The following is a 69,630-nucleotide window of genomic DNA, read 5'->3' on the forward strand; positions in this document are numbered from 1 at the left end:
CCCTCCTGATTTCTTATCCGACGGCCTCGCTCCTCCACCGGTTGTCGGGAGAGTGCGTCGGCTACCACGTTGAGCTGTCCTTTCCTCGTACTGCTGTAGCTCTAATGCCTATCTCGCCACTCTTCCCGACGGACTTTCTATGCTATTTAGCCATTTCAGAGCCATGTGGTCCGTGACCACCTTGAAGCGATATCCTTCCAAGTATGGCCTCAACCGGCGGATGGCCCATACAATGGCCAGACATTCTTTCTCGGTCGCCGAATAGTTCCTTTCGGGTCCATTTAGCGTCCTGCTAGCATATGATATTACCCGTTCGCCCCTTTCCGTCTCCTGCGTGAGAATCGCACCCAGCCCGTAATCACTGGCGTCTGTCTGCAGAATGAACTTCTTCGAGAAGTCGGGGCACGCCAGCACGGGGTCCGCCACTAGTCGTCTTTTCACCTCCTCGAACGCTTCTTGCCGTTCTTGTGTCCAGACCCATTCCGTCTTCTTCTTGAGGAGCCCGGTCAGGGGCTGCACGAGGGTGGCGAAGTCGGGCACGAACCTCCGGTACCATGAGGCCACTCCCAAGTACTGTCTCAGCTCCTTGACATTTGTCGTCGGTTTCAGTTCGGCTATGGCTGCGACTTTCTCGGGGTCTGTACATATCCCCTCGCCGGTCACCTTGTGGCCCAGATACCGCAGCTCCCTCCTAAAGAACTCGCACTTGTCTGCGTTCAGCCGCAGGTTAGCCAAGCGCAGCCGTCGAAACACCTCTTTCAGGTTTCTTCGGTGTTCTTCCTCTGTTCGCCCGATGACCACTATGTCATCCTGGTACGCGAACGCGTGCGGCATCATTTCTGGCCCAATCACTTGGTCTAACGCCCGTTGAAAGGTGGCCGACGCGGAGTGTAACCCAAACGGCATCACCTTCCATTGGTATAGCCCCTTTCCGGGCACCGTGAACGCCGTGATCGGCCGGCTGCTCTCGGCCAGGGGGACCTGCCAATATCCATCCTTCAGATCTAGGCTACTTATGAATTTCGCTTCCCGCAGTTGATCGAGGATGTAATCGATCCTGGGCATTGGGTACGCGTCCTTTACTGATCTCGCGTTAACTTGACGAAAGTCCACACACAATCTCCATTTGCCATTTTTCTTCTTTACCATCACTATAGGCGAACTGTAGGGGCTCTTTGACGGCTCTATGCATCCCATTTCTAATAGTTCGTCCACTTTCTGGTTAATCTCGGCCTGCATTTTGGGGTTCTTCGGGTAATATCTTTGCTTAATCGGTTGCGGGTCACTCATGGTGATTGTGTGCACCGCCACATAAGACACCCCCTCGATCTTGAAAAATGCCTCCAACTCTCGGGCTAGGAAGTCCTTCACTGGCTCTTCCCTCGCCCCTCATTCTGTCTCATGCCCGCTGACACCCCTCTGGCGGCCACTCTTAGGGTCGTGTCCGTTTCGTTGTCGGACTCCGGAGCCGTGTCTCCAGCTTCGGCCTTCGCCACGGACAGTCTTTCCTCCTGGTCTCCTCGTTCCCGATCTTGGGCAGGGATCACCACCCTGTGCTCTGCACAGGTCACCACTGCCCCGACCGCGCGGAGAAAATCCCATCCCAACATTAACTCATCAATCACACCCGTCAATACGAGTAGCACCATTGGGATCTCCTTGTTCCCAAAGCATACCTTCGTTTCAATCTGGCACGTGACCTCCTGGCTATGGCCATCCGCCAACCTCACCCTTTTCCTTGCCGCCGCCTCCCGGCCTTCACCCTTTAGTCGGTCCGCCAGCTCGCGGCTCACGAAACTGCTGGTAGCTCCTGTATCCACCGTGGCTTGCAGCTCCATGCCCGCGACCTCCACTACTGCGGATAACTGTTCCTCCTCGCTGGTCAGCCTGCCGACTAGGCTTGAGGGACCGTTTCTTGCGACCCTGGCACGGCCCTCCGCGGCGTGGGTCGCGGGGCGTTTCCCGTCTTCCTGCAGCACTGCCATGCCGAGATGCCCACTTTTCCGCATCTCCAGCAGTAGGTGAGAGGTCGGCCGTTGCACTCCCGGCTCCAATGATCCGCGCTCCCACACCTTCGGCACGCCTGGGCCGGATTCTTGACATATCCGTTCTCGATATTGCCGTTGGTCGGTGTCGGCATAAGGACACGCGCTCCCCTTTCCTCCCGTGCTGCTCCGTCCAGCGGGCCGTCTTTGCATCGCCGACATGCCGTCGTCTCGGCTGGCTTGTGGAAGGGATTCGCTGCCCGGGCTTTCACGGTTGGATTCTCCCGTTGGAACTCTAGGCGGTCCCTCTCCAACGCCTCGAACTCGTCTGCCAGTTCCATTATGGTGTCGAGGTCCTTGCACCGGTGCGGCCTCATATACGCTCTCAGATCGGGCATGCTATTCTCACGAATCAGCTCCGTTTTCTCCTCTTGGGGATATTTCAGGGGTTGCATAAGTCTGCATCTCTACCATATACTCTTTGAATGGCTCGCCCAATTCCTGTTTCCGCATCCTCACTTCCTGCAGCAACTTCTCAAAATATCCCCGCGGCAGAAAGTAAGCCTGGAAGCTGGACGAGAACTCTTTGCACGTTCTCCACTGTCGATTGTTCGCCACGAACCACATCAGTGCCCGCCCCTTTAACAGCTCCGGCATCGCCCTTGGGATCAGATCCGGATCCAGACCGTACGTCTCGGCGGACCACTCGACCTGCTCCAAGAACTTGAGAGGCTTCGTCGTCCCGTCGAACCGGAACGACCACTCTCTCACCTGTTTCGCCACTCTAGCGTAGTCCAGGTGTGCTGGCCGTATGGTGGCTGGTTCGGTTCTCCCTCTTTCGGTCTCTCGGCTTCGATCCCTTCCTTGGTGGCGGGGCCTGCTAGGCGTCCCTGTTTGCGAGCGTTCCGGTATTGGCACTGAGAGACTCGCGATCAATTCTCTCTGTATGTCGACTGGGGACCTCCACAGCGCCGCCGCGGCTGCGCCGGGGGGGGGGGGTGCCAGGTGCTCGTACGCGGCTTGTTTGTCGTCCGCCCGGGGTGTCGGCGAGGACCTGTCCGCCCGACACTCCCATAACTCAATCAGATCGGCCCACTCCGACTCATCCTCGTGTTCCCTCATCCACTCCTTAAATGTTCTTCTCATTTCGTCCACTGTGCCCTCCAGCCGCACGCCGAAGGCGTGGCCGCATTGGACAAGCTCCTCCTTTCTCAACCGGTGGATCCATTGTCCCTTCCCCATTCTCTCGTCTATATTTCTCCTCCCTTTGTCCTACTATTTGTCGTTGTAGGCCCCACGTTGGGCGCCAGCTGTAACGAACCTGCTTCTTGGTTCGCTTGAGTTTGCTGGGCTCGGTCAGCGGTCGGCCAATTCGTCGCAACGTATTTTTATTGTTGCCCCCAACGACAAATGATAAGACCTTCCTTTTCTTTAATCGAATTTCTCTTTATTCGTAATTATATTAGGACTTAGGGCTAGATGCTACAATTCAACTTATCTATGGATCTCCATTACGCGTGGGCTCTCGTCGGGTGTGGCAGCGTTGAGGCTAATGATTGGGGCAGTTTGACCTCCGCTATTGCTTCGGCCCGCCACGCAAATCCGCACTCTTCGTTTCGCACTCCCCTCTGAGCTTCCGCCGGCAACTGTGGATCACCTCTTAACTTAGACTCACTCTGGGGGCAGGCAAGGCCTGTCTTCCTGTTGCTATTCACTTCACTGCACTTCTTCGAACCGTACCGGTTATCACTCTTACGTTTCGGCGGGGTTTCAACGTGCGCGCGCGATCACTTCTCCACGGAAAAAGAGACCCGCTTCGTCGCCGCAGCCTCCTTTTATAGCCCCTTGCCGGGCCCCGGCTCGGCGTTGGTAGTTTTCCATCGCCGTCTCCTGGCTTCCACGGCCTTCGTAACGGGGCCTGGCCGGTGGTTTGATCCCATGCCCATATTTGGTCATGCGTCGGATCGCTGCCGGCCCGATCCCGCCGTCTCCTCTGCCTCTCGCGTTTCTCTCGCTCCGAGAGCGGGACACTTCTCCTTTCGGGGCCCTTGGCCTCTTCGCCGCCTGATCGCCCGCGCCCTCTCCAGCACTCGGTGCATCCGGCGCTTCTCCTCCGGCGTCGCCTCCTGAAATCTCCGCCTCACCGCCTCGATTTTGTCGCGCAGGGTCAGCGGCCTTCCATTCTTCGTCTCCGGCTCCGCTCCTTGCTGCCGTCTCCACCTGGCCTTCTCTTGAGCGGTTGGCGAGCGCGGGCCGTCGGTGCATAGGACCTCGTCGTCACCCTCCTCGGCGCCCTCATCCGATGACACCGTCGGCGACACCGAGTCGTGCCCCGATGACGCCGGTGACACCAACGGCGAGGCCAGCAGCTGAAGGATTTCGGAGCCATCGCACCAATCCTCCTCGTCGCTACGCGAGAGCAAAGACGCCCGTCGCTGACGAGAAGTACCGGCGCGATAGCCCCCTTCTCCCACGATCGCCTGTTGCTCCTCCAGGAAGGCCCTAATATACTCCATCTTCTTCCTGCCATCCTCGTGGTTGAGGCCGCGTTTCATCTCCATCTTTTATTCTTGCTACTTTTTCTTGCGTTCTTTCTGGTGATAATTACCTTCAAGTGTTCGTTGTTCCGTTTTCCACCCGCCTATATACACGCGTATATGCATTGCCAATCGTTCCCTCTACCGGTGCCGGTGCTCCGTGTTTCGGTCTCTCTTGCCTGGTTCTAACGGTTGTTGCGTTTGTAATCATGGCCCTCAGCCTCGTCTCTCTGCCGGCCGCGCTCTCTAACGGCATCTTTCCCGCGCTCTCCGCTCTCTATCCGATTTCGCCTTATCCCCTTTTTTTTTGATACTGTTGTGTTCTCGCCGCGTTTCTCTGTTGGCTCATGGATAACACTTTTCCATCTTTGATGGACCCACCCCCTTCCCGTTCATGATTATTTTACTTTTTATTCCCCCATTTTATTTTTGTTTATTTACAATTTTTATTTAGCCCTTTATTTTTGTTTATTTTAATTGCTATTTAATGGATTAATGGATTGCTAATTATTTACTTTTAATTGTTATAAAAATTGCTATTTATTCTTACATGCCACCGCCGACCTGTCTTCTTCATCCCGTGCTGCTCGGACCCTCCTTGGCTTGGGTGAGTTCTCCCGACCCGGATGACTTTTACTCAACCCTTTCTCCCCTTCCAGCTCGCCCTCTGCCCTCAATGCGGGCCACTTGCCGCGATTCCGCTCGTGAACAATGGGTCCTCCGACCCTCCGCCCGGGCTGGAATCTTGGGCTCACATCCCAGGGCAACTCCTATGCGCCACTGGCCGGACTCTTTTGACAGGTGTCTCCCTCACACAGTGGCTCGGACCCGAGGATCATCCGACTCCTCGCCCGGTAGTCCACGCATGAGCGGCACCCGTCGTTACGGCCTGACGCTCGTAGTTGCCCCGTGAGTCCGCGTTGAGGCGTGAGCCTGGCCCCTGGGGTTTTCCTGGTCATCCGCTGTCTGAGATTACACTGCCCGACCCTGGATTCGCCTCCCAGCTTTGGGTGACGCGTTTCCTGTTCAGGTTTGCTGAGCTTTTCCTCTTCACGTTTTATTTTCCTTTCTTTTTACTAATTTTCGCTTTTTTTTTCAGATTTCTCCAACCACAGTCTTCCTGTTCGCCTTTTTTTTTTTTTTTAATCTAAGTTTATAAGTCCATCACCCTGCGTGCTGACGAGTCTCGTGCGTGTCCTGCGCGGCACCCTTCCCCAGTGTCCTGCGTGGCACTCTACCGTTCCTGGTCCTGCGTGAGCCTTTAGGGCGACCTATTACAGCCATTCTCCTTCACCCCTGTGTCTCTCGCTCCTCGGGTTGGGGTTTCAGATCTCGTATGTGTATCTCGTTCTCTTCTTCCTGTCGCCCTCCTTTCTTAGGTTGCAGATAACCGGGGATATAAAGTCCTCTATCTGGTATGGCCCATCGTACCTTGGTGCCAGCTTCGCGGCGAATCCCTCCGTTGCATTGGAAAGGTGCCGCTGTTTGGCCCACACGACCTCTCCCACTTTGGGTCTCCACGGTCTTCTTCTCAGGTTGTAATGCCTGGCCTGATCCTGGGCTGCCCTATCCAAGTGGCGTCGAACCAACTGAAACAGCTCCTTTAATTTCTTGGCATTTTCATCCGGCGTCTCTGTGCCTTGTCCCGTGCCTACCGTCTCCTCGTCATATAGGGCCTTTGGCAGCCGGGGTTCCCTTCCTTGCACCATGAACGCCGGTGAATATCCCGTTGTATCCGACACTCCCGAATTCATGGCCAGCATTAGCTCCGGCCATTTTTCATCCCAACACCTTTGATCACCCTCGGTGAACTGAGCTATCATGTTCTTTACCGTTCTGTTCGTTCGCTCTGTCGGATTCTCTTGCGGCGTGTATGGCGCCGTAAACTGGTGGCGAACTCCTAGCTGCTCCAGGAATCTTGTAAATGCCCTGCTTGCAAACTGCACCCCATTGTCCGTAATGAAGACTTTGGGCGCCCCAAAACGGGCTATTATGCGCTCTCGACAGGCCTTTATTAGTGCCTCTGCTGTGGCCTTCCTCAGCGGCACCAACTCGGTCCACTTGGAGAATCGATCCACCAGCACCAACAGCATCGAGTTCCCATGTTTCGACCTCGGCAGAGGACCCACAAAGTCCGCGCATACCGTTGCCCATGGATCTTCCGGCACCTGTGTCAACATTTCTCCTGCCGCTTGTAGCTGACTTGGCTTAAAACGAAGACATAGTTCGCACTTCCGCACGTAGGCCCTCACGTCCCTGTACATCCCTGGCCAGTAATATCTTGCCGCCACCCGTGCCGCGGTTCTCCTTCCGCCGGCGTGGCCTGCTTCCGGGCTATCGTGGCTTTCCTTTAAAACCATTTCTCGGGCATATTTCGGCACACATAACTTCCACGAGGCGACTTCTTCGCTCCCTGCCCGGTGAGGAATGTGCCGGTACAAGTTTCCCCCCTTCTCCACATAGTCGGGGTACTTCGGGGATTCTTTTCTGATCTTTTCTACCATGCCCTCTAACCACTTGCAGGGCGGCTCGCCTACTGGTTGTGTTCCCTCCTCATTTCTTATCCGACGGCCTCGCTCCTCCACCGGTTGTCGGGAGAGTGCGTCGGCTACCACGTTGAGCTGTCCTTTCCTGTACGCGACTTCAAAGTCGTAGAGAGAGACATTGCGAGAAAAAATAAAATTGTTTTCTTGATGCTGGCTATAATAATAATAAAAGATATAGTCATTCTCTACGATTTTGGTTTTCTCATATCTTTAAAATTGTGGATGCCACAGATTTTCGTCCTTTGTGGGGGCGGAAGTGGGCAGGGCGAAGTTTTGAAATATTTTTGTAGCAGTGACATATCACAGAAGTCTGGATCCAAAACATCGTTGCTCTAGCTCTTATAGTCTTTGAGCACTAGGCGCTAATAGGGACGGACAGACGGACAGACGGACGGACGGACGGACGGACGGACGGACGGACGGACGGACGGACGGACAGACGGACAGACAGAAAGGGCTCAATCGACTCGGCTATTGATGCTGATCAAGAATATATATACTTTATGGGATCGGAAACGATTCCTTCTGGACGTTACACACATCCATTTTCACCACAAATCTAATATACCCCAATACTCATTTTGAGTATCGGGTATAAAAAGCTATAGAGTGAGCTAAGAATCCGTCGCTAGGTGATAGGTTTCTTAAAGCATTCTTTAGGAGGTCTCGCGAAACATAACTACATTTTAGAAGCAATACATTTCCACTGCCGGGAACAGCGGATGTGGGTGATGAATTTTTCCTGACTTCTTGCTCAATGAATTTATATCTGACGTTGCAGGTCAGGAAATGAAAAAATCCCTGCTCAAACTGCATTTTATGGCACATGACGCAATTGCAAAACGCATCCGGCGACCGTTTTCCTTTTTCTAAATCAAATTTCCAACGACTGGCTAGTGATTGCCACATCCTGCTTTCAGCATTAGCGGGAGTCCCCGGAATCGAAAAGGAGATAATAATTGGATTGGAGCTGGTCTACATCTAGTCTTTAATCTCCTACGCGTTGCATAAAGTTATTCAAAACCAAATCCTGATTGCTACAGTAACTGAACGAAGAGGAGATACAAATTGGATTGGTCAGCTTTTTATCATACAAAACCTGTGGCATTGGACTTCCACATATACATATGTATATGTATATACTAATTTTTTCGCTCCACAATAGGGTACACAACACGTATGCAGCGCTTTTTGGCCTTCGCCTCGTTTGAAATTCGATTTACATACACCTCTGGCCAGGAAAATGGCCTTACCAAGGTTGGGGGAGCGCGAAAAATACGGAAAATTAAGAGCTACATAAGCATGATAATTGCTTGACAACATTTTACCATTAGACTTAATTAAATTGTCAATTGAAATGAAATCGTTAACTGAAAAATGGGGACTGGGCGACGGTGGCTGCTGGAAGTTGCAGGAGAACGAGAACCCACTTCAATTGAAGGCTGCAGATAACGTGGTAATGACTTTAAATAGGAAATAATGAGACTTTCAGCTTTAGCGCAGCGCATCGAAGAGATTTCGTACAATACGGTGGCATCAACTTAATTAAGTCGGGAATAGCATCCTTTGAAAACCTGTACCGACACCAACTGGCATCAATGGCAGACAATGGCCAGACCCAGACCCAGACCAAGACCCAGACCACACAGGGTGTGGGTGTAGCTGTGGGTGTGAGGAGCATGTGACATTTTCAGAGCTGGGCCAACAAATGGGTTCAGCCTGGGCCTGGTTCTACAGCAAAACATTTTGGCCTTCGCCATCCATAAATTTCCAGATCGCAACTTTGCTCTTCGGATTGCTTCGAGTTTATTGTACGTACTTTGGCCCCAGCAAATACGAGTATTTAAAGCCTTTGGCACGTACCTCTTTTATCCGAAAGTTGGCCCATTGAAGAGGCCTGGACTGGCACCAGCTGTTCATTTTTGTTAGGCCGTTGCCAAGTGGATTAGCGCAAATATTTTAAATTTCTGTTGGTCGGTCCACAGACAAGAGTGCTGAGAGGCTTTACTTTGCGGCTTAATTAAACTCAATTATAATCGTGTTGACACTTTTGTTATTCTGTATTCTGTAGTTGTTTTTTTTGGGGCGAAAGCAAATTAAAACTTCAAACTTGATAAATGCCGAGTGCGAACAAAACTTCTGCTCCATTATGGATTGTTTTACCTGAAGATTAGTTGGGAATCTCGATTGCAATTACTCCAACGAATCTCAATGCCGGAGAGTGGTCCAACCACAGGAAATTTAATTGCTTTCGAGTGGGTTTCAATTACGCAAATTGCATTAGACATCACCACGCACAGATTCCCAATGAATCCAAACATATAGTACTCTTACTCAGAAAAGGGGTCCATTCTATATCCTCCAAGGCTGCCGCACTTTGACCTGCCTGCTCTACTCAGGTGGAGGCTGGTGTGATTGATTTGATTGCTGTCACCGACTGGGATGACAATCCATCCAATTCAATGAGCTACTCACTTTCGCCTCGAGTTTGTCCTGGGTCTTCCAGCTGTCCTTTGAAGTCCTCGTCAGAGGTATCGCTCCCGGGCGAAATGAAAGTCGTTTACATTTTTTATCAACTTTAAGTGGAAGATTATGGAGGGCACTTCGTGCTGGTTTTCGTACAACTTACCCCTGGGAACGTTTTCATAATTTTCTACCTCCAACATTGCCATTCATTTCCCATTAAATGTGCCGTGCCCCAGGACGGCTCCCAGGACCCCCAGGGCGGCGGAAGATGTGCATTTATCCATTACCGTTGACGTTGCTGTCGACTCTCCTCTCCGCTCGAATCACCCGGTTAAAATGTAATTATCCTGCCTGGACTCGGCACTCCATGGCGTTGCATTCCACGTCTGAAATTCAGCCATGTCTTAATAGCCGGAAATCGAGTTGACTTGCCCTATGCCCTGGCCAAATGCATGTGGAATGAACTCGTTCGGAGAGTTATGGCTGTGAATTCAAGTTAATTGAATATCTATAGACGTGCATGGTGCCGAAGCAGAGGGGCCTCGCATAATTGTCGGCTCATTAAACGATAATGCAGCAAAATTGATGCCCGGCCTTTTTCCATTCCATTCCCCATTTTTGGGGGAAATTGAATTTCATAAACTTTCCGATGAAAAACAGGGTTGCGGGGGAGCCTCCCCAGGGAAAATCCCAGCAACAATTAGTGCGCTCTGTCTAGGGAGTGCCCGGCTTCGGAAGTGGCAGGAGCCCCGAGAAGCGGCAGGAAAGTGGCCGAAGTCACCGACGTGCCGTGCCTTGCCGTGCCGTGCGTCAGCTGGGGAAAATCGAAACCAAAAAGTTTGCTTATGCTAAGAATGCCAGCGGAATTGCTGGCAGGAGGTGGAGTGGGAGCTTGGAGCTGGGAGGCTTGGGGGCTTGGATGCTGGCAGGATGCGGCTCTCTCTGATTCCATTGACATCAGCAACACGGCCACGGCTGTTGTCATTCAAGTGTTCTAATCAATTCTGATTTAATTTTACGCCCAATTAAGTGTGAAAAGCTTTTGATGTTGGGCACACGTGTGCGAGCGGCAAATGGATGCAGACAAGGACTCGCAGGGGCGAAGTCACACAAGCGTGAGCATTGAATATGCCACAGATACATATGTGGGGTCGGTCCTTTGCTCGCCCGAGTCCCAGTTAGGCTCTCACACTTGAATAAAGCCATTCCAGACATCAATATTTTCATCCTTCCCTGGTTGGGCTATTTGTACTTACCGCTGCTTCTGTATCCACGCTGTGGCTTCCGCACCCGCTCTCACTGCTCCACGCTTTCACACACTTTCCGTATGCATCTCTCTTTCTCTCTCTTTGTGTATCTCTAACCATGGAACAACTTTCTTCTTATGACAGAGACAGACGTGGCAGATAGTTCCGCCAAGACATTATCCAATAATCTTTATCAACAGCCACAGCCAGCGCTGTAGCATCCGCGCCGCGTGCCGACCTCCACCTCCAGCTCCAGGTTAAGTTTGTTGGAAACTTTAGTCTGCATGACAGTCGATCCGATATCCCTGTGCATTTGGATTTGTTTGCAGGTATCGACAAGGCTCAAGACATTTTACTAATTAAATATCAATGTAATTTTCCTTCCATTTGCCTAATTTACCGCTGTCAACAGCAAGACAAACAATATTGTAGTCCAAAAGAGTGTACACACTGGCCGCCCAGGGCTGTCACGCTACGATAAAATAAAAACAGCTGTGTCGTAAATGTGCGATTAAAAATTCAACGAAATATTTGTATCCCCGCGAAGCTTGGTTTTTGGAGATCAAAAAGGTCTTCCATATCCCGATGTCTCCGAAGATAGGGCTTATCCGAAGTCCCTTCAAAATGGAAGAGCGTAATCCGCTTTTACATTAAATCGGATTTAAATATAAACTCTATAGCGGCAGATATTCAAATTTATTTTCTTGGAAATCCTCACAGAAATTTTAATGATTAAATTCCAAGTGCTCTTAAAGATGGGAAACCGAACCAAACTGTCGTCTAGGGCCTGAAATTGTCCAACTCCTGATGGCACTTCAGGTGACGGCGTAAACGCCATGCTCCGCCTGAGCGGGGCCAGGAGGGCCCATGGAGTGGGGCCATAAAACAATTTTGTTGTAAATTTACGATACCCCCGGCCATGTATGACAGAAGGTACATAAATACTCGAACACATAAAGGCACGGGGCAGGAGGCAGTCGACATTTTCTTTCCACCAAGAAATTAGCAAAGGATGGAGGGTAGGAAACGAAACGAGCTCCATTGCTCCACCATTCTTTTGGAGGAATAAATGTTTTGTGTTTATATGGGGGTTTCTTTCATTGTCCTCCTCACAGGACAAGTGTCTTTTAATCAAATTACAATTGGGGTTAATTTAATAAACTCTCACTTTCTACCTTTCACAGGATCTGTTCTATCTTTCATGTGTGTCCTGTGGCTGTTTTAAATGTGGCTGGCGCTGTGCCTCTTGCAAATAATTCACTTTCTTTTGCCTCTTGTAAAGAGTGTGCGGTGTGTGTGATTATGGGGTACGTGTTCGAGTGTCTGTATGCTACGGGTGTGGATGAACATTATTGGATTGCATTGAAAGAACTGGTAGCTTAGAAATAATGTATCGGCACTGGCTTTACGTTGCCTAAACGTAACGCCCAAGAGAACTAGTCCTCTGATCTACTATAATTGTTGAATACAAGTTGCTTAATCAGACGCACCAACTGTGCATAATTTTGTAAATTTTTTTTTGGGAGATATTTCTTTAAACTTTTTTTTTCTTGATTTTTGCCATTTTTAAAGTCTATCAAACAAAATTTAGAGCTGAACTGCGTAAAAGAAACAATTTAGAAGAACTGAAAAAGCCGAAATGGAAACAAGTAGAAAAACGATGTTTCTTTTTTTGAACACCAAACGCTGGCACGGCCCTGTTCGATGCGATTCGGCTCTGATTGGTTCCGCTTCAGCTTGAGATCGGTCTGATTTGGCCAACTGATTTGGGGAAGCAGGAAAGCGCTCCCGATTTGCAATAACAACTAGTAATACACGCATATATACGGCATGATATATATGTAGGCAATGGTAAACGAAAGACAACTAGTATTCCCTGGGGCTTGGTGGTGTGGTTGTGTTGCACCCATGTCGAGCAATCGGAACCCAGATAGGACTGGGCTGAGTTCCTTCGCTGAGGTGTGTGTGTGTGGTGTGGTGTGGTGCTAGTTTTTGTACGAACATATTTGCTTTCTAACTTATTTCCCAAATTGATTTTGATATTCCTAAATTCCGGGATCCTAACTGAATCCCACTCTCCACGTCAAGGTCCCTCAAGTGTGCTTCTGTAGGTGTCTATGTAAGTGTTCCAGGTGAAATGCGTTGACATGTGTGAGTGTGTGCGTGTGGGATGGGCTACCACTGCGCCGTTTCTATCTCCGGACTACGAACGCCGCTCAGTGGACAATGAGCAGGTTGTTCTCATTGAAGCCGGCGGAGTGTCCGGCGTTGCGTACAATGAAACAGGATCCATCGAAGTGCATGCGCTTCTCATTGCGACTACAAAAGACAGAACAGAACGGAAGTTAGCAGAGCAGGATGACGGGTGAGGGGGAGGGGGAGGTTGAGAGCATCGGTTTGACACTCACCGAACAAACAGATGCGAGGTCTTGCCCAGAGAGGCAGTGCAATGGATGCCAGGTGTGGTCAAAGCGGCCGATCCATTGCCGGGACTGGTGCGAATCAAGCACTTGTTGTCCACACGAGTGACCTTCACCAGGCCATCGGCTGCCTGGGTGATGCAAAATCCGTTTATGTCATAGATCTCAGTGCCATCCTCGGTACAGGTGTAAGCTGAATTGGCAATCACGTCATGGGCTTCAGCCATATAAGAGGGACCATGCCGCGAGTCGCTCCGAGAAGTTCGGGAATTAAATCGAAATTAGCCAAATAAGAAGCGATGCAAATGGCCGGGGGACTCACTCATAGAACACTGCCAGGGTGTAGTCCTTGGTCAGATCGGTGAAAGTGTCGGTTGTGGTGCGCGTCCCGGCTGTGTCCACCAGGTAGATGAGAGCGCACGACTCGCTGGTGAAGCTCACACCCTTGTACCACATCTTGGCATAGCGACTGTAATGGGAAGATAATTCAAAGCATTCAAATATGCCACGTTGGGGTAAGGGCCATTCCCACTCACACAAAGTTATTGCCCTTCATGCCGTCGTAGGTGACTATTTCGACTTTAGCGCCGCTCTGCAAGATGCGTCCATTGGGGTGGATCAAAGCCGAGTTGCTGCAGTTGCGTGATAGAGCAACTGCCACCATGCTGCGCTGATTGAGCACGCGCACCGCCTTGTCCAGAGTCATGTCAATGCTGCCCCATGCAAAGAAAGGTATTAACATTAGGGGTCGGTCTTAAAGAAGAGCCAAGGGGCTGGGGGCGTCCACACTCACCGCACGCCATCGCGGAGGCGCAACTGGATGGTGCCGTTCGTCATGGCAATGGGTCCAGAGCCGGGACATGCCGGCGGTGTGTGGTTCTCGAGCTCGAAGTTGCGTGGGCTGCTCACGCGTGCCAAGGCGTATGGTGGAGGGGGCATTGGAGACGGCAACTGTTGGGAATTCTGAGATTGAGCATAGAATCGGCTAGATTTACAGATATGCAGGAGCCCCTTACCAGGCAGTAGTTCTGCTCGTTGTCGAAGCCATAGGTGGGCGTGGCATTGTAGCGCCCTGTGAGTGCCTTGCCGTTGTGCGCCATTTTGCCAGCGTCTATTTCCTGCATATTCCCTGGCCCGTACTGGGGAGGGTTGGAAATGTGTATGCCCGGCAGTTGGACGTATGGACGGGCCGACTGACTGCCGACGGGGTAATTGGCGCACTCCTTGGAAATGCCGCTGGTGATGGTGTTGGTGCCAACGGTGGCACTACTAGCGAGACTGGAGCTGCTGCCGTGATCCATGTGGCCCACGGAGTCCGTGCCGGAGGACAGCGAGATGTTGCTCATGCGTTGGGACAGCTGCCCCCCAGTCATGCCGACACGCAAGCTTGCTTGCTAAGGGAGGGGGGGGATGAGAAGGCGAGAGGTAGTAGCGGAAGTTAGATCCGGAAGGAAATGAAGAGGTGAGGAAGTGAAAGTGCCAGAAAATAATTGAATACCGGCAGGAGAGAAAACGACAGATACGAGAGAAAGGGGCAGCAGCGCAGAAATCGAATGACTTTGCAACTGTTGCTAACATTCTGTCGACATTCTGTTAACGCATGCATATACTGTGAGGAACCGTGGTTCCCACAGGCCGAATTCGACCAAAGCATAGCCGGATAAAGGCGGTGGGACGGCCGGATAAAGGCTGATGGCTGGCTGGATAAGGCGAAGGTCAGCCCAGATACCCACGGATATCCGGGTGCGGCGAAGAGGCCAAGGGCCCCGAGAGGAGAAGTGTCCCGCTCTCGGAGCAAGAGAAACGCGAGAGGCAGAGGAGACGGCGGGATCGGGCCGGCAGCGATCCGACGCATGACCAAATATGGGCATGGGATTACGCCACCGGCCAGGCCCCGTTACGAAGGCCGTGGAAACCAGGAGACGGCGATGGAAAACTACCAACGCCGAGCCGGGGCCCGTCAAGGGGCTATAAAAGGAGGCTGCGGCGACGAAGCGGGTCTCTTTTTCCGTGGAGAAGTGATCGCGCGCGCACGTTGAAACCCCGCCGAAACGTAAAAGTAATACCCGGTACGGTTCGAAGAAGTGCAGTGAAGTGAATAGCAACAGGAAGACAGGCCCCGCCTGCCCCCAGAGTGAGTCTAAGTGAGTCTAAGTTTCAATAGCGGAGGTCAAACTGCCCCAATCAATAGCCTCAACGCTGCCACACCCGACGAGAGCCCACGCGTGGTGGAGATCCATAGATAAGCTGAATTGTAGCATCTAGCCCTAAGTCCTAATATAAGTACGAATAAAGAGAGATTCGATTAAAGACGAGGGGGAACGTTGTGAGTTGCTGCCTACACCGCAACTCTACAGTTATACCCGATACTAAGTCAGTATGGCTCTCCTGCGGCAGACGCCGCTAATATTGAACCACACGACAAAGAGTGCGTGCGAGAGAGACAGAAAATCAGTATGAGCGTGACGTCGGGCGCTGCGTGGCCACTGCAAATTGATTTCTTGCTTTTGGCTACAAAAATGATCCGATCTGATCCAGATTCAGCAATCTGGTAGATATAGTCATTATCTATGATTTTGCGCTTTTAGTTTTCTCGAATGTGCAATATTGTGGATGCAACAGATTTTCGTCTTTTGTGGGGGCGAAAGGGGGTGGGGCGAAATTCTGAGATATACGTTTTATAGTGAGATCTAACAGAAGTGCGGATACCAAATTTGGTTACTCTAGCCTTAATAGTCTCTGAGATTTGTGGATGCCCCAGATTTTCGTCCTTTGCGGGGGCGGAAGGGGGTGTGGCGAAATTTGGACACGAAACGGTCAAGGTCCGATATCACAGGAGTGTGGATACCAAATTTGGTTGCTCTGGCTCTTATAGGTTCTGAGATCCTTGAACTCATATTTTGCAATTGGCAAAGCCGACCCTGAAACCTGTGTGTTAGAGACAGAGCGAGAAAGAATGAAATTGTTTTCTTGATTCTGGCTATAATAATTATACGATCTGGTTGAGATTTTACACTCTAGAACATATAGTCATGCTCTACGATTCTGCGTTTTTGGCTTTATCGTATCTTTAAAAATGTAGATGCCACAGATTTTCGTCCTTTGTGGGGGCGGAAGTGGGCGGGGCGAAGTTTTGAAATATTTTTGTAGCAGTGACATATCACAGAAGTCTGGATACAAAACATCGTTGCTCTAGCTTTTATAGTCTTTGAGCACTAGGCGCTGAAGGGGACGGACGGACGGACGGACGGACGGACGGACGGACGGACGGACGGACGGACGGACAGACGGACAGACAGACAGGGCTCAATCGACTCGGCTATTGATGCTGATCAAGAATATATATACTTTATGGGGTCGGAAACGATTCCTTCTGGACGTTACACACATCCACTTTTACCACAAATCTAATATACCCCAATACTCATTTTGAGTATCGGGTATAAAAAGGAAGGTCTTATCATTTGTCGTTGGGGGCAACAATAAAAATACGTTGCGACGAATCGGCCGACCGCTGAGCGAGCCCAGCAAACTCAAGCGAACCAAGAAGCAGGTCCGTTACAATTGGCGCCCAACGTGGGGCCTACAACGACAAATAGTAGGACAAAGGGAGGAGAAATATAGACGAGAGAATGGGGAAGGGACAATGGATCCACCGGTTGAGAAAGGAGGAGCTTGTCCAATGCGGCCACGCCTTCGGCGTGCGGCTGGAGGGCACAGTGGACGAAATGAGAAGAACATTTAAGGAGTGGATGAGGGAACACGAAGATTAGTCGGAGTGGGCCGATCTGATTGAGCTATGGGAGTGTCGGGCGGACAGGTCCTCGCCGACACCCCGGGCGGACGACAAACAAGCCGCGTACGAGCACCTGGCACCCCCACCCGGCGCAACCGCGGCGGCGCTGTGGAGGTCCCCAGTCGACATACAGAGAGAATTGATCGCGAGTCTCTCAGTGCCAAAACCGGAACGCTCGCACACGGGGACGCCTAGCAGGCCCCGCCACCAAGGAAGGGATCGAAGCCGAGAGACCGAAAGAGGGAGAACCGAACCAGCCACAATACGGCCAGCACACCTGGACTACGCTAGAGTGGCGAAACAGGTGAGACAGTGGTCGTTCCGGTTCGACGGGACGACGAAGCCTCTCGAGTTCTTGGAGCAGGTCGAGTGGTCCGCCGAGACGTACGGTCTGGATCCGGATCTGATCCCAAGGGCGATGCCGGAGCTGCTAAAAGGGCGGGCGCTGATGTGGTTCGTGGCGAACAATCGACAGTGGAGAACGTGGAAAGAGTTCTCGTCGAGCTTCCAGGCTTACTTTCTGCCGCGGGGATACTTTGAGAAGTTGCTGTAGGAAGTGAGGATGCGGAAACAGAAATGGGGCGAGCCATTCAAAGAGTATATGGTAGAGATGCAGACACTTATGCGACCCCTGCAATGCCCCCAAGAGGAGCAGACGGAGCTGATTCGTGAGAATAGCATGCCCGATCTGAGAGCGTATATGAGGCCGCACCGGTGCAAGGACCTCGACACCATGATGGAACTGGCAGACGAGTTCGAGGCGTTGGAGAGGGACCGCCTAGAGTTCCAACGGGAGAATCCAACCGTGAAAGCCCGGGCAGCGAATCCCTTCCACAAGCCAGCCGAGACGACGGCATGTCGGCGATGCAAGGACAGCCCGCTGGACGGAGCAGCACGGGAGGAGAGGGGAGCGCGTGTCATTATGCCGACACCGACCAACGGCAATATCGAGAACGGATATGTCAAGAATCCGGCCCAGGCGTGCCGAAGGTGTGGGAGCGCGGATCATTGGAGCCGGGAGTGCAACGGCCGACCTCTCACCTACTGCTGGAGATGCGGAAAAGTGGGCATCTCGGCATGGCAATGCTGCAGGAAGACGGGAAACGCCCCACGACCCACGCCGCGGAGGGCCGTGCCAGGGTCGCAAGAAACGGTCCCTCAAGCCTAGTCGGCAGGCTGACCAGCGAGGAGGAACAGTTATCCGCAGTAGTGGAGGTCGCGGGCATGGAGCTGCAAGCCACGGTGGATACAGGAGCTACCAGCAGTTTCGTGAGCCGCGAGCTGGCGGACCGACTAAAGGGTGAAGGCCGGGAGGCGGCGGCAAAGAAAAGGGTGAGGTTGGCGGATGGCCATAGCCAGGAGGTCACGTGCCAGATTGAAACGAAGGTATGCTTTGGGAACAAGGAGATCCCAATGGTGCTACTCGTATTAGTGTTGGGATGGGATTTTCTCCGCGCGGTCGGGGCAGTGGTGACCTGTGCAGGGCACAGGGTGGTGATCCCTGCCCAAGATCGGGAACGAGGAGACCAGGAGGAAAGACTGTCCGTGGCGAAGGCCGAAGCTGGAGACACGGCTCCGGAGTCCGACAACGAAACGGACACGACCCTAAGAGTGGCCGCCAGAGGGGTGTCAGCGGGCATGAGGCAGAATGAGGGGGCGAGGGAAGAGCCAGTGGAGGAATTCTTAGCCCGAGAGTTAGAGGCATTTTCCAAGATCGAGGGGGTGTCTAATGTGGCGGTGCACACAATCACCATGAGTGACCCGCAACCGATTAAGCAAAGATATTACCCGAAGAACCCCAAAATGCAGGCCGAGATTAACCAGAAAGTGGACGAACTATTAGAAATGGGATGCATAGAGCCGTCAAACAGCCCCTACAGTTCGCCTATAGTGATGGTAAAGAAGAAAAATGGCAAATGGAGATTGTGCGTGGACTTTCGTCAAGTTAACGCGAGATCAGTAAAGGACGCGTACCCAATGCCCAGGATCGATTACATCCTCGATCAACTGCGGGAAGCGAAATTCATAAGTAGCCTAGATCTGAAGGATGGATATTGGCAGATCCCCCTGGCCGAGAGCAGCCGGCCGATCACGGCGTTCACGGTGCCCGGAAAGGGGCTATACCAATGGAAGGTGATGCCGTTTGGGTTACACTCCGCGTCGGCCACCTTTCAACGGGCGTTAGACCAAGTGATTGGGCCAGAAATGATGCCGCACGCATTCGCGTACCAGGATGACATAGTGGTCATCGGGCGAACAGAGGAAGAACACCGAAGAAACCTGAAAGAGGTGTTTCGACGGCTGCGCTTGGCTAACCTGCGGCTGAACGCAGACAAGTGCGAGTTCTTTAGGAAAGAGCTGCGGTATCTGGGCCACAAGGTGTCCGGCGAGGGGATATGTACAGACCCCGAGAAAGTCGCAGCCATAGCCGAACTGAAACCGCCGACAAATGTCAAGGAGCTGAGACAGTACTTGGGAGTGGCCTCATGGTACCGGAGGTTCGTGCCCGACTTCGCCACCCTCGTGCAGCCCCTGTCCGGGCTCCTCAAGAAGAAGACGGAATGGGTCTGGACAAAAGAACGGCAAGAAGCGGACCCCGTGCTGGCGTGCCCCGACTTCTCGAAGAAGTTCATTCTGCAGACAGACGCCAGTGATTACGGGCTGGGTGCGATTCTCACGCAGGAGACGGAAAGGGGCGAACGGGTAATATCATATGCTAGCAGGACGCTGAATGGACCCGAAAGGAACTATTCAGCGACCGAGAAAGAATGTCTGGCCATTGTATGGGCCATCCGCCGGTTGAGGCCATACTTGGAAGGATATCGCTTCAAGGTGGTCACGGACCACATGGCTCTGAAATGGCTAAATAGCATAGAAAGTCCGTCGGGAAGAGTGGCGAGATAGGCATTAGAGCTACAGCAGTACGAGGAAAGGACAGCTCAACGTGGTAGCCGACGCACTCTCCCGACAACCGGTGGAGGAGCGAGGCCGTCGGATAAGAAATCAGGAGGGAACACAACCAGTAGGCGAGCCGCCCTGCAAGTGGTTAGAGGGCATGGTAGAAAAGATCAGAAAAGAATCCCCGAAGTACCCCGACTATGTGGAGAAGGGGGGAAACTTGTACCGGCACATTCCTCACCGGGCAGGGAGCGAAGAAGTCGCCTCGTGGAAGTTATGTGTGCCGAAATATGCCCAAGAAATGGTTTTAAAGGAAAGCCACGATAGCCCGGAAGCAGGCCACGCCGGCGGAAGGAGAACCGCGGCACGGGTGGCGGCAAGATATTACTGGCCAGGGATGTACAGGGACGTGAGGGCCTACGTGCGGAAGTGCGAACTATGTCTTCGTTTTAAGCCAAGTCAGCTACAAGCGGCAGGAGAAATGTTGACACAGGTGCCGGAAGATCCATGGGCAACGGTATGCGCGGACTTTGTGGGTCCTCTGCCGAGGTCGAAACATGGGAACTCGATGCTGTTGGTGCTGGTGGATCGATTCTCCAAGTGGACCGAGTTGGTGCCGCTGAGGAAGGCCACAGCAGAGGCACTAATAAAGGCCTGTCGAGAGCGCATAATAGCCCGTTTTGGGGCGCCCAAAGTCTTCATTACGGACAATGGGGTGCAGTTTGCAAGCAGGGCATTTACAAGATTCCTGGAGCAGCTAGGAGTTCGCCACCAGTTTACGGCGCCATACACGCCGCAAGCGAATCCGACAGAGCGAACGAACAGAACGGTAAAGACCATGATAGCTCAGTTCACCGAGGGTGATCAAAGGAGTTGGGATGAAAAATGGCCGGAGCTGATGCTGGCCATGAATTCGGGAGTGTCGGATACAACGGGATATTCACCGGCGTTCGTGGTGCAAGGAAGGGAACCCCGGCTGCCAAAGGCCCTATATGACGAGGAGACGGTAGGCACGGAACAAGGCACAGAGACGCCGGATGAAAATGCGAAGAAATTAAAGGAGCTGTTTCAGTTGGTTCGACGCAACTTGGAAAGGGCCGCCCAGGATCAGGCCAGGAATTACAACCTGAGAAGAAGACCGTGGAGACCCAAAGTGGGAGAGGTCGTGTGGGCCAAACAGCACCACCTTTCCAATGCAGCGGAGGGATTCGCCGCGAAGCTGGCACCAAGGTACGAGGGGCCATACCAGATAGATGACTTTATATCCCCGGTTATCTGCAACCTAAGAAAGGAGGGCGACAGGAAGAAGAGAACGGCACACATACGAGATCTGAAACCCCAACCCGAGGAGCGAGAGACACAGGGGTGAAGGAGAATGGCTGTAATAGGTCGCCCTAAAGGGTCACTCAGAACCAGGAACGGTAGAGTGCCACGCAGGACACTGGGGAAGGGTGCCGCGCAGGACACGCACGAGACTCGTCAGCACGCAGGGTGATGGACTTGTGCACTTAGATTAAAAAAAAAAAGGCGAACAGGAAGACTGTGGTTGGGGAAATCTGAAAAAAAAGCGAAAATTAGTAAAAAGAAAGGAAAATAAAACGAGAAGAGGAAAAGCTCAGCAAACCTGAGCAGGAAACGCGTCACCCAAAGCTGGGAGGCGAATCCAGGGTCGGGGAGGGTAATCTCAGACAGCGGATGACCAGGAAAACCCAGGGGCCAGGCTCACGCCTCAACGCGGACTCACGGGGCAACTACGAGCGTCGGGCCGGAACGACGGGTGCCGCTCATGCGTGGACTACCGGGCGAGGAGTCGGATGATCCTCGGGTCCGAGCCACTGTGTGAGGGAGACACCTGTCAAAAGAGTCCGGCCGGTGGCGCATAGGAGTTGCCCTGGGATGTGAGCCCAAGATTCCAGCCCGGGCGGAGGGTCGGAGGACCCATTGTTCACGAGCGGAATCGCGGCAAGCGGCCCGCATTGAGGGCAGAGGGCGAGCTGGAAAGGGAGAAAGGATGGAGTAAAAGTCATCCGGGTCGGGAGAACTCACCCAGGCCAAGGAGGGTCCGAGCAGCACGGGATGAAGAAGACAGGTCGGCGGTGGCATGTAAGAATAAATAGCAATTTTTATAACGATTAAAAGTAAATAATTAGCAATCCATCAATCCATTAAATAGCAATTAAAATAAACAAGAATAAAGGGCTAAATAAAAGTTGTGAATAAGCAAAAATAAAATGGGGGAATAAAAAGTAAAATAATCATGAACGGGAAGGGGGTGGGTCCATCAAAGATGGAAAAGTTTTATCCATGAGCCAACAGAGAAACGCGGCGAGAACACAACAGTATCCAAAAAAAAGGGATAAGGCGAAATCGGATGGAGAGCGGAGAGCGCGACGGCACTCACACAACCAGGGGAAAGATGCCGTTAGAGAGCGCGGCCGGCAGAGAGACGAGGCTGAGGGCCATGAGTACAAACGCAACAACCGTTGGAACCAGGCAAGAGAGACCGAAACACGGAGCACCGGCACCGGTAGAGGGAACGATTGGCAATGCAACGCGTGTATATAGGCGGGTGGAAAACGGAACAACGAACACTTGAAGGTAATTATCACCAAAAAGAACGCAAGAAAAAGTAGCAAGAATAAAAGATGGAGATGAAACGCGGCCTCAACCACGAGGATGGCAGGAAGAAGATGGAGGATATTAGGGCCTTCCTGGAGGAGCAACAGGCGATCGTGGGAGAAGGGGGCTATCGCGCCGGTACTTCTCGTCAGCGACGGGCGTCTCTGCTCTCGCATAGCGACGAGGAGGATTGGTGCGATGGCTCCCAGTTCCTTCAACTGCTGGCCTCGCCGTTGGTGTCACCGGCGCCGTCGGGGCACGACTCGGTGTCGCCGACGGTGTCATCGGATGAGGAGGAGGAGGACGACGACGAGGTCATATGCACCGACGGCCCGCGCGCGCCAACCGCTCAGGAGAAGGCCAGATGGAGACGGCAGCAAAGGGTGGAGCCGGAGACGAGGAATGGAAGGCCGCTGACCCTGCGCGACAAAATCGAGGCGGTGAGGCGGAGGTTTCAGGAGGCGACGCCGGAGGAGAAGCGCCGGATGCACCAAGTGCGGAGGGACGAGCGGATGGAGGCGCGGCGGCGACAGGCGGAAAGAGCCGCCAGTACGGAGGAGCACGGCCAAGAGAGCGACGAGGCGCCGCCACCCCCACCATTCCGGGTGGTGCTGCCGCCGATGCAGCCCCGGACCGACGAGGCGGAGACCGAGGGAACGCCGCCCCAGGCCACGGGCTAGCAGGCTACGAACCCAGAGGCCGAGTGGCAGCGGCGGCTGCAGCAGGCCGAGGAGGAGGAAGGCGAGCTGTGGCAACCTACGCCACCGGCCGAGGATGACGAGGGCCCCGAGAGGCGGCAGCCGCAGGCCGAGGAGGAGCAGCACCAGCAGCACCAGCAGCAGCAGCACCAGCAGCAGCAGCACCAGCAGCAGCAGCAATAGCAGCACCAGCAGCAGCAGCACCAGCAGCACCAGCAGCAGCAGCACCAGCAGCACCAGCAGCTGCATCACCAGCAGCAGGGGCAGGAGCAGTGGCAGCAGCAACCACAGTGGAGGGGACCGGAGGCGGCCGTAATGGGACCGTATGTATCGCAGGAGGTGCGGACCGCCGTGCGCCAGGGGATGGTGTGGCACCACCAGACCCTGCACATCACTTGGGCCTCGGGCCCGCCCCGAGCGAAGCCCAGCCAGAGGCCGGCGCCCGGGTGTGGGAGGAGAGTCCACGCGAAAGCAAGAACAGGGACCCGCGGAGGGCCCCCACGACCTCAGTGGCAGCAATGGCGACGGCGGAGGCAGCGATGCGGACTGCAGAAGCGGCGAAGGTGACAGCAGAGACGCAGGCCGCGGAAATGGCGACGGCGGTCCCGACGGCGACGGCCGAAGCAGCGGCAGCCACGGCGACGGCGGAGGCGGCGATGCGAACGGCAGTGGAGGCGACGACGGCAGCAGGGACGCAGACCGCGGAAACGGCGACGGCGGTCCAGACAGCGACGGCCGAGGCAGCGGCAGAGGCGGCGACGGCGGCAGCAGGGACGCAGACCGCGGAAACGGCGACGGCGGCCCAGACGGCGACGGCCGAGGCAGCGGCAGAAGCAGAGACGCGGGCCGCGGAAACGGCGACGGCGGCGACAGCACCGACGGAGGTGGAACTCGAGGCGTGGGAGCGCGGACCGTGGGTGTGGCCCGCACCGGAGAGGTCGACGGCGGCCGAGCGCCCGGCTCTGAAGTGGCAGGCCTCCTGCCCGGAGCCCTGTGCAGGAGCGAAGCGACCGGCCCTGCAACGGCAGAGCTCGGCACCAGCAGCCACGGTCCACTGGACGGTGATCCCGCGGGAGGAGTGGCCGGCGGCGGTGGTCCGCGCGCAGACCCAGATTCGCCTCGTGGGTAGGAGGGTGACATTGCGCATTGCGATGTCGGCCACACGCACGGAGGTGTTCCGCGAGCAAAAGTAGGGAAAAAAAAGGGGAAAGGAAAAAAAGAGCAAAAGAAAAAAAAAAAGAAAAAAATCAAGGGCGAAAGACGCGGGAAGAAAATGAATAAAGAGAGACGAAAAAGAGAAAAGTGGAATACTTACTGGGGAGAGATATCGAGTGGATTGCCTAAACGCCCCTACACCTTATCGATAGGCGGGGATTCGGCCCCAGCCAGAAAATTGCAAGGGCTGGCAGCGCCGCCCGAGCAAAGGCGCCAGAGGGCGCCAGGGCGCCCGTGATCCCAGATGCAGTAAGGAGCGCGCGTAAAATGGGGCCGTTTGAATGAGGAAAGCACACTCCGTCGCAAGGTCGCGGAAAACGGGAGTATTCCGCTGCGGGAAGAAAGCGGGGGTGTGAGGAACCGTGGTTCCCACAGGCCGAATTCGACCAAAGCATATCCGGATAAAGGCGGTGGGACGGCCGGATAAAGGCTAATGGCTGGCTGGATAAGGCGAAGGTCAGCCCAGATACCCACGGATATCCGGGTGCGGCGAAGAGGCCAAGGGCCCCGAGAGGAGAAGTGTCCCGCTCTCGGAGCAAGAGAAACGCGAGAGGCAGAGGAGACGGCGGGATCGGGCCGGCAGCGATCCGACGCATGACCAAATATGGGCATGGGATCACGCCACCGGCCAGGCCCCGTTACGAAGGCCGTGGAAACCAGGAGTCGGCGATGGAAAACTACCAACGCCGAGCCGGGGCCCGTCAAGGGGCTATAAAAGGAGGCTGCGGCAACGAAGCGGGTCTCTTTTTCCGTGGAGAAGTGATCGCGCGCGCACCTTGAAACCCCGCCGAAACGTAAAAGTAATAACCGGTACGGTTCGAAGAAGTGCAGTGAAGTGAATAACAACAGGAAGACAGGCCCCGCCTGCCCCAGAGTGAGTCTAAGTTAAGAGGTGATCCACAGTTGCCGGCGGAAGCTAAGAGGGGAGTGCGAGACGTAGAGTGCGGATTTGCGTGGCGGGCCAAAGCAATAGCGGAGGTCAAACTGCCCCAATCAATAGCCTCAACGCTGCCACACCCGACGAGAGCCCACGCGTGGTGGAGATCCATAGATAAGCTGAATTGTAGCATCTAGCCCTAAGTCCTAATATAAGTACGAATAAAGAGAGATTCGATTAAAGAAAAGGAAGGTCTTATCATTTGTCGTTGGGGGCAACAATAAAAATACGTTGCGACGAATCGGCCGACCGCTGAGCGAGCCCAGCAAACTCAAGCGAACCAAGAAGCAGGTCCGTTACAATACATACATACATACATATATGTATTTACATACGTGTGTGCGTTTTTCCCAATTTGCATTTGATTTTTATAGAAATTAACCAAACTATTTTGAATCGTATTAGAAGAGAAGAGAAGAGGGGGAATAGAGAAGGAAAATTCGAATATTAAAGTCGGAAAGTAAGAGAGCAATGGTGGAAAAGAGCGAGACGGAAAATAAGAAGGTCTGAAATAACAGGAGAGGGCAATGAGGTGATGTGGCAATGCTGCTGTTGCCGAGCTGTTAAGACTGCGGCGGCTGTTAACTCGCTGTTGATACCCTGCTAGCGCGATGATGCGGCAGTTTTGTAAAACAAGATGTCTGAAAATTGAAGAAACTTTCACGTTACTGCTTGGAATTTCAGTTACCGGCGATGGGTTGTTGGTGTAGACGGATCGCTGGCGCACCCCGTTGGCCGGCTTGGTGGGCGAGCGCAAGATGTTGATTTTGTCGTTCATCTGAGCACGCGACAAGAAATCCTCGGCATTGAAGATCCCCACACGGGCGCCCTTCAGGCTGCTTACTTGCGACACCGGCTCCTGCTGGGAAGTCTCGCAGTCCGATGACTGGCACTGCGCCTCCTTGGTGCTGACCTTGGGCTCAACGGACTTCGGCTCGGTGACCATTTTGATTTGGCAACTTTTTTCTTCTCGCTCTTTCTTTTCGTCAAGTGAGTTCACAAGACCGGCGTTTGTGTGTGCGTGCGTGTGTTCGTGTGTGCGGCAAATGCGAAATTTTTCACTTTAAATATGTGTGAACTTACTTGAGAACACGCGCGTGCTAAATACAGTTTTAGAATATTTTGTTCGACACTTCTCACTACGACTCTGAGAGGAATTTTAATTTTTATATTTAATTTTCCACTTTACATGAGCTCCGCTCGCTGGCACAATTTTCGAAAGGATGACTGTTCGGATTTTCACACTGAAAGTCGTCGCCTGCTCAAACCGGAATTCAAAGTGAAAAGCAGAGCTGTCTCCCGTCTATAATCGGAGCGATATTCAGGGCTGCATTTCAATGTTGTATGGATGTAGATCAGATACTAATTACTGTACATTTTCGTATTATTAATGGTACTCCGTGGCTTGAATCTTGAGCTTCACAAAAAAATGGTTTACCAAATTACCAAATGGTTAAATGGTAAAATGTTTAATTCGTACACTGCTCATTTTCACCTTGTTCGATCCTTTCGGATTCCTGTAAAGAAAATTAAGCAAATACAATTCGTTCACAGACTTGCATTAAGGCGCCGCACTGACGCTGATCTATCCACAAGCCTGGAAAAAAGTATTGACCCGTCATCGTTTTGGCCCATAGTAACTTCATTCTGGTCATGGCTATTTGTGGAATACTTCTGGCAGTCTTAATTTAATTTGGATCTCTTCCATAAGCTGCGTGCACTGCAACTCTCTCTTCCCTAACTCCTCTCAAATCTGATTTCCTATAGATTATTAATTGGTACTTTGTATCGTTGCCCAGCTAGAAATGGATTTAAGTCAGCTTGAATGCATTTCCGTCGGCCTAATCCTATTTCACGCTTCTAGAGTCGGACAAATGAAGTTTGCCAGCATCAAAGTCAAGCAAAATCGAATTAAGCAACAGGCGCCGCTCCCAACAGCATCAAGCAGAAGCTTTAAAGCATATTAGAAAATTGAAAAGTCAGCCAAAAGAGTTGCACTTGGCCATGTAAAAGTACTGTGCTGTGTGCTCGATGGTGGCATAAAACTGAAAGTTTCAATTTTCTGAAGTGCTCGCCTTGGCTCGAGAAGGTTGCGAAATGCCAAGTGTCAGTGCCAAAGGAGGCGGCTAAGCACGGAGGAGCCTCATCTTGGTGTGTTACTGCTGATGCAGTGTATCGCATATCTGCTTCGTCAGTTGGAATTTCTGGCATCATCTTTACGTGAGGGTACACACTTGTGTCCTGGAATTTGCATGCAAAATATAATAGTGCTAGGTGCCCATTTATGTATGTACAAGCTAAGCTCTCTATAGCGGACACATGGTTCCAGTAATTCAATCCGTACTATCCATATAGTGTAAGTAGCGAATGTGTACAGCTTTTGTTAGATGTTTGGTTCTACCCAAATTGTCGGATTAGTGCGGATAATGCTGGGGGGCTGTTGACAAATTAGCCAAAATTTAGAATTTGGCAGGCCCTGAAGGACGCCCGTCCGCGCTTGTGGCAATGAAAATTAGCTGAGACATCGCACGTCTGGTGTGTGGGGGAGTGTTATTGTTTTGCCACCTTGTAGTCTGGATCGTAGAGAACTATTTTCGAACGGTTCAGTTCAGTAGGCAACCCTGAACTTCTTGCGAATCGATTGACAACTATGTATATCCCCTCGCCTGCTCACATGATTGATGCTGGCTTTCACTTTTTCGGCTAGAGAGCATTGACTTCCACATATACATATGTATGTATGTATATACTAATTTTTTCGCTCCACAATAGGGTACACAACACGTATGCAGCGCTTTTTGGCCTTCGCCTCGTTTGAAATTCGATTTACATACACCTCTGGCCAGGAAAATGGCCTTACCAAGGTTGGGGGAGCGCGAAAAATACGGAAAATTAAGACTTACATAAGCATGATAATTGCTTGACAACATTTTATCATTAGACTTAATTAAATTGTCAATTGAAATGAAATCGTTAACTGAAAAATGGGGACTGGGCGACGGTGGCTGCTGGAAGTTGCAGGAGAACGAGAACCCACTTCAATTGAAGGCTGCAGATAACGTGGTAATGACTTTAAATAGGAAATAATGAGACTTTCAGCTTTAGCGCAGCGCATCGAAGAGATTTCGTACAACACGGTGGCATCAACTTAATTAAGTCGGGAATAGCATCCTTTGAAAACCTGTACCGACACCAACTGGCATCAATGGCAGACAATGGCCAGACCCAGACCCAGACCAAGACCCAGACCACACAGGGTGTGGGTGTAGCTGTGGGTGTGAGGAGCATGTGACATTTTCAGAGCTGGGCCAACAAATGGGTTTAGCCTGGGTTTTGGGCAGCAAAACATTTTGGCCTTCGCCATCCATAAATTTCCAGATCGCAACTTTGCTCTTCGGATTGCTTCGAGTTTATTGTACGTACTTTGGCCCCAGCAAATACGAGTATTTGAAGCCTTTGGCACGTACCTCTTTTATCCGAAAGTTGGCCCATTGAAGAGGCCTGGACTGGCACCAGCTGTTCATTTCTGTTAGGCCGTTGCCAAGTGGATTAGCGCAAATATTTTAAATTTCTGTTGGTCGGTCCACAGACAAGAGTGCTGAGAGGCTTTACTTTGCGGCTTAATTAAACTCAATTATAATCGTGTTGACACTTTTGTTATTCTGTATTCTGTAGTTGTTTTTGTTGGGGCGAAAGCAAATTAAAACTTCAAACTTGATAAATGTCGAGTGCGAACAAAACTTCTGCTCCATTATGGATTGTTTTACCTGAAGATTAGTTGGGAATCTCGATTGCAATTACTCCAACGAATCTCAATGCCGGAGAGTGGTCCAACCACAGGAAATTTAATTGCTTTCGAGTGGGTTTCAATTACGCAAATTGCATTAGACATCACCACGCACGGATTCCCAATGAATCCAAACATATAGTACTCTTAGCTGTATATTATTTATGAATCGGATCAAGCTATCGGCCTTGCCAGCTGTACCTAGCCCAAGTTTTGCCCCAATCGGTGTAGGAATTCCCTCTTGCTGCATCGCAAAACATCACCAAATGTCAGAAAAGGGGTCCATTCTTTATCCTCCAAGGCTGCCGCACTTTGACCTGCCTGCTCTACTCAGGTGGAGGCTGGTGTGATTGATTTGATTGCTGTCACCGACTGGGATGACAATCCATCCAATTCAATGAGCTACTCACTTTCGCCTCGAGTTTGTCCTGGGTCTTCCAGCTGTCCTTTGAAGTCCTCGTCAGAGGTATCGCTCCCGGGCGAAATGAAAGTCGTTTACATTTTTTATCAACTTTAAGTGGAAGATTATGGAGGGCACTTCGTGCTGGTTTTCGTACAACTTACCCCTGGGAACGTTTTCATAATTTTCTACCTCCAACATTGCCATTCATTTCCCATTAAATGTGCCGTGCCCCAGGACGGCTCCCAGGACCCCCAGGGCGGCGGAAGATGTGCATTTATCCATTACCGTTGACGTTGCTGTCGACTCTCCTCTCCGCTCGAATCACCCGGCTAAAATGTAATTATCCTGCCTGGACTCGGCACTCCATGGCGTTGCATTCCACGTCTGAAATTCAGCCATGTCTTAATAGCCGGAAATCGAGTTGACTTGACCTATGCCCTGGCCAAATGCATGTGGAATGAACTCGTTCTGAGAGTTATGGCTGTGAATTCAAGTTAATTGAATATCTATAGACGTGCATGGTGCCGAAGCAGAGGGGCCTCGCATAATTGTCGGCTCATTAAACGATAATGCAGGAAAATTGATGCCCGGCCTTTTTCCATTCCATTCCCCATTTTTGGGGGAAATTGAATTTCATAAACTTTCCGATGAAAAACAGGGTTGCGGGGGAGCCTCCCCAGGGAAGTTCCCAGCATCAATTAGTGCGCTCTGTCTAGGGAGTGCCCGGCTTCGGAAGTGGCAGGAGCCCCGAGAAGCGGCAGGAACGTGGCCGAAGTCACCGACGTGCCGTGCCTTGCCGTGCCGTGCGTCAGCTGGGGAAAATCGAAACCAAAAAGTTTGCTTATGCTTAGAATGCAAGCGGAATTGCTGGCAGGAGGTGGAGTGGGAGCTGGGAGGCTTGGGGGCTTGGATGCTGGCAGGATGCGGCTCTCTCTGATGCCATTGACATCAGCAACACGGCCACGGCTGTTGTCATTCAAGTGTTCTAATCAATTCTGATTTAATTTTACGCCCAATTAAGTGTGAAAAGCTTTTGATGTTGGGCACACGTGTGCGAGCGGCAAATGGATGCAGACAAGGACTCGCAGGGGCGCAGTCACACAAGCGTGAGCATTGAATATGCCACAGATACATATGTGGGGTCGGTCCTTTGCTCGCACGAGTCCCAGTTAGGCTCTCACACTTGAATAAAGCCATTCCAGACATCAATATTTTGTTCCTTCCCTGGTTGGGCTATTTGTACTTACCGCTGCTTCTGTATCCACGCTGTGGCTTCCGCACCCGCTCTCACTGCTCCACGCTTTCACACACTTTCCGTATGCATCTCTCTTTCTCTCTCTTTGTGTATCTCTAACCATGGAACAACTTTTTTCTTATGGCAGAGACAGACGTGGCAGATAGTTCCGCCAAGACATTATCCAATAATCTTTATCAACAGCCACAGCCAGCGCTGTAGCATCCGCGCCGCGTGCCGACCTCCACCTCCAGCTCCAGGTTAAGTTTGTTGGAAACTTTAGTCTGCATGACAGTCGATCCGATATCCCTGTGCATTTGGATTTGTTTGCAGGTAACGACAAGGCTCAAGACATTTTACTAATTAAATATCAATGTACTTTTCCTTCCATTTGCCTAATTTACCGCTGTCAACAGCAAGACAAACAATATTGTAGTCCAAAAGAGTGTACACACTGGCCGCCCAGGGCTGTCACGCTACGATAAAATAAAAACAGCTGTGTCGTAAATGTGCGATTAAAAATTCAACGAAATATTTGTATCCCCGCGAAGCTTGGTTTTTGGAGATCAAAAAGGTCTTCCATATCCCGATGTCTCCGAAGATAGGGCTTATCCGAAGTCCCTTCAAAATGGAAGAGCGTAATCCGCTTTTACATTAAATCGGATTTAAATATAAACTCTATAGCGGCAGATATTCAAATTTATTTCCTTGGAAATCCTCACAGAAATTTTAATGATTAAATTCCAAGTGCTCTTAAAGATGGGAAACCGAACCAAACTGTCGTCTAGGGCCTGAAATTGTCCAACTCCTGATGGCACTTCAGGTGACGGCGTAAACGTCAAGCTCCGCCTGAGGGGGGCCAGGAGGGCCCATGGAGTGGGGCCATAAAACAATTTTGTTGTAAATTTACGCCACCCCCGGCCATGTATGACAGAAGGTACATAAATACTCGAACACATAAAGGCACGGGGCAGGAGGCAGTCGACATTTTCTTTCCACCAAGAAATTAGCAAAGGATGGAGGGTAGGAAACGAAACGAGCTCCATTGCTCCACCATTCTTTTGGAGGAATAAATTAATTTATTGAATGAACAGATTGCATTTTAAATTTATTATACTTCCATAGTATTGATTTTGGGGCACATGAATTTCTCTTTACATGATAGAAAATTTAGGTGTTGGAGATTGACGTAAGGCTAATCCCGGTTTTCCACACTGGGCTTAACTTTGTATTATAATTGGACATCCCATCGTATTTATGTATATATTAAGCCTATGTTTTGTGTTTGTAAGGGGGTTTCTTTCATTGTCCTCCTCACAGGACAAGTGTCTTCTAATCAAATTACAATAGGGGTTAATTTAATAAACTCTCACTTTCTACCTTTCACAAGATCTGTTCTATCTTTCATGAGTGTCCTGTGCCTAAACGTAACGCCCAAGAGAACTAGTCCTCTGATCTACTATAATTGTTGAATACACGTTGCTTAATCAGACGTGTATTGTATTAACTGTGTATAAATTGTAAATTTTTTTTTTGGGAGATATTTCTTTAAGCTTTTTTTTCTTGAATTTTGCCATTTTTAAAGTCTATCAAACAAAATTTAGAACTGAACTGCGTAAAAGAAACAATTTAGAAGAACTGAAAAAGCCGAAATGGAAACGAGTAGAAAAACGATGTTTCTTTTTTTGAACACCAAACGCTGGCACGGACCTGTTCGATGCGATTCGGCTCTGATTGGTTCCGCTTCAGCTTGAGATCGGTCTGATTTGGCCAACTGATTTGGGGAAGCAGGAAAGCGCTCCCGATTTGCAATAACAACTAGTAATACACGCATATATACGGCATGATATATATGTAGGCAATGGTAAACGAAAGACAACTAGTATTCCCTGGGGGTTGGTGGTGTGGTTGTGTTGCACCCATGTCGAGCAATCGGAACCCAGATAGGACTGGGCTGAGTTCCTTCGCTGAGGTGTGTGTGTGTGGTGTGGTGTGGTGCTGGTTTTTGTACGAACATATTTGCTTTCTAACTTATTTCCCAAATTGATTTTGATACTCCTAAATTCCGGGATCCTAACTGAATCCCACTCTCCACGTCAAGGTCCCTCAAGTGTGCTTCTTTAGGTGTCTATGTAAGTGTTCCAGGTGAAATGCGTTGACATGTGTGAGTGTGTGCGTGTGGGATGGGCTACCACTGCGCCGTTTCTATCTCCGGACTACGAACGCCGCTCAGTGGACAATGAGCAGGTTGTTCCTATTGAAGCCGGCGGAGTGTCCGGCGTTGCGTACAATGAAACAGGATCCATCGAAGTGCATGCACTTCTCATTGCGACTACAAAAGACAGAACAGAACGGAAGTTAGCAGAGCAGGATGACGGGAGTGGTAGCAGCAGGGGAGGGGGAGGGGAGGTTGGGAGCATCGGTTTGACACTCACCGAACAAACAGATGCGAGGTCTTGCCCAGAGAGGCAGTGCAATGGATGCCAGGTGTGGTCAAAGTGGCCGATCCATTGCCGGGACTGGTGCGACTCAAGCACTTGTTGTCCACACGAGTGACCTTCACCAGGCCATTGGCTGCCTGGGTGATGCGAAATCCGTTTATGTCATAGATCTCAGTGCCATCCTCGGTACAGGTGTAAGCTGAATTGGCAATCACGTCATGGGCTTCCGCCATATAAGAGGGACCATACCGCGAGTCGCTGCGAGAACTTCGGGAATTAAATCGAAATTAGCCAAATAAGAAGCGATGCAATTGGCCGGGGGACTCACTCATAGAACACTGCCAGGGTGTAGTGGTTTTGGTCAGATCGGTGAAAGTGTCGGTTGTGGTGCGCGTCCCGGCTGTGTCCACCAGGTAGATGAGATCGCACGCCTCGCTGGTTAAGCTCACACCCTTGTACCACATCTTGGCATAGCGACTGTAATGGGAAGATAATTCAAAGGATTCAAAAGATGCCACGTTGGGGTAAGGGCCACTCCCACTCACACAAAGGTGTTGCCCTTCATGCCGTCGTAGGTGACTATTTCGACTTTAGCGCCGCTCTGCAGGATGCGTCCATTGGGGTGGATCAAAGCCGAGTTGCTGCAGTTGCGTGATAGAGCAACTGCCACCATGCTGCGCTTATTGAGCACGCGCACCGCCTTGTCCAGAGTCATATCAATTCTGCCCCATGTAAAGAAAGGTATTAACATTAGGGGTCGGTCTTAAAGAAGAGCCAAGGGGCTGTGGGCGTCCACACTCACCGCACGCCATCGCGGAGGCGCAACTGGATGGTGCCGTTCGTCATGGCAATGGGCCCAGAGCCGGGACATGCCGGCGGTGTGTGGTTCTCGAGCTCGAAGTTGCGTGTGCTGCTCACGCGTGCCAAGGCGTATGGTGGAGGGGGCATTGGAGACGGCAACTGTTGGGAATTCTGAGATTGAGCATAGAATCGGCTAGATTTACAGATATGCAGGAGCCCCTACCAGGCAGTAGTTCTGCTCGTTGTCGAAGCCATAGGTGGGCGTGGCATTGTAGCGCCCTGTGAGTGCCTTGCCGTTGTGCGCCATTTCGCCAGCGTCTATTTCCTGCATATTCCTTGGCCCGTACTGGGGAGGGTTGGAAATGTGTATGCCCGGCAGTTGGACGTATGGACTGACTGCCGACGGGGTAATTGGCGCACTCCTTGGAAATGCCGCTGGTGATGGTGTTGGTGTCAACGGTGGCGCTGCTAGCGAGACTGGAGCTGCTGCCGCGATCCATGTGGCCCACGGAGTCCGTGCCGGAGGACAGCGAGATGTTGCTCATGCGTTGGGACAGCTGCCCCCCAGTCATGCCGACACGCAAGCTTGCTTGCTAAGGGAGGGGGGGATGAGAAGGCGAGAGGTAGTAGCGGAAGTTAGATCCGGAAGGAAATGAAGAGGTGAGGAAGTGAAAGTGCCAGAAAATAATTGAATACCGGCAGGAGAGAAAACGACAGATACGAGAGAAAGTGTCAGCAGCGCAGAAATCGAATGACTTTGCAACTGTTGCTAACATTCTGTCGACATTCTGTTAACGCATGCATATACATACATACATACATATATGTATTAACATACGTGTGTGCGTTTTTCCCAATTTGCATTTGATTTTTATAGAAATTAACCAAACTATTTTGAATCGTATTAGAAGAGAAGAGAAGAGGGGGGGAATAGAGAAGGAAAATTCGAATATTAAAGTCGGAAAGTAAGAGAGCAATGGTGGAAAAGAGCGAGACGGAAAATAAGAAGGTCTGAAATAACAGGAGAGGGCAATGAGGTGATGTGGCAATGCTGCTGTTGCCGAGCTGCTAAGACTGCGGCGGCTGTTAACTCGCTGTTGATACCCTGCTAGCGCGATGATGCGTGAAGAAACTTTCACGTTATTGCTTGGAATTTCACTTACCGGCGATGGGTTGTTGGTGTAGACGGAGCGCTGGCGCACCCCGTTGGGCGGCTTGGTGGGCGAGCGCAAGATGTTGTTGATTTTGTCGTTCATCTGAGCACGCGACAAGAAGTCCTCGGCATTGAAGATCCCCACACGGGCGACCTTCGGGCTGCTTACTTGCGAGACCGGCTCCTGCTGGGAAGTCTCGCAGTCCGATGACTGGCACTGCGCCTCCTTGGTGCTGACCTTGGGCTCAACGGACTTCGGCTCGGTGACCATTTTGATTTGGCAACTTTTTTCTTCTCGCTCTTTCTTTTCGTCAAGTGAGTTCACAAGACCGTCGTTTGTGTGTGCGTGCGTGTGTTCGTGTGTGCGGCAAATGCGAAATTTTTCACTTTAAATATGTGTGAACTTACTTGAGAACACGCGCGTGCTAAATACAGTTTTAGAATATTTTGTTCGACACTTCTCACTACGACTCTGAGAGGAATTTTAATTTTTATATTTAATTTTCCACTTTACATGAGCTCCGCTCGCTGGCACAATTTTCGAAAGGATGACTGTTCGGATTTTCACACTGAAAGTCGTCGCCTGCTCAAACCGGAATTCAAAGTGAAAAGCAGAGCTGTCTCCCGTCTATAATCGGAGCGATATTCAGGGCTGCATTTCAATGTTGTATGGATGTAGATCAGATACTAATTACTGTACATTTTCGTATTATTAATGGTACTCCGTGGCTTGAATCTTGAGCTTCACAAAAAAATGGTTTACCAAATTACCAAATGGTTAAATGGTAAAATGTTTAATTCGTACACTGCTCATTTTCACCTTGTTCGATCCTTTCGGATTCCTGTAAAGAAAATTTACCAAATACAATTCGTTCACAGACTTGCATTAAGGCGCCGCACTGACGCTGATCTATCCACAAGCCTGGAAAAAAGTATTGACCCGTCATCGTTTTGGCCCATAGTAACTTCATTCTGGTCATGGCTATTTGTGGAATACTTCTGGCAGTCTTAATTTACTTTGGATCTCTTCCATAAGCTGCGTGCACTGCAACTCTCTCTTCCCTAACTCCTCTCAAATCTGATTTCCTATAGATTATTAATTGGTACTTTGTATCGTTGCCCAACTAGAAATGGATTTAAGTCAGCTTGAATGCATTTCCGTCGGCCTAATCCTATTTCACGCTTTTAGAGTCGGACAAATGAAGTTTGCCAGCATCAAAGTCAAGCAAAATCGAATTAAGCAATAGGCGCCGCTCCCAACAGCATCAAGCAGAAGCTTTAAAGCATATTAGAAAATTGAAAAGTCAGCCAAAAGAGTTGCACTTGGCCATGTAAAAGTACTGTGCTGTGTGCTCGATGGTGGCATAAAACTGAAAGTTTCAATTTTCTGAAGTGCTCGCCTTGGCTTGAGAAGGTTGCGAAATGCCAAGTGTCAGTGCCAAAGGAGGCGGCTAAGCACGGAGGAGCCTCATCTTGGTGGGTTACTGCTGATGCAGTCTATCGCATATCTGCTTCGTCAGTTGGAATTTCTGGCATCATCTTTACGTGAGGGTACACACTTGTGTCCTGGAATTTGCATGCAAAATATAATAGTGCTAGGTGCCCATTTATATATGTACAAGCTAAGCTCTCTATAGCGGACACATGGTTCCAGTAATTCAATCCTTACTATCCATATAGTGTAAGTAGCGAATGTGTACAGCTTTTGTTAGATGTTTGGTTCTACCCAAATTGTCGGATTAGTGCGGATAATGCTGGGGGGCTGTTGACAAATTAGCCAAAATTTAGAATTTGGCAGGCCCTGAAGGACGCCCGTCCGCGCTTGTGGCAATGAAAATTAGCTGAGACATCGCACGTCTGGTGTGTGGGGGAGTGTTATTGTTTTGCCACCTTGTAGTCTGGATCGTAGAGAACTATTGTCGAACGGTTCAGTTCAGTAGGCAACCCTGAAATTCTTGCGAATCGATTGACAACTATGTATATCCCCTCGCCTGCTCACATGATTGATGCTGGCTTTCACTTTTTCGGCTAGAGCGCATTGACTTCCCCTGCATTTGGCCATCGCTGCCCACGCAGCATGGCACAGCGAATATTCGCCTAAAAATTCTATCTCATTTTGCCTGTGACATATTTGAAATTTATTTTCGGTGCTGATGCTGCCACCCCGATGCTGTTGCTGTTGCTGTTGCAGCTGCATCTGCACCTCCGCCCACGCACTGCATTGACTCAGTTTGAGAGTGAAAATAAAAAAGAACAGTTGGCAAATACTGTATTTATAGAAAATGCAATATGCATGGAATCCGAATGAAATACGGAAACTCATTTGTAAAAAGCTACAATGCCTTGACCGGCTCCACCACCTCTTTTGTTGTCACTTACAGCAGCCGCAAGCGAACAAATTGGTTAACCTCCTTTTATTTTTTTCCTTTCCTTTTTTTGGTAGTACGAGTCCATATTTATGGTTCGTAAATAGGAATGTGGGATTTTTGTCGAGCCATTACCAATTGGACGGCCATTTACGGCAGGCAAAGGCAGAAAGGAAGAAGAATTGTGGTCTTTTTCTAGTTTGAATTGCTTGTTGATTATTTGCTTGCCACATTTTAATTAACTGTATTTCGTTTCGCTGAACGAATGTGTAACAGTAAGCTTTTGGCAGCGAGCACTGCTCTGAAATATTCTATTTATGCTCCAAGGGGATTTCATTTCCACTCGGTCGAATGCGAAATGTGGAAAAAATATTTTCGTCGACCCAAGAAAACTCATAAAAGTGTCAGTGAACTTTGGCGCAGACAAATCCGGCCGAGACGGACCCAGACGGCCAAGACCCAGACCACACAGGGTGTGGGTGTAGCTGTGGGTGTGAGGAGCATGTGACATTTTCAGAGCTGGGCCAACAAATGGGTTTAGCCTGGGTTTTGGGCAGCAAGACATTTTGGCCTTCGCCATCCATAAATTTCCAGATCGCAACTTTGCTCTTCGGATTGCTTCGAGTTTATTGTACGTACTTTGGCCCCAGCAAATACGAGTATTTGAAGCCTTTGGCACGTACCTCTTTTATCCGGAAGTTGGGCCATTGAAGAGGCCTGGACTGGCACCAGCTGTTCATTTCTGTTAGGCCGTTGCCAAGTGGATTAGCGCAAATATTTTACATTTCTGTTGGTCGGTCCACAGACAAGAGTGCTGAGAGACTTTACTTTGCGGCTTAATTAAACTCAATTATAATCGTGTTGACACTTTTGTTATTCTGTATTCTGTAGTTGTTTTTGTTGGGGCGAAAGCAAATTAAAACTTCAAACTTCATAAATGCCGAGTGCGAACAAAACTTCTGCTCCATTATGGATTGTTTTACCTGAAGATTAGTTGGGAATCTCGATTGCAATTACTCCAACGAATCTCATTGCCGGAGAGTGGTCCAACCACAGGAAATTTAATTGCTTTTGAGTGGGTTTCAATTACGCAAATTGCATTAGACATCACCACGCACGGATTCCCAATGAATCCAAACATATAGCTGTATATTATTTATGAATCGGATCAAGCTATCGGCCTTGCCAGCTGTACCTAGCCCAGGTGGAGGCTGGTGTGATTGATTTGATTGCTGTCACCGACTGGGATGACAATCCATCCAATTCAATGAGCTACTCACTTTCGCCTCGAGTTTGTCCTGGGTCTTCCAGCTGTCCTTTGAAGTCCTCTTCAGAGGTATCGCTCCCGGGCGAAATGAAAGTCGTTTACATTTTTTATCAACTTTAAGTGGAAGATTATGGAGGGGACTTCGTGCTGGTTTTCGTACAACTTACCCCTGGGAACGTTTTCATAATTTTCTACCTCCAACATTGCCATTCATTTCCCATTAAATGTGCCGTGCCCCAGGACGGCTCCCAGGACCCCCAGGGCGGTGGAAGATGTGCATTTATCCATTACCGTTGACGTTGCTGTCGACTCTCCTCTCCGCTCGAATCACCCGGTTAAAATGTAATTATCCTGCCTGGACTCGGCACTCCATGGCGTTGCATTCCACGTCTGAAATTCAGCCATGTCTTAATAGCCGGAAATCGAGTTGACTTGCCCTATGCCCTGGCCAAATGCATGTGGAATGAACTCGTTCGGAGAGTTATGGCTGTGAATTCAAGTTAATTGAATATCTATAGACGTGCATGGTGCCGAAGCAGAGGGGCCTCGCATAATTGTCGGCTCATTAAACGATAATGCAGGAAAATTGATGACCGGCCTTTTTCCATTCCATTCCCCATTTTTGGGGGAAATTGAATTTCATAAACTTTCCGATGAAAAACAGGGTTGCGGGGGAGCCTCCCCAGGGAAGTTCCCAGCAGCAATTAGTGCGCTCTGTCTCGGGAGTGCCCGGCTTCGGAAGTGGCAGGAACGTGGCCGAAGTCACCGACGTGCCGTGCCTTGCCGTGCCGTGCGTCAGCTGGGGAAAATCGAAACCAAAAAGTTTGCTTGTGCTTAGAATGCCAGCGGAATTGCTGTCAGGAGGTTGAGTGGGAGCTGGGACATCAGCAACACGGCCACGGCTGTTGTCATTCAAGTGTTCTAATCAATTCTGATTTAATTTTACGCCCAATTAAGTGTGAAAAGCTTTTGATGTTGGGCACACGTGTGCGAGCGGCAAATGGATGCAGACAAGGATGCAGTCACACAAGCGTGAGCATTGAATATGCCACAGATACATATGTGGGGTCGGTCCTTTGCTCGCACGAGTCCCAGTTAGGCTCTCACACTTGAATAAAGCCATTCCAGACATCAATATTTTGATCCTTCCCTGGTTGGGCTATTTGTACTTACCGCTGCTTCTGTATCCACGCTGTGGCTTCCGCACCCGCTCTCACTGCTCCACGCTTTCACACACTTTCCGTATGCATCTCTCTTTCTCTCTGTTTGTGTATCTCTAACCATGGAACAACTTTCTTCTTATGACAGAGACAGACGTGGCAGATAGTTCCGCCAAGACATTATCCAATAATCTTTATCAACAGCCACAGCCAGCGCTGAAGCATCCGCGCCGCGTGCCTACCTCCACCTCCAGCTCCAGGTTAAGTTTGTTGGAAACTTTAGTCTGCATGACAGTCGATCCGATATCCCTGTGCATTTGGATTTGTTTGCAGGTAACGCGAAGGTTCAAGACATTTTACTAATTAAATATTAATGTACTTTTTCTTTCATTTGCCTAATTTACCGCTGTCAACAGCAAGACAAACAATATTGTAGTCCAAAAGAGTGTACACACTGGCCGCCCAGGGTTGTCACGCTACGATAAAATAAAAACAGCTGTGTCGTAAATGTGCGATTAAAAATTCAAAGAAATATTTGTATCCCCGCGAAGCTTGGTTTTTGGAGATCAAAAAGGTCTTCCATATCCCGATGTCTCTGAAGATAGGGCTTATCCGAAGTCCCTTCAAAATGGAAGAGCGTAATCCGCTTTTACATTAAATCGGATTTATATAAACTCTATAGCGGCAGATATTCAAATTTATTTTCTTGGAAATCCTCACAGAAATTTAAATGATTAAATTCCAAGTGCTCTTAAAGATGGGAAACCGAACCAAACTGTCGTCTAGGGCCTGAAATTGTCCAACTCCTGATGGCACTTCAGGTGACGGCGTAAACGTCAAGCTCCGCCTGAGGGGGGCCAGGAGGGCCCATGGAGTGGGGCCATAAAACAATTTTGTTGTAAATTTACGCCACCCCCGGCCATGTATGACAGAAGGTACATAAATACTCGAACACATAAAGGCACGGGGCAGGAGGCAGTCGACATTTTCTTTCCACCAAGAAAATAGCAAAGGATGGAGGGTAGGAAACGAAACGAGCTCCATTGCTCCACCATTCTTTTGGAGGAATAAATTAATTTATTGAATGAACAGATTGCATTTTAAATTTATTATACTTCCATAGTATTGATTTTGGGGCACATGAATTTCTCTTTACATGATAGAAAATTTAGGTGTTGGAGATTGACGTAAGGCTAATCCCGGTTTTCCACACTGGGCTTAACTTTGTATTATAATTGGACATCCCATCGTATTTATGTATATATTAAGCCTATGTTTTGTGTTTGTAAGGGGGTTTCTTTCATTGTCCTCCTCACAGGACAAGTGTCTTCTAATCAAATTACAATAGGGGTTAATTTAATAAACTCTCACTTTCTCCCTTTCACAAGATCTGTTCTATCTTTCATGAGTGTCCTGTGCCTAAACGTAACGCCCAAGAGAACTAGTCCTCTGATCTACTATAATTGTTGAATACACGTTGCTTAATCAGACGTGTATTGTATTAACTGTGTATAAATTGTAAATTTTTTTTTTGGGAGATATTTCTTTAAGCTTTTTTTTTCTTGAATTTTGCCATTTTTAAAGTCTATCAAACAAAATTTAGAACTGAACTGCGTAAAAGAAACAATTTAGAAGAACTGAAAAAGCCGAAATGGAAACGAGTAGAAAAACGATGTTTCTTTTTTTGAACACCAAACGCTGGCACGGACCTGTTCGATGCGATTCGGCTCTGATTGGTTCCGCTTCAGCTTGAGATCGGTCTGATTTGGCCAACTGATTTGGGGAAGCAGGAAAGCGCTCCCGATTTGCAATAACAACTAGTAATACACGCATATATACGGCATGATATATATGTAGGCAATGGTAAACGAAAGACAACTAGTATTCCCTGGGGGTTGGTGGTGTGGTTGTGTTGCGCCCATGTCGAGCAATCGGAACCCAGATAGGACTGGGCTGAGTTCCTTCGCTGAGGTGTGTGTGTGTGGTGTGGTGTGGTGCTGGTTTTTGTACGAACATATTTGCTTTCTAACTTATTTCCCAAATTGATTTTGATATTCCTAAATTCCGGGATCCTAACTGAATCCCTCTCTCCACGTCAAGGTCCCTCAAGTGTGCTGCTGTATGTGTTCCAGGTGATATGTGTTGACATGTGTGAGTGTGTGCGTGTGGGATGGGCTACCACTGCGCCGTTTCTATCTCCGGACTACGAACGCCGCTCAGTAGACAATGAGCAGGTTGTTCTCATTGAAGCCGGCGGAGTGTCCGGCGTTGCGTACAATGAAACAGGATCCATCGAAGTGCATGCGCTTCTCATTGCGACTACAAAGGACAGAACAGAACGGAAGTTAGCAGAGCAGGATGACGGGCGAGGGGGAGGGGGAGGGAGAGGTTGAGAGCATCGGTTTGACACTCACCGAACAAACAGATGCGAGGTCTTGCCCAGAGAGGCAGTGCAATGGATGCCAGGTGTGGTCAAAGTAGCCGATCCATTGCCGGGACTGGTGCGAATCAAGCACTTGTTGTCCACACGAGTGACCTTCACCAGGCCATCGGCTGCCTGGGTGATGCGAAATCCGTTTATGTCATAGATCTCAGTGCCATCCTCGGTACAGGTGTAAGCTGAATTGGCAATCACCTCATGGGCTTCAGCCATATAAGAGGGACCATGGCGGGAGTCGCTGCGAGAAGTTCGGGATTTAAATCGAAATTAGCCAAATAAGAAGCGATGCAATTGGCCGGGGGGACTCACTCATAGAACACTGCCAGGGTGTAGTCCTTGGTCAGATCGGTGAAAGTGTCGGTTGTGGTGCGCGTCTCGGCTGTGTCCACCAGGTAGATGAGAGCGCACGCCTCGCTGGTGAAGCTCACACCCTTGTACCACATCTTGGCATAGCGACTGTAATGGGAAGATAATTCAAAGGATTCAAAAGATGCCACGTTGGGGTAAGGGCCATTCCCACTCACACAAAGTTATTGCCCTTCATGCCGTCGTAGGTGACTATTTCGACTTTAGCGCCGCTCTGCAAGATGCGTCCATTGGGGTGGATCAAAGCCGAGTTGCTGCAGTTGCGTGATAGAGCAACTGCCACCATGCTGCGCTGATTGAGCACGCGCACCGCCTTGTCCAGAGGCATGTCAATGCTGCCCCATGCAAAGAAAGGTATTAACATTAGGGGTCGGTCTTAAAGAAGAGCCAAGGGGCTGGGGGCGTCCACACTCACCGCACGCCATCGCGGATGCGCAACTGGATGGTGCCGTTCGTCATGGCAATGGGTCCAGAGCCGGGACATGCCGGCGGTGTGTGGTTCTCGAGCTCGAAGTTGCGTGTGCTGCTCACGCGTGCCAAGGCGTCTGGTGGAGGGGGCATTGGAGACGGCAACTGTTGGGAATTCTGAGATTGAGCATAGAATCGGCTAGATTTACAGATATGCAGGAGCCCCTACCAGGCAGTAGTTCTGCTCGTTGTCGAAGCCATAGGTGGGCGTGGCATTGTAGCGCCCTGTGAGTGCCTTGCCGTTGTGCGCCATTTTGCCAGCGTCTATTTCCTGCATATTCTCTGGCCCGTACTGGGAGGGTTGGAAATGTGTATGCCCGGCAGTTGGACGTATGGACGGGCCGACGGGGTAATTGGCGCACTCCTTGGAAATGCCGCTGGTGATGGTGTTGGTGCCAACGGTGGCGCTGCTAGCGAGACTGGAGCTGCTGCCGCGATCCATGTGGCCCACGGAGTCCGTGCCGGAGGACAGCGAGATGTTGCTCATGCGTTTGGACAGCTGCCCCCAGTCATGCCGACACGCAAGCTTGCTTGCTAAGGGAGGGGGGATGAGAAGGCGAGAGGTAGGAAAAGAGCGAGACGGAAAATAAGAAGGTCTGAAATAACAGGAGAGGGCAATGAGGTGATGTGGCAATGCTGCTGTTGCCGAGCTGTTAAGACTGCGGCGGCTGTTAACTCGCTGTTGATACCCTGCTAGCGCGATGATGCGGCAGTTTTGTAAAACAAAATGTCTGAAAATTGAAGAAACTTTCACGTTATTGCTTGGAATTTCACTTACCGGCGATGGGTTGTTGGTGTAGACGGAGCGCTGGCGCACCCCGTTGGGCGGCTTGGTGGGCGAGCGCAAGATGTTGTTGATTTTGTCGTTCATCTGAGCACGCGACAAGAAGTCCTCGGCATTGAAGATCCCCACACGGGCGACCTTCGGGCTGCTTACTTGCGAGACCGGCTCCTGCTGGGAAGTCTCGCAGTCCGATGACTGGCACTGCGCCTCCTTGGTGCTGACCTTGGGCTCAACGGACTTCGGCTCGGTGACCATTTTGATTTGGCAACTTTTTTCTTCTCGCTCTTTCTTTTCGTCAAGTGAGTTCACAAGACCGGCGTTTGTGTGTGCGTGCGTGTGTTCGTGTGTGCGGCAAATGCGAAATATTTCACTTTAAATATGTGTGAACTTACTTGAGAACACGCGCGTGCTAAATACAGTTTTAGAATATTTTGTTCGACACTTCTCACTACGACTCTGAGAGGAATTTTAATTTTTATATTTAATTTTCCACTTTACATGAGCTCCGCTCGCTGGCACAATTTTCGAAAGGATGACTGTTCGGATTTTCACACTGAAAGTCGTCGCCTGCTCAAACCGGAATTCAAAGTGAAAAGCAGAGCTGTCTCCCGATTATAATCGGAGCGATATTCAGGGCTGCATTTCAATGTTGTATGGATGTAGATCAGATACTAATTACCGTACATTTTCGTATTATTAATGGTACTCCGTAGCTTGAGTCTTGAGCTTCACAAAAAAATGGTTTATCAGATTACCAAATGGTTAAATGGTAAAATGTTTAATTCGTACACTGCTCATTTTCACCTTGTTCGATCCTTTCGGATTCCTGTAAAGAAAATTTACCAAATACAATTCGTTCACAGACTTGCATTAAGGCGCCGCACTGACGCTGATCTATCCACAAGCCTGGAAAAAAGTATTGACCCGTCATCGTTTTGGCCCATAGTAACTTCATTCTGGTCATGGCTATTTGTGGAATACTTCTGGCAGTCTTAATTTAATTTGGATCTCTTCCATAAGCTGCGTGCACTGCAACTCTCTCTTCCCTAACTCCTCTCAAATCTGATTTCCTATAGATTATTAATTGGTACTTTGTATCGTTGCCCAACTAGAAATGGATTTAAGTCAGCTTGAATGCATTTCCGTCGGCCTAATCCTATTTCACGCTTTTAGAGTCGGACAAATGAAGTTTGCCAGCATCAAAGTCAAGCAAAATAGAATTAAGCAATAGGCGCCGCTCCCAACAGCATCAAGCAGAAGCTTTAAAGCATATTAGAAAATTGAAAAGTCAGCCAAAAGAGTTGCACTTGGCCATGTAAAAGTACTGTGCTGTGTGCTCGATGGTGGCATAAAACTGAAAGTTTTAATTTTCTGAAGTGCTCGCCTTGGCTCGAGAAGGTTGCGAAATGCCAAGTGTCAGTGCCAAAGGAGGCGGCTAAGCACGGAGGAGCCTCATCTTGGTGGGTTACTGCTGATGCAGTCTATCGCATATCTGCTTCGTCAGTTGGAATTTCTGGCATCATCTTTACGTGAGGGTACACACTTGTGTCCTGGAATTTGCATGCAAAATATAATAGTGCATGTTGACCATTTATATATGTACAAGCTAAGCTCTCTATAGCGGACACATGGTTCCAGTAATTCAATCCTTACTATCCATATAGTGTAAGTAGCGAATGTGTACAGCTTTTGTTAGATGTTTGGTTCTACCCAAATTGTCGGATTAGTGCGGATAATACTGGGGGGCTGTTGACAAATTAGCCAAAATTTAGAATTTGGCAGGCCCTGAAGGACCCCCGTCCGCGCTTGTGGCAATGAAAATTAGCTGAGACATCGCACGTCTGGTGTGTGGGGGAGTGTTATTGTTTTGCCACCTTGTAGTCTGGATCGTAGAGAACTATTGTCGAACGGTTCAGTTCAGTAGGCAACCCTGAAATTCTTGCGAATCGATTGACAACTATGTATATCCCCTCGCCTGCTCACATGATTGATGCTGGCTTTCACTTTTTCGGCTAGAGCGCATTGACTTCCCCTGCATTTGGCCATCGCTGCCCACGCAGCATGGCACAGCGAATATTCGCCTAAAAATTCTATCTCATTTTGCCTGTGACATATTTGAAATTTATTTTCGGTGCTGATGCTGCCACCCCGATGCTGTTGCTGTTGCTGTTGCAGCTGCATCTGCACCTCCGCCCACGCACTGCATTGACTCAGTTTGAGAGTGAAAATAAAAAAGAACAGTTGGCAAATACTGTATTTATAGAAAATGCAATATGCATGGAATCCGAATGAAATACGGAAACTCATTTGTAAAAAGCTACAATGCCTTGACCGGCTCCACCACCTCTTTTGTTGTCACTTACAGCAGCCGCAAGCGAACAAATTGGTTAACCTCCTTTTATTTTTTTCCTTTCCTTTTTTTGGTAGTACGAGTCCATATTTATGGTTCGTAAATATGAATGTGGGATTTTTGTCGAGCCATTACCAATTGGACGGCCATTTACGGCAGGCAAAGGCAGAGAGGAAGCAGAATTGTGGTCTTTTTCTAGTTTGAATTGCTTGTTGATTATTTGCTTGGCACATTTTAATTAACTGTATTTCGTTTCGCTGAACGAATGTGTAACAGTAAGCTTTTGGCAGCGAGCACTGCTCTGAAATATTCTATTTATGCTCCAAGGGGATTTCATTTCCACTCGGTCGAATGCGAAATGTGGAAAAAATATTTTCGTCGACCCAAGAAAACTCATAAAAGTGTCAGTGAACTTTGGCGCAGACAAATCCGGCCGAGACGGACCCAGACGGCCAAGACCCAGACCACACAGGGTGTGGGTGTAGCTGTGGGTGTGAGGAGCATGTGACATTTTCAGAGCTGGGCCAACAAATGGGTTTAGCCTGGGTTTTGGGCAGCAAAACATTTTGGCCTTCGCCATCCATAAATTTCCAGATCGCAACTTTGCTCTTCGGATTGCTTCGAGTTTATTGTACGTACTTTGGCCCCAGCATATACGAGTATTTGAAGCCTTTGGCACGTACCTCCTTTAACCCGAAAGTTGGCCCATTGAAGAGGCCTGGACTGGCACCAGCTGTTCATTTCTGTTAGGCCGTTGCCAAGTGGATTAGCGCAAATATTTTACATTTCTGTTGGTCGGTCCACAGACAAGAGTGCTGAGAGACTTTACTTTGCGGCTAAATTAAACTCAATTATAATCGTGTTGACACTTTTGTTATTCTGTATTCTGTAGTTGTTTTTGTTGGGGCGAAAGCAAATTAAAACTTCAAACTTCATAAATGCCGAGTGCGAACAAAACTTCTGCTCCATTATGGATTGTTTTACCTGAAGATTAGTTGGGAATCTCGATTGCAATTACTCCAACGAATCTCATTGCCGGAGAGTGGTCCAACCACAGGAAATTTAATTGCTTTCGAGTGGGTTTCAATTACGCAAATTGCATTAGACATCACCACGCACGGATTCCCAATGAATCCAAACATATAGTACTCTTAGCTGTATATTATTTATGAATCGGATCAAGCTATCGGCCTTGCCAGCTGTACCTAGCCCAGGTGGAGGCTGGTGTGATTGATTTGATTGCTGTCACCGACTGGGATGACAATCCATCCAATTCAATGAGCTACTCACTTTCGCCTCGAGTTTGTCCTGGGTCTTCCAGCTGTCCTTTGAAGTCCTCTTCAGAGGTATCGCTCCCGGGCGAAATGAAAGTCGTTTACATTTTTTATCAACTTTAAGTGGAAGATTATGGAGGGGACTTCGTGCTGGTTTTCGTACAACTTACCCCTGGGAACGTTTTCATAATTTTCTACCTCCAACATTGCCATTCATTTCCCATTAAATGTGCCGTGCCCCAGGACGGCTTCCAGGACCCCCAGGGCGGTGGAAGATGTGCATTTATCCATTACCGTTGACGTTGCTGTCGACTCTCCTCTCCGCTCGAATCACCCGGTTAAAATGTAATTATCCTGCCTGGACTCGGCACTCCATGGCGTTGCATTCCACGTCTGAAATTCAGCCATGTCTTAATAGCCGGAAATCGAGTTGACTTGCCCTATGCCCTGGCCAAATGCATGTGGAATGAACTCGTTCGGAGAGTTATGGCTGTGAATTCAAGTTAATTGAATATCTATAGACGTGCATGGTGCCGAAGCAGAGGGGCCTCGCATAATTGTCGGCTCATTAAACGATAATGCAGGAAAATTGATGACCGGCCTTTTTCCATTCCATTCCCCATTTTTGGGGGAAATTGAATTTCATAAACTTTCCGATGAAAAACAGGGTTGCGGGGGAGCCTCCCCAGGGAAGTTCCCAGCAGCAATTAGTGCGCTCTGTCTCGGGAGTGCCCGGCTTCGGAAGTGGCAGGAACGTGGCCGAAGTCACCGACGTGCCGTGCCTTGCCGTGCCGTGCGTCAGCTGGGGAAAATCGAAACCAAAAAGTTTGCTTATGCTTAGAATGCCAGCGGAATTGCTGGCAGGAGGTTGAGTGGGAGCTGGGACATCAGCAACACGGCCACGGCTGTTGTCATTCAAGTGTTCTAATCAATTCTGATTTAATTTTACGCCCAATTAAGTGTGAAAAGCTTTTGATGTTGGGCACACGTGTGCGAGCGGCAAATGGATGCAGACAAGGATGCAGTCACACAAGCGTGAGCATTGAATATGCCACAGATACATATGTGGGGTCGGTCCTTTGCTCGCACGAGTCCCAGTTAGGCTCTCACACTTGAATAAAGCCATTCCAGACATCAATATTTTGATCCTTCCCTGGTTGGGCTATTTGTACTTACCGCTGCTTCTGTATCCACGCTGTGGCTTCCGCACCCGCTCTCACTGCTCCACGCTTTCACACACTTTCCGTATGCATCTCTCTTTCTCTCTGTTTGTGTATCTCTAACCATGGAACAACTTTCTTCTTATGACAGAGACAGACGTGGCAGATAGTTCCGCCAAGACATTATCCAATAATCTTTATCAACAGCCACAGCCAGCGCTGTAGCATCCGCGCCGCGTGCCTACCTCCACCTCCAGCTCCAGGTTAAGTTTGTTGGAAACTTTAGTCTGCATGACAGTCGATCCGATATCCCTGTGCATTTGGATTTGTTTGCAGGTAACGACAAGGCTCAAGACATTTTACTAATTAAATATCAATGTACTTTTCCTTCCATTTGCGTAGTTTACCGCTGTCAACAGCAAGACAAACAATATTGTAGTCCAAAAGAGTGTACACACTGGCCGCCCAGGGTTGTCACGCTACGATAAAATAAAAACAGCTGTGTCGTAAATGTGCGATTAAAAATTCAAAGAAATATTTGTATCCCCGCGAAGCTTGGTTTTTGGAGATCAAAAAGGTCTTCCATATCCCGATGTCTCTGAAGATAGGGCTTATCCGAAGTCCCTTCAAAATGGAAGAGCGTAATCCGCTTTTACATTAAATCGGATTTATATAAACTCTATAGCGGCAGATATTCAAATTTATTTTCTTGGAAATCCTCACAGAAATTTAAATGATTAAATTCCAAGTGCTCTTAAAGATGGGAAACCGAACCAAACTGTCGTCTAGGGCCTGAAATTGTCCAACTCCTGATGGCACTTCAGGTGACGGCGTAAACGTCAAGCTCCGCCTGAGGGGGGCCAGGAGGGCCCATGGAGTGGGGCCATAAAACAATTTTGTTGTAAATTTACGCCACCCCCGGCCATGTATGACAGAAGGTACATAAATACTCGAACACATAAAGGCACGGGGCAGGAGGCAGTCGACATTTTCTTTCCACCAAGAAAATAGCAAAGGATGGAGGGTAGGAAACGAAACGAGCTCCATTGCTCCACCATTCTTTTGGAGGAATTTCTTTAAGCTTTTTTTTCTTGAATTTTGCCATTTTTAAAGTCTATCAAACAAAATTTAGAACTGAACTGCGTAAAAGAAACAATTTAGAAGAACTGAAAAAGCCGAAATGGAAACGAGTAGAAAAACGATGTTTCTTTTTTTGAACACCAAACGCTGGCACGGACCTGTTCGATGCGATTCGGCTCTGATTGGTTCCGCTTCAGCTTGAGATCGGTCTGATTTGGCCAACTGATTTGGGGAAGCAGGAAAGCGCTCCCGATTTGCAATAACAACTAGTAATACACGCATATATACGGCATGATATATATGTAGGCAATGGTAAACGAAAGACAACTAGTATTCCCTGGGGGTTGGTGGTGTGGTTGTGTTGCGCCCATGTCGAGCAATCGGACCCCAGATAGGACTGGGCTGAGTTCCTTCGCTGAGGTGTGTGTGTGTGGTGTGGTGTGGTGCTGGTTTTTGTACGAACATATTTGCTTTCTAACTTATTTCCCAAATTGATTTTGATATTCCTAAATTCCGGGATCCTAACTGAATCCCTCTCTCCACGTCAAGGTCCCTCAAGTGTGCTGCTGTATGTGTTCCAGGTGATATGTGTTGACATGTGTGAGTGTGTGCGTGTGGGATGGGCTACCACTGCGCCGTTTCTATCTCCGGACTACGAACGCCGCTCAGTAGAAAATGAGGAGTGTGTTCTCATTGAAGCCGGCGGAGTGTCCGGCGTTGCGTACAATGAAACAGGATCCATCGAAGTGCATGCGCTTCTCATTGCGACTACAAAGGACAGAACAGAACGGAAGTTAGCAGAGCAGGATGACGGGCGAGGGGGCGGGGGAGGTTGAGAGCATCGGTTTGACACTCACCGAACAAACAGATGCGAGGTCTTGCCCAGAGAGGCAGTGCAATGGATGCCAGGTGTGGTCAAAGTAGCCGATCCATTGCCGGGACTGGTGCGAATCAAGCACTTGTTGTCCACACGAGTGACCTTCACCAGGCCATCGGCTGCCTGGGTGATGCGAAATCCGTTTATGTCATAGATCTCAGTGCCATCCTCGGTACAGGTGTAAGCTGAATTGGCAATCACGTCATGGGCTTCAGCCATATAAGAGGGACCATGGCGGGAGTCGCTGCGAGAAGTTCGGGATTTAAATCGAAATTAGCCAAATAAGAAGCGATGCAATTGGCCGGGGGGACTCACTCATAGAACACTGCCAGGGTGTAGTCCTTGGTCAGATCGGTGAAAGTGTCGGTTGTGGTGCGCGTCTCGGCTGTGTCCACCAGGTAGATGAGAGCGCACGCCTCGCTGGTGAAGCTCACACCCTTGTACCACATCTTGGCATAGCGACTGTAATGGGAAGATAATTCAAAGGATTCAAAAGATGCCACGTTGGGGTAAGGGCCATTCCCACTCACACAAAGTTATTGCCCTTCATGCCGTCGTAGGTGACTATTTCGACTTTAGCGCCGCTCTGCAAGATGCGTCCATTGGGGTGGATCAAAGCCGAGTTGCTGCAGTTGCGTGATAGAGCAACTGCCACCATGCTGCGCTGATTGAGCACGCGCACCGCCTTGTCCAGAGGCATGTCAATGCTGCCCCATGCAAAGAAAGGTATTAACATTAGGGGTCGGTCTTAAAGAAGAGCCAAGGGGCTGGGGGCGTCCACACTCACCGCACGCCATCGCGGATGCGCAACTGGATGGTGCCGTTCGTCATGGCAATGGGTCCAGAGCCGGGACATGCCGGCGGTGTGTGGTTCTCGAGCTCGAAGTTGCGTGTGCTGCTCACGCGTGCCAAGGCGTCTGGTGGAGGGGGCATTGGAGACGGCAACTGTTGGGAATTCTGAGATTGAGCATAGAATCGGCTAGAATTACAGATATGCAGGAGCCCCTTACCAGGTAGTAGTTCTGCTCGTTGTCGAAGCCATAGGTGGGCGTGGCATTGTAGCGCCCTGTGAGTGCCTTGCCGTTGTGCGCCATTTTGCCAGCGTCTATTTCCTGCATATTCTCTGGCCCGTACTGGGGAGGGTTGGAAATGTGTATGCCCGGCAGTTGGACGTATGGACGGGCCGACGGGGTAATTGGCGCACTCCTTGGAAATGCCGCTGGTGATGGTGTTGGTGCCAACGGTGGCGCTGCTAGCGAGACTGGAGCTGCTGCCGCGATCCATGTGGCCCACGGAGTCCGTGCCGGAGGACAGCGAGATGTTGCTCATGCGTTTGGACAGCTGCCCCCCAGTCATGCCGACACGCAAGCTTGCTTGCTAAGGGAGGGGGATGAGAAGGCGAGAGGTAGGAAAAGAGCGAGACGGAAAATAAGAAGGTCTGAAATAACAGGAGAGGGCAATGAGGTGATGTGGCAATGCTGCTGTTGCCGAGCTGTTAAGACTGCGGCGGCTGTTAATTCGCTGTTGATACCCTGCTAGCGCGATGATGCGGCAGTTTTGTAAAACAAAATGTCTGAAAATTGAAGAAACTTTGACGTTATTGCTTGGAATTTCACTTACCGGCGATGGGTTGTTGGTGTAGACGGAGCGCTGGCGCACCCCGTTGGGCGGCTTGGTGGGCGAGCGCAAGATGTTGTTGATTTTGTCGTTCATCTGAGCACGCGACAAGAAGTCCTCGGCATTGATGATCCCCACACGGGCGCCCTTCGGGCTGCTTACTTGCGAGACCGGCTCCTGCTGGAAAGTCTCGCAGTCCGATGACTGGCACTGCGCTTCCTTGGTGCTGACCTTGGGCTCAACGGACTTCGGCTCGGTGACCATTTTGATTTGACAACTTTTTTCTTCTCGCTCTTTCTTTTCGTCAAGTGAGTTCACAAAACCGGCGTTTGTGTGTGCGTGCGTGTGTTCGTGTGTGCGGCAAATGCGAAATATTTCACTTTAAATATGTGTGAACTTACTTGAGAACACGCGCGTGCTAAATACAGTTTTAGAATATTTTTTTCGACACTTCTCACTACGACTCTGAGAGGAATTTTAATTTTTATATTTAATTTTCCACTTTACATGAGCTCCGCTCGCTGGCACAATTTTCGAAAGGATGACTGTTCGGATTTTCACACTGAAAGTCGTCGCCTGCTCAAACCGGAATTCAAAGTGAAAAGCAGAGCTGTCTCCCGACTATAATCGGAGCGATATTCAGGGCTGCATTTCAATGTTGTATGGATGTAGATCAGATACTAATTACTGTACATTTTCGTATTATTAATGGTACTCCGTGGCTTGAGTCTTGTGCTTCACAAAAAAATGGTTTACCAAATTACCAAATGGTTAAATGGTAAAATGTTTAATTCGTACACTGCTCATTTTCACCTTGTTTGATCCTTTCGGATTCCTGTAAAGAAAATTTACCAAATACAATTCGTTCACAGACTTGCATTAAGGCGCCGCACTGACGCTGATCTATCCACAAGCCTGGAAAAAAGTATTGACCCGTCATCGTTTTGGCCCAAAGTAACTTCATTCTGGTCATGTCTATTTGTGGAATACTTCTGGCAGTCTTAATTTAATTCGGATCTCTTCCATAAACTGCGTGCACTGCAACTTTCTCTTCCCTAACTCCTCTCAAATCTGATTTCCTATAGATTATTAATTGGTACTTTGTATCGTTGCCAAACTAGAAATGGATTTAAGTCAGCTTGAATGCATTTCCGTCGGCCTAAGCAAAATCGAATTAAGCAATAGGCGCCGCTCCGAACAGCATCAAGCAGAAGCTTTAAAGCATATTAGAAAATTGAAAAGTCAGCCAAAAGAGTTGCACTTGGCCATGTAAAAGTACTGTGCTGTGTGCTCGATGGTGGCATAAAACTGAAAGTTTCAATTTTCTGAAGTGCTCGCCTTGGCTCGAGAAGGTTGCGAAATGCCAAGTGTCAGTGCCAAAGGAGGCGGCTAAGCACGGAGGAGCCTCATCTTGGTGGGTTACTGCTGATGCAGTGTATCGCATATCTGCTTCGTCAGTTGGAATTTCTGGCATCATCTTTACGTGAGGGTACACACTTGTGTCCTGGAATTTGCATGCAAAATATAATAGTGCTAGGTGCCCATTTATGTATGTACAAGCTAAGCTCTCTATAGCGGACACATGGTTCCAGTAATTCAATCCGTACTATCCATATAGTGTAAGTAGCGAATGTGTACAGCTTTTGTTAGATGTTTGGTTCTACCTAAATAAATATGTGCGGATAATGCTGGGGGGCTGTTGACAAATTAGCCAAAATTTAGAATTTGGCAGGCCCTGAAGGACGCCCGTCCGCGCTTGTAACAATGAAAATTAGCTGAGACATCGCACGTCTGGTGTGTGGGGGAGTGTTATTGTTTTGCCACCTTGTAGTCTGGATCGTAGAGAACTATTGTCGAACGGTTCAGTTCAGTAGGCAACCCTGAACTTCTTGCGAATCGATTGACAACTATATCCCCTCGCCTGCTCACATGATTGATGCTGGCTTTCACTTTTTCGGCTAGAGCGCATTGACTTCCCCTGCATTTGGCCATCGCTGCCCACGCAGCATGGCACAGCGAATATTCGCCTCAAAATTCTATCTCATTTTGCTTGTGACATATTTGAAATTTATTTTCGGTGCTGATGCTGCCACCCCGATGCTGTTGATGTTGCTGTTGCTGTTGCAGCTGCATCTGCACCTCCGCCCCCGCACTGCATTGACTCAGTTTGAGAGTGAAAATAAAAAAGAACAGTTGGCAAATACTGTATTTATAGAAAATGCAATATGCATGGAATCCGAATGAAATACGGAAACTCATTTGTAACGAGGGGGAACGTTGTGAGTTGCTGCGGAGACCGCAACTCTACATTTATACCCGATACTTAGTCAGTATGGCTCTCCTCCGGCGGACGCCGCTAATATTAAACGACTCAACAAAGAGTTCGTGCGAGAGAGACAGAAAATCAGTATGATCGTGACGTCGGGAGCTGCGTAGCCACTGAAAATTGATTTGTTCCTTTTGGCTATAAAAATTATCTGATCTGATCCAGATTCAGCAATCTAATAGATATGATCATTATCTATGATTCTGCGTTTTTAGTTTTCTCGTATCCTCAATATTGTGGATGCAACAGATTTTCGTCCTTTGTGGGGGCGGAAGAGGGTGGGGCGAAATTTTGAGATATACGGTTTAAAGTGAGATCTAACAGGAGTGCGGATACCAAATTTGGTTACTCTAGCGTTAATAGTCTCTGAGATTTGTGAATATCCCCAGATTTTCGTCCTTTACGGGGGCGGAAGGGGTTGTGGCGAAATTTTGAAACAAACTCGTCTCGGTCCGATATGTTAGGAGTGTGCATATCAAATTTGGTTCCTCTAGCTTTTATAGTCCCTGATATCTAGGCGCTAATGTTTTACTCTAAGCAAAGCCACCTATGCTACGTGTGTGTTAGAGAGAGACAGGGCGAGAAAAAATGAAATTGTTTTCTTGATGCTGGCTATATTAATATTACGATCCAATTCAGATTCAGCAGTCTAAAAGATATGGTCACTTTCTACGATTCTGGGTTTTTGGTTTTCTCATATCTTTAAAATTGTGGATGCCACAGATTTTCGTCCTTTGTGGGGGCGGAACTGGGCGGGGCGAAGTTTTGAAATGTTTTTGTAGTAGTGACATATCACCGAAGTCTGGATCCAAAACATCGTTGCTCTAGCTCTTATAGTCTTTGAGCACTAGGCGCTATAAGGGACGGACAGACGGACAGACAGACAGGGCTCAATCGACTGGGCTATTCATGCTGATCAAGAATATATATACTTTATGGGGTCGGAAACGATTCCTTCTGGACGTTACACACATCCATTTTCACCACAAATCTAATATACCCCAATACTCATTGTGAGTATCGGGTATAAAAAGCTACAATGCCTTGACCGGCTCCACCACCTCTTTTGTTGTCACTTACAGCAGCCGCAAGCGAACAAATTGGTTAACCTCCTTTTATTTTTTTCCTTTCCTTTTTTTGGTAGTACGAGTCCATATTTATGGTTCGTAAATATGAATGTGGGATTTTTGTCGAGCCATTACCACTTGGACGGCCATTTACGGCAGGCAAAGGCAGAGAGGAAGCAGAATTGTGGTCTTTTTCTAGTTTGAATTGCTTGTTGATTATTTGCTTGCCACATTTTAATTAACTGGATTTCGTTTCGCTGAACGAATGTGTAACAGTAAGCTTTTGGCAGCGAGCACTGCTCTGAAATATTCTATCTATGCTCCAAGGGGATTTCATTTCCACTCGGTCGAATGCGAAATGTGGAAAAAATATTTTCGTCGACCCAAGAAAACTCATAAAAGTGTCAGTGAACTTTGGCGCAGACAAATCCGGCCGAGACGGACCCAGACGGCCAAGACCCAGACCACACAGGGTGTGGGTGTAGCTGTGGGTGTAGCTGTGGGTGTGAGGAGCATGTGACATTTTCAGAGCTGGGCCAACAAATGGGTTCAGCCTGGGCCTGGGCCTACAGCAAAACATTTTGGCCTTCGCCATCCATAAATTTCCAGATCGCAACTTTGCTCTTCGGATTGCTTCGATTTTATTGTACGTACTTTGGCCCCAGCAAATACGAGTATTTGAAGCCTTTGGCACGTACCTCTTTTATCCGAAAGTTGGCCCATTGAAGAGGCCTGGACTGGCACCAGCTGTTCATTTCTGTTAGGCCGTTGCCAAGTGGATTAGCGCAAATATTTTAAATTTCTGTTGGTCGGTCCACAGACAAGAGTGCTTAGAGGCTTTACTTTGCGGCTTAATTAAACTCAATTAAAATCGTGTTGACACTTTTGTTATTCTGTATTCTGTAGTTGTTTTTGTTGGGGCGAAAGCAAATTAAAACTTCAAACTTGATGTTCAGACCAGCCGTAAACAATATCCGCGCACTGTGCCAACTCCGTGCGCCCCGGTCCCAACTCGCTCTCGCGCGCTCGGATCCACAATCCACGATCCACACGGCGCTCACGGCAAAAAAAGCACCATAAGGCATAGAGTTAGGCAGTTACGATTTCACCCCCGCTTCAGACGGCCGATCTACCGCGCGACCGTCCAACCAAATACACACACATAATTATATATATACCACGAAACACAACGGTTTTTATTTCTTATGACGGCTACATCAATTGCGTTGTGGGAGAGTTGAGCTTCGATCTGCCCCACTACAAACATTGGTCCTTCGAGCCGGATCTTCGCCTTCCCCATAAGGAGAAGCTCACCCCAGCCAGCATCGGCGGATCGCTCCAAGTTCAAGATAAGTACTCTTCGATTGTGCCTAACAACAGTGCAGTGATTTTGTGCGAGTTTTCCATCCCAGTCCGAGTTCCCGTGGCATATGTACATACATGTAGGGAACGAAGGAAAGAGAGAGACACGAAGCGGTCGTGTTTTCGTCGTGTCGTCGGGATAGAGCAGTAATCGGCTCTGAGAGAGCCGATAGCAAGAGAGAGTATAGTCAGTTGTCAGTTCAGCCACGCATCAGACGTACACGCATATAATTATTCACAAACATACTTGTAAAACTTGGAGCTGTTATAATTTTAAGTCCAACATACTTATCAAATAAATGTTACTTGTTGCCATCAAGCAACTTAAACTACTACAAATTGGGGGCTCGTCCGGGATAAGCCCAAGACAACAACATTTGCAAGTGAGATTTGTGCGTGTATTTGGAAATTTTGGCGAACACGAGGCTAGAGCTACAAGGAGACAAGCGGCACAGAGACGACAATCTGAGCGCGTTCGTTCCAAAGAGAGCAGAAGCGACAAAACTACGGCAGACGGCAGCAAACACAGCAAGAATCAAAACCTTCGTTGTTGCTGTTGTGCATTGCGTCTGAGAGGCTAGAGCTACAAGGAGACAAGCGGCACAGAGACGACAATCTGAGCGCGTTCGTTCCAAAGAGAGCAGAAGCGACAAAACGACGGCAGACGGCAGCAAACACAGCAAGAATCAAAACCTTCTTTGTTGTTGTTGTGCATTGCGTCTGAGAGGCTAGAGCTACAAGGAGACAAGCGGCACAGAGACGACAATCTGAGCGCGTTCGTTCCAAAGAGAGCAGAAGCGACAAAACGACGGCAGACGGCAGCAAACACAGCAAGAATCAAAACCTTCGTTGTTGTTGTTGTGCATTGCGTCTGAGAGGCTAGAGCTACAAGGAGACAAGCGGCACAGAGACGACAATCTGAGCGCGTTCGTTCCAAAGAGAGCAGAAGCGACAAAACGACGGCAGACGGCAGCAAACACAGCAAGAATCAAAACCTTCGTTGTTGTTGTTGTGCATTGCGTCTGAGAGGCTAGAGCTACAAGGAGACAAGCGGCACAGAGACGACAATCTGAGTGCGTTCGTTCCAAAGGAAGCAGAAGCGAGAGTGAACAAGGGTAAACCCATAGTAAGGTGAGCGTTAACAGAGAAGCGATCGTTAACAGTGACGACTTTAAAGGCGTTTTCGGAGTCGATGTTAACTGGAAAATTGTTAACAGGCCAGCAGTAATAAGGTTGTTTAAGTTGATTTAATTACATTTTCTTAGATATAAGCTAATATCAATTATTTTGTATTTAAGTCGTCACGATGCAAGTTGAAGAGATAATGACACTGAGAGTCGCAGATTTGCGAGAGAAGTTAAGAGAGCTTGCGTTGCAGACGACGGGACGAAAGCGCGATTTGCAAGATAGACTATTAATACATCACGGCTTTCCAGTTGAGGATGAAGAAGAGTCAGAGGATGAGTCCGTAGTAACAGCAGAGGATGATACCGTAGCAGTTCAACCAGGTACGCGACAGGCAGAGTATAAATCTTGGTTTACGCTAAAAGACGTGGAAGGTAGTGTGTCACAATTTTCTGGTTCTAATAACCCCGACATCAATCAATGGATAGAGGAATTAGAAGAATGCGCAGCTACTGTTCAATGGAGTCAATTACAATTATTCATTTATGCCAAGCAGTTGTTAGTTGGTGCAGCAAAATCTTTCGTTCGTAGTTTGCGTGATATTCGTAACTGGAATTCGGTGAAGGCAACTCTGTTGGATGAGTTTAGTGTTAAACTGTCGTCCGTAGAAGTACATAGAATGTTGCAAAAGCGCCAGCAGAAAAAAGGAGAGTCGTTGCATGAGTTTTTGTATGCGTTAATGGAGATAGCCAAGCCAATTAAACTAGATGATGAGAGTTTAATCGAATATTTTGTGGATGGTATACCAGACGCTGGGGCAAGTAAGGCAATGCTGTACCAAGCTAGAAACTTAAAGGAGCTTAAATTTCAGATCGATGTTTACCAGAAAGCTAGAGGCGGATCCAAGCCGATGAGTAAGAATTGGCCGCTGAGTAATAAAAGTGAGAGTTCGGTGAAAGGGTCGATGGCAGAGAATTTTAGGAAATGTTTTAAGTGTGGAGACAAATCGCATTTGAGGAAAGATTGTCCCAAAAATGATTTTTGTTGTTTCAAATGTGGCCAACCAGGACACCGTGCTGCAAGCTGTAATGTCAAGGTCGAAACCAGACAAGAAAAGAGATCGAATACGAACATTATTCGAGATAAGAAAGAGGCCTATAAGCCGTCAGGTATTTTCACTCCATCAGGTTTGGAATTAAAGGATATTAAGTACGCGAATGGAGGTAGAATTTCATGTCATTCCAGACGAGGATATTGGTTTTGAAGCCATTTTAGGAAGGACTATTCTGGATCATGTGGACATGCAAGTTTCTAAGACAGGAACAAGATTTGTTCGTAGAGTTTGTGGCGAGGATAAAGATAAGAAACTTGATCAGGTAGCATCGTCCTCATGCGTGGAATTGTTTAATGAATATAAAGGCATTTGCATGTCAAGTATTGACGAAGTTGAGAAGGAGTTTTCAATTGATGTTGGTCATCTCAGTGAAGTACATGCTAGAGAGGTTAGGGGTATGGTAGGAAAGTACCAACCTCAGAGAAATGTAGATGCGCCGATAAAAATGAAAATTGTATTAGTGGATGAGATTCCAGTTTTCCAGCATCCGAGACGATTACCGTTGTGTGAACAGGAAATCGTGGACAAGCAAGTGGAAGAGTGGCTGGCTCAGAAGATTATAAAGCCAAGTACATCGGAGTATGCATCACCAGTAGTGTTGGTACCCAAAAAGAACGGTAGCAAGAGACTATGCTGTGATTACCGAAAGCTGAATGAGAAAATAGTTCGCGATAACTTTCCAATGTCACATATGGATACAGTGTTGGAGAAACTGCAGGGTGCAAAGTATTTCACCACGTTGGATTTAACGAATGGTTTTTTCCATGTGCCTGTAGAAGTCGAGTCTCAAAAATATACGTCTTTTGTGACTCAGAATGGTCAGTTCGAATTTTTATATGTACCATTTGGAATTTCAAATTCTCCAGCGGTGTTTACCAGATTTATAATGGCTGTGTTGAGAGATTTGGTAAAGAATAATGAAGCAGCAGTCTATATGGATGACGTTATTATTTGTAGTCAAGATATAGAAGAGGCTTTGTTAAAGTTGAGAAAAGTACTGAAGATAGCGGAAATGAATGGGCTACGTATAAATTGGAGAAAGTGTCAGCTGTTACGACAAAAGGTTAATTTTCTGGGGTATATAATAGAAAAGAATACGATAAGACCAAGTGATGAGAAGACGAGGGCAGTCGAAAAGTTCCCAGTGCCAGTTGATAAAAAAACAGTGCAGCGTTTCATAGGATTGACTTCTTATTTCCGAAAGTTTATTGAGGGTTATGCTGTTATTGCAAAACCATTGACAGATCTGCTGCGGAAGGATGTTAAATTTGAATTTAAGGAGATACATCAGGTTGCGTTTGAACAACTAAAGGTAGCATTGATTAGTAGACCTGTTTTAGAAATGTACAACCCGAAGTTGGAGACAGAAATCCATACTGATGCATCAAAATGGGGGTATGGAGCCGTGTTACTGCAAAAGAGTTTGGAAGACAGCCAATTCCATCCAGTTCAATATATGAGCCGTAGGACTAAGCCATGTGAAGAGAAAGATCCTGCTTATGACCTTGAGGTTCTGGCAATTATCGAAGCTTTAGCGAAATGGCGTGTATACGTTTTGGGTATAAAGTTCAAAATTGTCACAGATTGTAATGCATTTACACTGACGATCAAAAAGAAAGACGTTCCTTTGAGAGTAGCACGTTGGTCCATGTACCTACAAGATTTTAGTTATGTTATAGAACATCGCTCAGGAACGAAGATGAGGCACGTTGACGCGTTGAGTCGTGTATCTTGTTTTATGGTGACCGAAAGTATAGCTCATCGTTTGAAAGAAGCTCAGCTAACCGACGATTGGGTTAAGGCTGTTAAAAGTATTGTGGAGGACAAGGAATATGAGGATTATTATATTCAGAATCAGATTTTGTTTAAGGATCCGGATAAGGAGCTCATCGTAGTACCAGCTCAGTTGGAAAATGAGATTATATCAATAGCACATAAGCAAGGACATTTTTCAGTTAAAAAGACACAAGATATCATTGAAAAGTCGTATTATATTCCGAAGTTAAAAGACAAAGTATGGCGCGTAATAAATAGTTGTGTCGAGTGTATCATTGTCAATGAAAAGACAGGAAACCGTGAGGGTTATTTGCAACCAATAGACAAGGGTGATATGCCGTTAAAAACGTATCACATGATCACGTTGGACCAATGGAAATGACTAAAAAACAGTACAATTATATACTGGTTGTCGTTGATGGATTTTCTAAGTTTGTTTGGTTATATTCTACACGTATTACAGGTAAGAAAGAGGTCGTTAAGTGTTTGGAAATTCAGGGGACTAGTTTTGGTAATCCGAACAGAATAGTGACGGATAGGGGTGCAGCGTTTATGTCCAATTTGTTTCGTGAATATTGTGAGAGAGAGAAAATACAGCATTTAATGATTGCCACAGGCGTTCCACGTGGGAATGGTCAAGTCGAAAGGATGCACAAGATAGTGGTGCCTATGTTGTCGAAATTGTGTCAGGGTAATTCCGGTAGTTGGTATAAGCATCTAGGAAAAGTACAGCAAATGATCAACAGTGTTGAGCCGCGAAGTACCAAGGTAACACCTTTCAAGATATTGACTGGGCTAGACATGCGTATAGAATTGGATCCAAAAATAAAAGAAATATTGGAAGAATCACTTATCGAAGCGTTGAACAAGGACCGCGAAAAAATTAGAAAGGAAGTAGTTGAAAACATTGCACGGTTACAGCAGGAAAACAAGAAGAGTTTTGACTTAAAAAGGAAACTAGATAGACAGTATGAGGTTAATGAGCTAGTAGCTATCAAGCGTACTCAGTATGGTACTGGATTAAAGCTAAAAGGAAAGTATCTAGGGCCGTATAAGGTGGTTAGGGTAAAGAATCATGGAAGGTACGAAGTCGAGAAGATTGGGGATACTGAGGGTCCCTATAAGACCTCTACAGTTTCAGAATATATGAAACCTTGGCTAGACCCATCCGAGGCGAATGGTCCGTCAGGACAGCCGAATGTAGGAAACGAAGGAAAGAGAGAGACACGAAGCGGTCGTGTTTTCGTCGTGTCGTCGGGATAGAGCAGTAATCGGCTCTGAGAGAGTATAGTCAGTTGTCAGTTCAGCCACGCATCAGACGTACACGCATATAATTATTCACAAACATACTTGTAAAACTTGGAGCTGTTATAATTTTAAGTCCAACATACTTATCAAATAAATGTTACTCGTTGCCATCAAGCAACTTAAACTACTACATACATATGTACGCTCTAGCTCCGAATTAAACCATACTTCGTTCTGCCAACGGTTGTGGCTTCCTACTTCTCCAAAGGTTTGATTTGATCCGAGCTAACTCCTGCGTTCAGCTTCCGATCCAGTGTAAATAATATTCTTACCTCTCCAGCTACCAACTGAGCTTTCGTTGCTAACATACATACATACATGTATGTACAAATCGCAACGCAATCCAAGCGGCTGGCAACAAACATAAAGGCATATTCTTGCAATTATTTCTGTGGTTTATTCCGTGCATGCTCAACGTTCCATAGTTTGTCGGTTTTATAAGGAAATAAAATAACAAATCACTGCGCCTCCTTATTTAACTAATTATACTACCAACAAAATAACGATCCATACATACTGCACATACATACATATGTATTTATTTTACATATCTATACGTACGCATTTTAAATTAGCATATTCTTGCACATCTATATAATATACATATTGTATATAAAACGGTTATCCACCGTTTTACCCGTTGTTTGACATCTCTTCAACCCAAGCCGCGGTACATAGCACTTGCAGCCATACATACACACATACAAGCAGCAGCAGCGGTGCATTCTTTTCGTTTTTCTTTTCGCTTTCGCTTCTCCACCGTTTGCCTGCGTTGTAGTTGTTGGGAAAATATTTTTCGCTGCCGCGCTTGACCGTAACGGAACGCCAAGTGACGCGCTACCCTGCATTTCGAGAGTATATTGTTTTCAACCGTAGTTCAATCGTAGTATTTATATCTATATATTCCGGCCACGGTGTACTATTTCCATAATTTAAATACTCGCAATAAATTCCACCAAAACCACATATCCACGGTTCGTAGTTCTGAACTTCCACGTCGCCATTTCCGCTCACCTACCTTTGCGACTCCACTACGCGTTATCGCAGATCCATCAGCAAACATGCCCACTGTTGAGAAGAAATCTCGCAAGAAGTTTAAGCGGGTGAGTTCGCTGAGTTTGACCCATCCACCCAGCTCCAACGGCTCAGTCACTACGCCCACATCTTCCCGTCCGGCCCCAGCTGAGCGAGGTCCGACCACGTCCAGGGTTCACGCACCACATGCCTTCGAGGATTTGTTGCTCCCCTCGGGAGTCCCTCGCACGGCTCCTAGCACTATGGCCGCCAGTTCCGCACAGTCTAAGTTTGCCTTGGCTGCGGTGACCAGCCCACGACATAGTGGCACAGGCTCCACTTACGAACGAGGGTTTCGCGTCCGCATGGAACGCCCTCCGTGAGCGTTTCCAAAACAAGAGGCTGATACTCAAGGCCCAGCTAAAGATCCTTTTCAGTCTGCCCCAAATCCGTACCGAGTCAGCAGCAGCGCTAAAAGAGCTCCAGAGGGCCGTCCACAAGTGCCTCACGACACTCACCCATTCCGAGGTCTCCACAGACAGCGTTTTCGCTGACGGAGTTTTAGTGTACCTCATTTCCGCTAAGCTGCCAAAGACGACCTTAGAGCTCTGGGAGCAATCCGTGACGCACAAGTCCGAAATTCCCACCTGGCACGCCATGGACAAGTTCCTGGCGGAGCGGTACCTGTCTCTCGAAGTGACCGAGGACGACCATCCAGGCATGGAGACTCAGGCCCACTCCAGGGCGAGCATACGCACTGCAGACAATTCGAGAAACAATCCGTTTCGGTCTCAAGGAAGTCCTTATCCTAGGAGTGCCCACTCGTTCGAGACCACAGTGAATCAAACGAGGAGCACGTGTGATCTCTGCTCCAAAGAGTATCATCCAATCCGGTTATGCCCGTACTTCCTTCAAATGCCCGCTGGCGCTCGCTCCGACTACATTAAGCAAAAGCAGCTTTGTTTGAACTGCTTTGCAAGTGGCCACCAGATACGAGCATGCCAAAGCGCCCACAATTGCATAATTTGTGGAGACCGGCACCATACGCTTCTGCACCGGAGCAATCCAGCAAACTCCAGCGAGGCGATTTCCACAACGGCACAAAATTCCTCAGCGTGTCCCGAGCTACATCTACGAGTACCAAGCGTACAAAATCCAAGTTCGTCCGAAGCCCAGCCAAACGTTCAGTCATATTTCGCCTCCGGTACGAGAGCTGTCCTCCTAGGCACGGCCATCGTTAATATTTGCCACCTGGGTAAAACTTTCCACGCCCGCGCTCTGATCGACTCTGGCTCAGAGGCAACGTTCATTACAGAACGTCTTGTGGACATGATCAAATTGCCATTCCAACGTATCCAGGCACAGGTCTCCGGTCTAAATAATGCCGTATCCGCTTAGTCAAAGAAGCTCTGCAGTTTTTCCATCCGTTCTCCGACTAAGCCGGGCTTACAACTAAATGCCACAGCCTACGTTATTCCGGAATTGGCCGCGAATATTCCATCGCATCCGATCTCGCAAGGGTTCTTGAGAGACCTGCCGAACCTCTCATGGGCGGATCCGACCTTCTATGAGAGTTCACAAATAGATATCCTGATTGGAGCGGATATCCTTCCGTCCATTCAGTTAAGTGGCTCACTGACCAACATCTGTGGCTCTCTCCTCGGGCAGGAGACCATTTTCGGCTGGGTACTCACAGGTCCAGTGCCTCAGGTGATGAATCAAATCTCATCGTTCTCGAGTCAAATTTAGTCAAACCTATCACACTGGTAGAAGACTCGGGGTCTTTTTACGACAGCAATTTCCTTCCAGCTCCCTCCGCAGAAGTTCTCGAACGGTCTCCTGACCGACGGAAATACTTCCAAAATATGCACTGTATGAAAGCTCTACGCTCCGGTCCGAATTCAAGCCTGAACTCGAAGGTGAATCCGTCCTTAGATCAACATAGCCTCACCAGACTATGTAACCGGGCGGCAATTTCCAATGTCTTAAATGTGCCTCTCACCCGTTCCAAGATCGTTACTAATGTGTCTTCGACGCCTTTATTTCAATTTAGTTCTCCGCACCCAGATATGGCCCCACGTCCCCGCGCCAACCGCACCAGGGAGAACCGACGTGCTCGGGAAATTGGCTCCTACCGTTGCCGAATCTGCCAAGGAGTCCATCCGCTACGGACCTACCACCAATTTCTTCTCCTGAGCCCCGAAGAGAAACTCCGAGCTGTCCTTATCAACCAGTATTGCGGGAACTGCCTGGCTCACCAACACTCCGGCAAAAACAACCACACGCTACTCCACGTACCCACGTCTAGTCGTCCGGCCCGCTCAGCCTCGGGAGCAACGTCGCCATCTAAATCGAACCATGCAAAACGCCGCCCTCGTCGTCCAGCCCGCTCAGCGACACTGAGTCGACGTCCTTGTCAAGTCCAGAGCGCCTTTTTTGGGATGAATCGGGTCCGGGGCGTACGCCCAGCCATAGGCCACCCCATTATACTTTGCAATCCTGCAAGGAGGGGGGAGGATGTTCAGGCCAGCCGTAAACAATATCCGCGCACTGTGCCAACTCCGTGCGCCCCGGTCCCAACTCGCTCTCGCGCGCTCGGATTCACAATCCACGATCCACACGGCGCTCACGGCAGAAAAAGCACCATAAGGCATAGAGTTAGGCAGTTACGATTTCACCCCCGCTTCAGACGGCCGATCTACCGCGCGACCGTCCAACCAAATACACACACATAATTATATATATACCACGAAACATAACGGTTTTCATTTCTTATGACGGCTACATCAATTGCGTTGTGGGAGAGTTGAGCTTCGATCCGCCCCACTACAAACACTTGATAAATGCCGAGTGCGAACAAAACTTCTGCTCCATTATGGATTGTTTTACCTGAAGATTAGTTGGGAATCTCGATTGCAATTACTCCAACGAATCTCATTGCCGGAGAGTGGTCCAACCACAGGAAATTTAATTGCTTTCGAGTGGGTTTCAATTACGCAAACTGCATTAGACATCACCACGCACGGATTCCCAATGAATTCAAACATATAGTTCTCTTAGCTGTATATTATTTATGAATCGGATCAAGCTATCGGCCTTGCCAGCTGTACCTAGCCCAAGTTTTGCCCCAATCGGTGTAGGAATTATCTCTTGCTGCATCGCAAAACATCACCAAATGTCAGAAAAGGGGTCCATTCTTTATCCTCCAAGGCTGCCGCACTTTGAACTGCCTGCTCTACTCAGGTGGAGGCTGGTGTGATTGATTTGATTGCTGTCACCGACTGGGATGACAATCCATCCAATTCAATGAGCTACTCACTTTCGCCTCGAGTTTGTCCTGGGTCTTCCAGCTGTCCTTTGAAGTCCTCGTCAGAGGTATCGCTCCCGGGCGAAATGAAAGTCGTTTACGTTTTTTATCAACTTTAAGTGGAAGATTATGGAGGGCACTTCGTGCTGGTTTTCGTACAACTTACCCCTGGGAACGTTTTCATAATTTTCTACCTCCAACATTGCCATTCATTTCCCATTAAATGTGCCGTGCCCCAGGACGGCTCCCAGGACCCCAAGGGCGGCGGAAGATGTGCATTTATCCATTACCGTTGACGTTGCTGTCGACTCTCCTCTCCGCTCGAATCACCCGGTTAAAATGTAATTATCCTGCCTGGACTCGGCACTCCATGGCGTTGCATTCCACGTCTGAAATTCAGCCATGTCTTAATAGCCGGAAATCGAGTTGACTTGCCCTATGCCCTGGCCAAATGCATGTGGAATGAACTCGTTCTGAGAGTTATGGCTGTGAATTCAAGTTAATTGAATATCTATAGACGTGCATGGTGCCGAAGCAGAGGGGCCTCGCATAATTGTCGGCTCATTAAACGATAATGCAGGAAAATTGATGCCCGGCCTTTTTCCATTCCATTCCCCATTTTTGGGGGAAATTGAATTTCATAAACTTTCCGATGAAAAACAGGGTTGCGGGGGAGCCTCCTCAGGGAAGTTCCCAGCAGCAATTAGTGCGCTCTGTCTCGGGAGTGCCCGGCTTCGGAAGTGGCAGGAGCCCCGAGAAGCGGCAGGAACGTGGCCGAAGTCACCGACGTGCCGTGCCTTGCCGTGCCGTGCGTCAGCTGGGGAAAATCGAAACCAAAAAGTTTCTTTATGCTTAGAATGCCAGCGGAATTGCTGGCAGGAGGTGGAGTGGGAGCTGGGAGCTGGGAGGCTTGGGGGCTTGGATGCTGGCAGGATGCGGCTCTCTCTGATGCCATTGACATCAGCAACACGGCCATGGCTGTTGTCATTCAAGTGTTCTAATCAATTCTGATTTAATTTTACGCCCAATTAAGTGTGAAAAGCTTTTGATGTTGGGCACAAGTGTGCGAGCGGCAAATGGATGCAGACAAGGACTCGCAGGGGCGCAGTCACACAAGCGTGAGCATTGAATATGCCACAGATACATATGTGGGGTCGGTCCCCGTTAGGCTCTCACACTTGAATAAAGCCATTCCAGACATCAATATTTTGATCCTTCCCTGGTTGGGCTATTTGTACTTACTGCTGCTTCTGTATCCACGCTGTGGCTTCCGCACCCGCTCGCACTTCTCCACGCTTTCACACACTTTCCGAATGCATCTCTCTTTCTCTCTCTTTGTGTTTCTCTAACCATGTAACAACTTTCTTCTAATGGCAGAGACAGACGTGGCAGATAGTTCCGCCAAGACATTATCCAATAATCTTTATCAACAGCCACAGCCAGCGCTGTAGCATCCGCGCCGCGTGCCGACCTCCACCTCCAGCTCCAGGTTAAGTTTGTTGGAAACTTTAGTCTGCATGACAGTCGATCCGATATCCCTGTGCATTTGGATTTGTTTGCAGGTAACGACAAGGCTCAAGACATTTTACTAATTAAATATCAATGTACTTTTCCTTCCATTTGCCTAATTTACCGCTGTCAACAGCAAGACAAACAATATTGTAGTCCAAAAGAGTGTACACACTGGCCGCCCAGGGCTGTCACGCTACGATAAAATAAAAACAGCTGTGTCGTAAATGTGCGATTAAAAATTCACCGAAATATTTGTATCCCCGCGAAGCTTGGTTTTTGGAGATCAAAAAGGTCTTCCATATCCCGATGTCTCCGAAGATAGGGCTTATCCGAAGTCCCTTCAAAATGGAAGAGCGTAATCCGCTTTTACATTAAATCGGATTTAAATATAAACTCTATAGCGGCAGATATTCAAATTTATTTTCTTGGAAATCCTCACAGAAATTTAAATGATTAAATTCCAAGTGCTCTTAAAGATGGGAAACCGAACCAAACTGTCGTCTAGGGCCTGAAATTGTCCAACTCCTGATGGCACTTCAGGTGACGGCGTAAACGCCAAGCTCCGCCTGAGGGGGGCCAGAAGGGCCCATGGAGTGGGCCATAAAACAATTTTGTTGTAAATTTACGATACCCCCGGCCATGTATGACAGAAGGTACATAAATACTCGAACACATAAATGCACGGGGCAGGAGGCAGTCGACATTTTCTTTCCACCAAGAAATTAGCAAAGGATGGAGGGTAGGAAACGAAACGAGCTCCATTGCTCCACCATTCTTTTGAAGGAATAAATTAATTTATTGAATTAACAGATTGCATTTTAAATTTATTATACTTCCATAGTATTGATTTTGGGGCACATGAATTTCTCTTTACATGATAGAAAATTTAGGTGTTGGAGATTGACGTAAGGCTAATCCCGGTTTTTCAAACTGGGCTTAACTTTGTATTATAATTGGACATCCCATCGTATTTATGTATATATCAAGCCTATGTTTTGTGTTTGTATGGGGGTTTCTTTCATTGTCCTCCTCACAGGACAAGTGTCTTTTAATCAAATTACAATTGGGGTTAATTTAATAAACTCTCACTTTCTACCTTTCACAGGATCTGTTCTATCTCTGGGGCTGTTTTAAATGTGGCTGGCGCTGGGCCTCTTGCAAATAAATCACTTTCTTTTGCCTCTTGTAAAGAGTGTGCGGTGTGTGTGATTATGGGTTACGTGTTCGAGTGTCTGTATGCTACGGGTGTGGATGAACATTATTGGATTGCATTGAAAGAACTGGTAGCTTAGAAATAATGTATCGGCACTGGCGTTACGTTGCCTAA

At 48.7% G+C, this 69,630-nt stretch overlaps 3 protein-coding genes, 1 long non-coding RNA gene and 1 pseudogene across 8 annotated transcripts; all 5 read right to left on the bottom strand.

Moving 5' to 3' along the window:
- Positions 1-12,594: 12,594 nt before the first annotated feature.
- On the bottom strand, positions 12,595-26,439 carry LOC117194388. 2 transcript variants are annotated; one of them, XM_033398964.1, is made up of 7 exons: positions 26,053-26,439; positions 14,218-14,595; positions 13,995-14,164; positions 13,738-13,914; positions 13,524-13,670; positions 13,190-13,453; positions 12,595-13,100 (listed from the first exon to the last, which is right to left on the bottom strand). In XM_033398964.1, the coding sequence occupies exons 1-7, from the start codon at positions 26,308-26,310 to the stop codon at positions 12,998-13,000; spliced, it is 1,497 nt and encodes a 498-aa protein (XP_033254855.1). In that variant the 5' UTR covers positions 26,311-26,439; the 3' UTR covers positions 12,595-12,997. The 2 variants fall into 2 exon arrangements, with proteins under 2 accessions (XP_033254855.1, XP_033254856.1); XM_033398965.1 differs by lacking the exons at positions 12,595-13,100; positions 13,190-13,453; positions 13,524-13,670 and having other exon boundaries at positions 13,709-13,914; positions 13,995-14,152.
- LOC117194390 lies at positions 21,262-21,563 on the bottom strand. Its single transcript, XR_004474812.1, has 2 exons — positions 21,520-21,563; positions 21,262-21,451 (listed from the first exon to the last, which is right to left on the bottom strand). It is a non-coding gene; the product is annotated as an uncharacterized LOC117194390 (long non-coding RNA).
- A 6,904-nt stretch (positions 26,440-33,343) lies between the features above and the next one.
- LOC117194746 lies at positions 33,344-35,525 on the bottom strand. Of its 4 annotated transcripts, none has more exons than XM_033399245.1 (5): positions 34,254-34,422; positions 34,032-34,189; positions 33,775-33,951; positions 33,558-33,706; positions 33,344-33,496 (listed from the first exon to the last, which is right to left on the bottom strand). In XM_033399245.1, exons 1-5 carry the CDS (start codon positions 34,359-34,361, stop codon positions 33,441-33,443), a joined length of 648 nt encoding a protein of 215 aa, XP_033255136.1. In that variant the 5' UTR covers positions 34,362-34,422; the 3' UTR covers positions 33,344-33,440. The 4 variants fall into 4 exon arrangements, with proteins under 4 accessions (XP_033255136.1, XP_033255135.1, XP_033255134.1 ...); XM_033399244.1 differs by having other exon boundaries at positions 33,345-33,496; positions 34,032-34,201; positions 34,254-34,376; XM_033399243.1 differs by lacking the exons at positions 33,344-33,496; positions 33,558-33,706 and adding an exon at positions 35,194-35,525 and having other exon boundaries at positions 33,931-33,951; positions 34,254-34,623.
- Positions 35,526-42,386: 6,861 nt separating this feature from the next.
- LOC117194815 lies at positions 42,387-43,737 on the bottom strand. The gene is made up of 4 exons (XM_033399298.1): positions 43,420-43,737; positions 43,198-43,355; positions 42,726-42,872; positions 42,387-42,654 (listed from the first exon to the last, which is right to left on the bottom strand). Exons 1-4 carry the CDS (start codon positions 43,735-43,737, stop codon positions 42,387-42,389), a joined length of 891 nt encoding a protein of 296 aa, XP_033255189.1.
- A 6,350-nt stretch (positions 43,738-50,087) lies between these two features.
- On the bottom strand, positions 50,088-52,746 carry LOC117194684 (annotated as a pseudogene).
- Positions 52,747-69,630: the final 16,884 nt, after the last annotated feature.

Source organism: Drosophila miranda (genome assembly GCF_003369915.1).
Source record: "Drosophila miranda strain MSH22 chromosome Y unlocalized genomic scaffold, D.miranda_PacBio2.1 Contig_Y3_pilon, whole genome shotgun sequence".
NCBI lineage: Eukaryota > Metazoa > Arthropoda > Insecta > Diptera > Drosophilidae > Drosophila > Drosophila miranda.

Excerpts from the sequence above, each read along its gene's own strand:
- LOC117194388 (XM_033398964.1), bottom strand. The coding sequence starts at position 26,310 with ATGGTCACCGAGCCGAAGTCCGTTGAGCCCAAGGTCAGCACCAAGGAG. Across the intron at positions 13,915-13,994 it reads CGCCTCCGCGATGGCGTGCG|CATTGACATGACTCTGGACA; the intron begins GTGAGTGTGGAC and ends TGCATGGGGCAG. Across the intron at positions 13,671-13,737 it reads ATGAAGGGCAATAACTTTGT|TCGCTATGCCAAGATGTGGT; the intron begins GTGAGTGGGAAT and ends TTCCCATTACAG.
- LOC117194746 (XM_033399242.1), bottom strand. The coding sequence starts at position 35,454 with ATGGTCACCGAGCCGAAGTCCGTTGAGCCCAAGGTCAGCACCAAGGAG. Across the intron at positions 34,624-35,193 it reads ACACCAACAACCCATCGCCG|CAAGCAAGCTTGCGTGTCGG; the intron begins GTAAGTGAAATT and ends CCCCTCCCTTAG. Across the intron at positions 34,202-34,253 it reads ACGAGCAGAACTACTGCCTG|AATTCCCAACAGTTGCCGTC; the intron begins GTAGGGGCTCCT and ends GCTCAATCTCAG.
- LOC117194815 (XM_033399298.1), bottom strand. The coding sequence starts at position 43,737 with ATGAGCAACATCTCGCTGTCCTCCGGCACGGACTCCGTGGGCCACATG. Across the intron at positions 43,356-43,419 it reads ACGAGCAGAACTACTGCCTG|TTGCCGTCTCCAATGCCCCC; the intron begins GTAGGGGCTCCT and ends AATTCCCAACAG. Across the intron at positions 42,655-42,725 it reads ACCCTGGCAGTGTTCTATGA|CGACTCCCGCCATGGTCCCT; the intron begins GTGAGTCCCCCC and ends AACTTCTCGCAG.